This window comes from Bidens hawaiensis, unplaced genomic scaffold (genome assembly GCF_021521415.1).
Source record: "Bidens hawaiensis isolate Kalapana, Puna unplaced genomic scaffold, B.hawaiensis_p1.1 tig00008249_1, whole genome shotgun sequence".
Lineage (NCBI taxonomy): Eukaryota > Viridiplantae > Streptophyta > Magnoliopsida > Asterales > Asteraceae > Bidens > Bidens hawaiensis.
The window spans coordinates 1,137,513-1,209,601 of record NW_027491586.1 but is presented as its reverse complement, the minus strand read 5'-3'; positions in this window follow the sequence as shown (position 1 = coordinate 1,209,601).

Sequence of the window (72,089 nt, the reverse complement as noted above, 5' to 3'; positions counted from 1 at the left end):
TCCTCAAACCCCCCATAGCAACAACACTTTCGTAAGCCCGAACTAACTCGGGGCTTCAACAATCAGGGTCACAACAACAATAACAACGGTGGCGGGCAGGGTTCGAGCGGATATGCTGGAAAATATCCGAAGTGCAACAGGTGCAACTATCATCATGCTGGCCCGTGTGACCATGTCAAGTGTCTGAGATGCGGAAAGATGGGTCACCAGGCAAAGGAATGTAGAGGAGACCTTGCTGCAAAGGGTGCTCCTAAACCACCTATGACGACGAAGGTATGTTTCGAATATGGGTAGGAAGGTCATTTCAGGAAAGATTGTCCCAAGCTGAAACAGAACTACAATAATGGAGGTAATGGAAGTGGCAGTGGTGGTGGAAACAATGGTAAAGGAAGAGCTTTTGTTATTTGGTCGGGTCAAGCCCGCAATGATCCGTACGTGGTGACTGGTAAGTTCCCTGTGAACGATTGTTTTTCTTCTGTATTGTTTGACACTGGAGCTGATAAGAGTTTTGTGTCGAAAGCCTTTAGTCAACTCTTTGACTTAACTCCAACCCCGTTAGATGCTAAGTTTCCAGTAGAATTAGGTGACGGAAAGTCTGTAGAAACGACTCATGTACTTGCGGGATGTAAGTTAAAACTGTCAGGTCATATTTTTGATATCGACCTCATACCTTTTACGCTTGGTAGCTTCGATGTCCTTGTCGGCATGGACTGGTTATCCGAGAACCGAGCGAAGATTATATGTCACGACAAGATAGTCCACATTACTACCCCTTCCGGGGAGATCATTTCGATCCGGGGCGAGAGAAGCGGCATGACCACCAGCGTTATCACCCTCATGAAGGCGTAGAAGTATCTAAGAAAGGGTCATCCGGCAATTTTGGCGCAGATTGTTGAGAAACCCGCGGAGGAGAAGCGAATTGAAGAGATACCGATTGTGCGAGATTTTCCGGAAGTTTTCCCGGAGGATTTTCCTGGACTCCCTCCTATTCGTCAAGTCGAATTCCAAATCGAGTTGACACCCAGTGCAGCACCCATAGCACGAGCCCCGTATCGGCTCGCACCGGCGGAGCTTCAGGAACTGTCCACTCAATTGCAAGATTTGTTGGATAAGGGTTTTATCCGACCTAGCTCATCGCTATGGGGAGCCGCTGTCTTATTTGTCAGAAAGAAGGACGGGACTTTCCGCATGTGCATAGACTACCGGGAGTTGAACAAGGTGACGGTCAAGAACCGTTATCCTTTACCCCGAATTGATGATCTGTTTGACCAGCTTCAAGGATCGAGTTTTTACTCGAAGATCGATCTGCGGTCTGGTTACCATCAATTAAGAGTGCGCGAGGAAGATATTCCAAAGACGGCTTTCAGAACATGGTATGGTCACTACGAGTTTTCGGTTATGCCTTTTGTCCTAACCAACGCACCAGCCGTATTTATGGATCTCATGAATCGAGTATGCAAGGCGTACCTCGACAAGTTTGTGATCGTTTTCATTGATGATATTCTCGTCTGCTCCAAGGACGAAGCTGACCATGATGAACACTTGAGGATAATTCCGGAATTATTGAAGAAGGAACAACTGTACGCTAAACTCTCGAAATGCGAATTTTGGCTTCGCGAGGTTCACTTTTTAGGACATGTGATCAACGAGAATGGTATCCATGTCGATCCCGGTAAGGTAGAGGCCATCAAAAACTGGGAAGCACCTAAGACTCTGACTGATGTGCTCAACCCCTCACCGCTTTGACTCACAAAGGCACTAAGTACAATTGGGGTGACGCGCAAGAATCCGCTTTTCAACTGTTGAAAACCAAACTCTGTAGCGCTCCTATTCTAGCCCTACCCGAGGGAACAGAGAATTTCGAGGTACATTGTGACGCATCGATACAAGGTCTCGGTTGTGTGCTGATGCAACTCGAGAAGGTTATAGCCTATGCCTCTCGACAACTACGGGTTGACGAGAAGAACTACACGACCCATGAATTGGAACTCGGAGCTGTGGTGTTTGCCCTTAAGATTTGGAGGCATTACTGATGAAATGCCTATCTGATGAAACCCAAGTAGTCCCTTTGGATGAACTGCAAGTTGATGAACAGTTACGCTTCATTGAAGAACCAGTTGAGGTTTTGGATTGGGAAACCAAATCGCTCAAGCACAGCAAAATTCCAATTGTTAAGGTTCGTTGGAACTCGAGACGTGGACCGGAGTTCATGTGGGAATGAGAGGATCAAATGATGAAAAAGTATCCTCACCTTTTTGAAGGGCTGACCAAACACAGAAAACCGCGAAACCCGACCAACCGTCAGAAATCACCGGAGGTATGAATTAAATTTTGGGACGAAATTTCTTTCTACTAGGGGATGATGTGACAAACTGAAAATTTTTCTTACTTTTTCATACACTCAGCACGACTTGACTCAAATTTTCGGGACGAAAATTCTTTAACATGGGAATGATGTGACAATCTTCAATTTCAGGTTAACTCCGTTAACTCAACTCCGTCAATTCAAACTTAAGATCATTGAATCTATAACGCACACCTCATTACATTTAAACTAGGGTTTAAATGACGCTTAACAATTACTACACGTGTAGTCTTTCGGGAATTGCACCGAAACGCAAACGAGTTGACACAAACGATTAGTGAATAAACGAAAAACGTCAAAACAATAATTATGTGAAAATTATGTGTTAGACTTATGTGTTACTTGATTATATTATGTGTGATGCTAAACAAGAAACAAGAACTAAATTAATTTAGCTAGAAAGGTAACAATTGAAAGTTGAGGGACTTGAGTGTAATATATTGTTATTAAATAATATTATTATAAACCCTAATCCTCTCTTTCTCTCCCTCATAATCGACGGCCAGCCCCCCCCCCTTGTCTCCCTTGCGATCGGCTCACATACACACACATATCCTTTGATTTTTGATCTTGTCTTTCACAATTGAAGCATCCTACACCCGATTCTAGTCATCTTCTACCTTCCCATTGCTTATTTTTTTGCTTTGGAAGGTATAATTATAAACCCTAGAATCTGGAAATTATATACATGATGTTCATATGTCTTGTTTTTATTGAAAATGTATTGATTGTTGAATTGATAGCTAGTATTGGTGTTATTGCATTTTAATCGTTTGTTTCTTGATTTTGAGTTCAAGTAAAACCCTAATCATGGATGTAATGTGTATTTTATGTGCATGGATAATGATTATGGTGTCTATAAGGTCAAATGAACGGATTATGGTCCATAGATATTTAATAGGTTGAGTTTTGTTGCAAACAGTTTCTGGACAGATTGTTTTGTTGATGTTCAATTGACTGTAACGGGGTGTAAATGTGAAAATTGGTTGAGATTATTGATACTACAGTAAACTAGGTTTTGTCTAGTTTCTAAAGAATTTATATTTGCAATTTTTAGACGTGTAAAAGTTAACCTTTATGATTTTATAAAAACGTTGTGCAAAGCTGAGTTGTTAGACCTGCTGTTAGGTTGTTTTGTAAATGTTATATCTCATGAACTACGAGACCAATTGGGTTGGTTCCACTTCTGGAAGTTGACTTGTTGAGTTAGGAACCTAACCCAAGTGGTCTTGCATTTGTTGCTGAATTTTGTAAAAGTTGCATGAAACATGGTAATTGCTAATTGATTGTCGTGTTTTGACCAAATTGCCCTTGCAGGGAATAATTGCTAGTTAATTGTTATAATTTGACCAAATTGCCCCTGCGGGGAATAGTTGCTAGTAATGTACATTATTAATACATGACATGTAAATAATTGTTCACACATGTATCGTATCTGTCACACCCTCAAAATCCAATAACGGAGTTTTACCGTTAGAGGGTGTGAACTAACAGGATCGGAATCATTAGTTATAATTAAACCATAAAACAAAGTTTAAAACCGTGAAAACGTTTACGAGTAATTAAATGCGGAAGCGTAAAACCATAGAAACAAATGTTGCGTCACGCAGGACGACTTAAAACCCAATGTTAACAGTTTAAAATAAGTTTGCATAATTAAAAATGTTTCAAGCAATGCATGTTCCTAAACCGCACGCCCGCCTCGGCTATCTGAGAATAACATACTAAAAGTGTCAACACAAGGTTGGTGAGTTCACAAGTTTATATAAAAATAAATGTTTAGCGTTTGCGTTCAGCGTTTTGTGTTACAGCGTTTTGCGTTAAGCGTTACCAGATAGTGTTATGTCAATTATATATCTATAGGTAGCTAGCCTATAAAACAAGTATCACTAAGTGTTCGACACCGAAGCTGACTGTTTATCATTTTCCTTGCCACCAGGTCATCCAGACCATGGTATGTGTTTAGCCAAGATTACACCCACTCGACCTCCAGTCGAGTTTAGCGTTGGGTGGGGTTTGTAAAACCCAGTAGTACTACTCAACAGTGACTCGCTATTATCCAAATATTAACCGGTTCGATGTTATGAAGGACTTTAGTTTACGCGTTTGCCACTTAGTCTTTACAAGTGATATATAATCTATATTAACAAAATCTTAAATGCGTTCGGAGTATGTTATCTCCCCCAAGAGAAAAGCGTTTAAAAAGTTTAAAAGGGGAAAGTGAAACTCACTGTTTGAGAAGAAAATTCCCAAATTAAATCACCAAGATGCGCGTCACAGAAAAACTCTCTCTAGCGTTCTAAAACAACAAAGAGATTTTTCTAAGTGTCGCAATATTATCGAGTCTCTAGACCCGGCACATAATACCTATGCACATAACATGTTTCGTGTTTCGTTTGTGAATCGTGTGTAACTTTAACAAATGTATTTATGATACGTTACATGTGTAAGCAATTATATACGTGTCATTTATTCATAAAGTACATCACTAGCAATTACTCCCCACGAGGGCAATTTGGTCAAATCATTTGTAACGATTCCGGCAAATTCAGGTATACCCTAGCCGGAATATACTATTTACGTGTTATTTAATACCGAATATATGAATTATAATGTGTCTATACGAGTATATAAGATTCACAGTACGAATTATACTCGAATGTATAAGCTAGTCGTATTGGAATTACGATTAACCGATGAACGGTTATTGAAACCCGAACGAATCGGGGATTACATTATATACGAAATATATGACGTTTAGTAAGGTTTACGAAGTATTAAATCTTCGGGATGAGTGAATTATAGCACATAAAAAGGATTTCGATTTAATGGTACATCGGTACGTTAAACGAAACCTTTAATATCAAACCAAGCAAGAGACGATCGATCAAGCCGAAAAAGATGCACAATTACCGACAATATGATGCGTTAAGTCAATAAACGTCATGGTTTAAGTTTTTAAAGTTTTTAAATGAGTTTTATATAAATTTCATTTTTAAGCCGAAAAACGACCGTTTTGGCCTCGTTTTGAGCGGAATTAAACGTTTAACCGAAAAACGAACTGAACCAGATTATCCACAACATTATTCGGATTACACAATCCGAATGTGTGGCCAAGGTTGGAGATGTGGGCCCCCCACAAACATAACATGGACCGATCGGTCCAAGCTACACACACATACACATTTCATTTTTCTTTTTTTCTAACTCTCCAACTCCAAAACCCTTTCAACCCTTTACACATTCATCCAAAACCCTTGATTTCTAACAAGAATTGTAAGGTAAAAACACGGTTATAATGTTTGATTCATAGTTTTGATTCTATGATCTTGAGTTATTTGCAAGAGAATGAAGTTTCAAGTGAAATATGGGTGAAAACCCGAGATGAAACCGATTCTTGGAGGATCAAGTGATGTATACAAGTTATACAAAGGATCTTGGTCCAAGAAAGTAGTTAAAAGAGTCAAAAACGAATTTTTACGGTCAAAATCTTTGTTTTGATGTTTTAATCGAAACCATGAAAGAAATGGCTTGATTGTGGGTATAACTTGCTTGGTGTGCTGTTGTTGTGCTTGTAGCTGTTGTATCTAGTGGCTAGCAAAGGCTAGAAACCAAGATCTTTGCGATCTAACGCTCGAAAACACAAGGTAGTTCGGTTTTTGTATGATTTAGATAATTTGGACAGATTGTGATAGACCTAGAGTTGGGTCACGAAATTTCACAGAGATGATCTACCAATGAAAATATGAGATCTGTGAATTTTTGGTAATTTTTGGATAAAGGATGAATATTTGGTGAATTTAATGCTCGGTTTTGGCCAAAAATGGTGAAAATAGCTAAACATCATGAAAAATTCTGGAAAATTTAAGATAATCTTTTTATAACATATACAAGTCACACACAAAATTTCAAGTTCATTGGAGAAGTCTAAGTAGGCTTTTCGGTAAAACGAGTTCTAAGGATTTCTAGCTCGGTTTTGGTAAAAATGGCATGAAAAATGAGTTTTTTGTTCTGGAAAAATTACAGGGAACTATGTGGGTGACAGGGGTCATCCCAGAAAAATTTGGGATTTTTCGAAGGTCGTTTGGTATTTTCGACATATTTGGTGTTTAAATGACGTTTAAAAATGGTTAAATAAATTTTAGATATAAAAATTAATTCTGGGAAAATTATATAAAATTCCTTACTGTCAAAATATGGTTTGTACAAAATTTCAAGGCCCGAGACTTAACGGATATTTATTTGTGCTAAATGGAACTTAAAAACAAACTTTTAAAGCTTAAAACGAGTGAACCGGCAAAGTTCGTCTAAGCGAGCTGACTGGTGTTTGAAAACCTTAAAAATGGATGATTTTTATGAAACTAAGTTAATCAAGTAAAAATAAATCATCCGAAAATAATTCGGATGATTTGGGTAATTTTACCCGATTTAACCGTTCCCGGTGTATTAAAGGCGGAAACGGGCCCCGCGGTCAAACGGGGTGTCTAACCGAGCTCTCATTTCACCACTTTAATGAAAATATCAATAACAACTATTTTCGGGTCGTGTGTGGTCAAACTCATTTTTTGAAAACATAAAGACGGATAACCGTGCTAGGCACGCAAAACGAGAAAACAAACTAACGGTAGTTTTGACTAAAAGTATTTCGGGGTTAACATTGTCCTGAAAAGTATTTCGGGGTTAACATTGTCCCCGGATCGTGTACGGTACTGGGTTAGCAGTGTCCCCAGACGTACTGGTTAACACGAATTTAAGTTATATTGATAGAAATTGTGTAGTAACGATTTGGGGATCGTATTACAGATCTGTACCAGTAGACGTGCACCGTAGTACATCTTTGCTCACAAGAAGGTGAGTTTTTACGAGCCCCTTTTACTGAACTGTTTTAAATATTTTCCCGGGGCGGAAAGCATGTTTTTATCAAAGTGTTTAAGTACATGCTGATCGCATGGAAATGAACGTATTTATTTAATGTTTATTGTACGGGAATCGTACGGTAATGTATTAAGATGGTAATTATCTGAGTTGTTAAACTTGTTAGGCCCGAAACAGTGTTCTGGGTTAACCGTGCCCCCAGAGGTTATTAAATGTGTTTGTGGGTTAACCGTGTCCCCAGAGGTTATTAAATGTGTTTCTGGGTTAACCGTGTCCCCAGAGGTTATTAAATGTGTTTCTGGGTTAACCGTGTCCCCAGAGGTTATTAAATGTGTTTCTGGGTTAACAGTGTTCCCAGAAGTTATTAGATGTGTTTCTGGGTTAATAGGGGTTTCATTTGTGAGCTCAGCATAATTTCATCGTTAATATATGATTTTTATACTGATTTGACATGGTTTATTTAAACTAGTGAAACTCACCAACTATTCGTAGTTGACCCGTTTCTTTACACGCTTTCTAGGTACCCCCAAACTGGAGTAAGTGCTATATGCTTGTTGATGCGTGTTTTGTGGAAGCATAGGGATCATTTTGTATTATATATGTTAATGTAATGTTGGTAAAACACATGTGTTAACACCTAGACGGTAATGGAACAATGTAATACGTTTAAATTAATGTAGTGGTGTTTTCTTTATAAGCAATGCTGTTGATATCAGATGTGCCTTTTGCATCCCGTGTACATTTCCGCTACGGTTACGGGGTGTTACAGAACTTGGTATCAGAGCCATTGGTTATAAAGAATTAGGATGTCTTTAAAAGATACCTAAAAGATAACCAGTAGCTCAAGTATTATAGGATCTGAATATCAACTAATAATTTATTGTGACGAGATCGGGATGAACTTGGATGGACAAGTGGGTTATTATGGTCCGGAACATAATAACAGACTTGTCTGCACGAGGGAATTCAGGGAAAGTCACGGGGGACTTTAATAGGTAAAATTGGCAACATACGTGCAAATATGTGATAATATTGTTATGTGGTCAAGTTGTATAAGTAAGTGTATATTAATTTGATCATGATTTACACTATGGAAAGAACTATATGTTTGTTAACTTGTGTGCAGGTAAAATGTCAAGAACTCCTAGTTTGTCGATTGAGGAGGACCCGGTGGAGGTCAGCTCTAGGGACTCTGGGAGCCCACTCGTAGCATCTAGCACAGAGGCTAGCGAGGCTAGCCTTAGGAGTTCCGGCCAGTCCTCCCCAGCTAGAATTGCCAGATCCCCTACCCCACCCGCACCACAGGCCGCCCCTGCACCCCCCGGATTCGGACCCCGCCTCACGGCGCGGATCAGTATCCCACATGTCCGACCTACCTCGCCCCCACCCAGACCTGCTACCCGCAGGGGCGAGTCCTCCCGCTCTCAGCCCGAGCCTGCGACTCCACCTGTGTGGGGTCTTCCTAGACAGGAACGGGACGCGGCGGCCTGGCTCCGAGTGCTCACCGAACATGTGAATGAGCACTCCGCCGCCCTGACGGTGGGAGTCCAGAGGAGGATGTACTTGGGGGATTGCATACTGGACCATCAGTATGCGATTGCCCAGCTGAAGAGGGAGTGCTCATACTCCCAATGGATGCTCGGCCGGATGGAGATGCGGGTCCGGGTTATGATGGCTGTGTTGGTGGTGTTGGTGGCGATATTGGTGGGGTTGGTTTACCACCATCTTTAGTTGTGTTGGGATGGGAATAGACAGGGACCGCTTTTTGATACTCTGTGTAAGCAGTTAGTGGTGATGCTAACATGGAGTGAATCTTGTTTAGTTATAATACAACCACTGGCCCTTAGGGGGGGTCTCTTTTGGGGCATATCAGTATAGATACTTTTAGGTATCATTCAAGCACTGACCCGTTGCGGGTTATGTCGAGATGATGCCGACATAGGCCCTACGTATGAAAACTTAACTAATGTAATAGTGACAGGAAAGTAATATGAACGGATGTTTGTGTAACATGTACTAACGTTTATTAATGAATGGAATGTTTGTTATGTTTTATGATTGGAACTTGTATTGATTATATATATTTTCTTGATGTTGTGTAGAATGGCACCAAAACGTTCAGCCCAATTGTCAGAAGTGGACGTGAGCCGTCTGATTTCTCGCCAGTTGGAGGCGGCGATACCGGATATAGTATCGCGCATCGCCGCCAATAATAACGGGGAACAAAATGCTAATCCTCCACAAAACGATAACACGATTCCGAGTAATGACGCACCGCCTACGGTGGTCGCTACAGACAGTAATGGCCCTATACCTACTGTAGAGACGAACCGTACTGAAACGATTCCTGCATCCAGGGGATGTTCGATCAAAGACTTTATGTTGTGCAAACCTCTAGAGTTTAGCGGGTCTGAAGGACCAAATGGGTTAGTTAAATGGATCGAGAAAATAGAATCCGTTGTGAACAACAGCAACTGCCCCAAGGATTGTGTCGTTAAGTACGCCACCTGCACACTCACGGACCATGCCTTGACATGGTGGAACACCATAGTGCAGACTCGCGGTCAGGCGACGACAAACCGCATGACCTGGACAGAGCTCAAGACTCTTGTATTGGAACATTTCTGCCCGAGAAACGAATTGCAGAAATTAGAAAATGAATTGTGGAATCTGGAGATGCAGGGGGCGGACCACTTGGGTTATACGAACCGGTTTAATGAGTTGGCGCGATTGGTACCATGGATGGTCACCCCAGAGTCGAAGAGGGTGGAGCGTTATATTTGGGGACTAACTCCAGTAGTAAGGAGTATAGTCAATTCTGGGGGACACTAGACGTATGAGGGTGCGGTGACACAAGCTGGTATCGTCACATATGATTTCGTAAGAAGCGGGTCACTGAAGGTGACGGGAGAATCCGCTGGGGGAAAGCGGAGTACGCATGACCATAGGAGCCGGGAAAAACAGCAAAGTAAACGTGCTAGGCCCACTGCCCAGAACTACGCCATGACTAGTTCGGGCGGAAGGCAGGAACCGCAGACAAGGATGTTTTCCAGGTGTGGGAAATGCGGTTACCAACATGGTGGCGAGTGCAGGGTGGTAGTGTGCCATCGGTGTGGAAGGGAAGGGCACTACGCACCGACATGTAGGACAAACCTGAACACTCTGAACCGACAACCGCAACCTATCCGTGCGCAGCCAATTAGGAACCAACCAACCCAACAGCAAAACCCGCAAGGAAGTCAAATGGTGACCACTAGCCGTGCTTGCTTTGAGTGCGGCGGCACAGATCACTTCAAGAAAAACTGTTCGAAGCTGAACCAGGGAGGGAATGGGAGGCAAACTGTGGGCCAGGCATCGTCGTCCAATCCGGCGCGAGGCCTAGCATTCGTGATGGGGGCGAACGAAGCACGCCAGGACCCCAGCGTAGTGACAGGTACATTCCTCGTCTCTGATCATTACGCTTCTGTATTATTTGATACGGGTGCCGACAGAAGTTTTTTCTCCGGTAAATTCCTGTCGATAGCAAACCTGCCGATTAGTGAAACTATAGAACCTTACACCGTAGAAGTCGCTAACGGTAAAACCATGATAGTTAATCGGATAGTTCAGAATTGCTCTTTTATTTTGAACGAACAATCCTTTCTGATTGACTTGTTACCGGTAGAATTGGGTAGTTTTGATGTGATAGTGGGAATGGATTGGTTAGCACGTAACAAAGTAGAAATAAACTGTGAAAAGAAATTCGTCAAGATCCGGGTGTCGGATGACGAGGAGGTATTAGTGCAAGGAGAAAAATCCGGCACCATGATACCATTTATATCCCACCTCAAGGTGTTAAAATATATACGTCAGGGATGTGTGGCGTATCTAGCGAGCCTGACGGCCACTGATTCTGAGGAATAACGGGTGGACGATATTCCCGTGGTACGCGAATTTCCACAAGTTTTCCAAGAGGAACTTCCTGGATTACCGCCAACCCGACTGGTCGAATTCAGAATCGACTTATTACCTCAAGCTGGCCCTGTTGCTAAGGCGCCCTACCGACTTGCACCATCCGAGATGCAAGAGTTATCCAACCAGTTGCAAGAATTATTGGATAAAGGATTTATACGTCCTAGTTATTCCCCGTGGGGTGCACCGGTACTATTCGTGAAAAAAAAGGACGGAAGCCTTAGAATGTGCATTGATTACAGGGAATTGAACAAGTTGACAATCAAAAATAGGTATCCTCTCCCCCGAATTGATGATCTGTTCGACCAACTACAAGGTGCGAGCTACTTCTCAAAAATAGATCTTAGATCGGGATACCATCAGGTTAGAATTCAGGAGGAGGATATCCCGAAAACCGCATTCCGGACTCGCTACGGTCATTACGAGTTCTTAGTTATGCCTTTTGGGCTAACAAATGCGCCAGCAGTGTTCAAGGATCTCATGAATCGAGTCTGTAAACCCTACCTCGACAAATTCGTCATCGTGTTTATTGACGACATTTTGATATACTCGAAGAGTAAAGAAGAGCACGAGCAACACTTAAGATTAATTTTAGAACTTCTAAAACAGGAGAAGTTGTATGCAAAATTCTCCAAGTGTAACTTCTGGTTACAAGAAGTGCAATTCCTTGGTCACGTTATAAATCACCAAGGAATACACGTTGATCCAAGTAAGGTTGAAGCAGTTAAGAATTGGCAAGCACCTAAATCACCAAAGGAAATCCGCCAATTTTTAGGTTCAGCTGGATACTATAGAGAACTTTTCCAGCATCGCCCAACCTTTAACCCTCCTGACTCAAAAGGATCGGAAGTATGAATGGGGTGAAGAACAGGAAACGGCGTTTCAAATGCTAAAACAAAGATTGTGCCAAGCGCCAATCTTAAGTCTCCCCGACGGAGACGATGGTTTTGTCGTGTATTGTGACGCATCCCGGATAGGGTTAGGATGCGTGTTGATGCAAAATAGTAAGGTTATAGCCTATGCTTCTCGACAGTTAAAAATACACGAGAAAAACTACACCACTCATGACTTAGAACTGGGAGCAGTTATCTTTGCACTTAAAATATGGAGACATTATCTCTACGGTACAAAGTGCACCATCTTCACCGATCATAAAAGTTTGCAACACATATTCGATCAGAAAGAACTGAATATGAGGCAACGAAGATGGGTCGAGTTGTTAAGCGACTATGACTGTGACATCCGTTATCACCCCGGCAAGGCTAACGTTGTAGCCGATGCCCTGAGTAGGAAAGATCGAGTTAAACCATTGCGTGTGCGAGCGCTAGGGATGATTGTCCAGTCTAACCTTTCAGATTTGATTCGAGTCGCTCAACGCGAGGCGTTGAAAGAGGAACAAATGGAAAAAGAGGGACTTTACGGTAACGAGAAGAATTTCGAACAGCGCGTGGACGAAATTCTCTATTTCAAAAATCGGATTTGGATCCCGACCCTCCATGACCTTCGTGAATTGATCATGGACGAAGTGCATAAATCGAAATATTCCATATATCCGGGTTTGGATAAGATGTACAAGGATGTGAAAGAATTCTACTGGTGGCCGGGTATGAAAAAGGATATAGCCACGTACGTCAGTAAGTGTATGACTTGTGCGAGGGTTAAGGCGGAACACCAGAAACCCTCAGGAATGTTACAACAACCGGAAATTCCTGAATGGAAGTGGGAGCAGATCACAATGGATTTTGTGACACACCTCCCCAAGACGTCCCGAGGACATGATGCAATTTGGGTAATCGTGGATCGATTAACCAAATCGGCACATTTTATTCCGATTAGGAATAATTATAACACTGAGAGGCTTGCGCAGATTTATATAAATGAAATTGTGTCTCGTCATGGTATACCCATCTCGATCATCTCTGATCGGGATAGCCATTTCACCTCCAACCTTTGGAAAGCTGTCCAAGAAGCGTTGGGAACGCGTATTGATCTAAGCACAGCTTACCACCCTCAGACCGATGGTCAATCTGAGAGGACCATCCAAACACTGGAGGATTTGCTTCGTGCATGCGTACTGGATTTTAAGGGAAATTGGGATCAACATCTCCCACTCGTTGAATTTTCCTATAATAATAGTTACCATAGCAGTATAAAGGCAGCGCCTTACGAAGCATTGTATGGTCGGAAATGTCGATCACCACTCTGCTGGACTGAAGTGGGCGACACACAGGTTATTAGATCAGATCTGGTCCAGGAAACGACCTGCAAAATTCTTGAAATTAAGAACAATCTGAATGCCGCACGGGATCAGCAGAAGAGTTATGCCGATACCCGTAGAGAACCGTTATCATTTGAGAAAGGTGATAAAGTGTATTTGAAAGTATCACCTTGGAAAGGAGTAGTCAGATTTGGAAAGGCGGGGAAGTTAGCCCCTAGATACATTGGACCGTTCGACATTATTGCAAAAATCGGTCCTGTAGCATACCGATTAGAGCTGCCTGATGAACTGAGTGCACTTCACAACGTGTTTCACGTGTCGAACTTGAAAAGGTGTCTGTCGGATGAGACAGTGGTGTTACCTTTAGAGGGTGTCCAAATAAATGATAAGCTCAACATTGTGGAGGAGCCCATAGAAATAGTAGACGGGAAAATCAAGCAACTTAGACACAATAAGATCTCGTTGGTCAAGGTTAGATGGAACTCGCAACGAGGCCCAGAATATACATGGGAACGTAAGGACGAATTTCGGAAGAAATACCCCCACCTATTTCCACAAAAGGAAGTAGTTGATGCGTAAAATTTCGAGGACGAAATTTTTATAACGGGGGGAGAATGTAACGATTCCGGCAAATTCAGGTATACCCTAGCCAGAATATACTATTTACGTGTTATTTAATACCGAATATATGAATTATAATGTGTCTATACGAGTATATAAGATTCACAGTACGAATTATACTCGAATGTATAAGCTAGTCGTATTGGAATTACGATTAACCGATGAACGGTTATTGAAACCCGAACGAATCGGGGATTACATTATATACGAAATATATAACGTTTAGTAAGGTTTACGAAGTATTAAATCTTCGGGATGAGTGAATTATAGCACAGAAAAAGGATTTCGATTTAATGGTACGTCGGTACGTTAAACGAAACCTTTAATATCAAACCAAGCAAGAGACGATCGATCAAGCCGAAAAAGATGCACAATTACCGACAATATGATGTGTTAAGTCAATAAACGTCATGGTTTAAGTTTTTAAAGTTTTTAAATCAGTTTTATATAAATTTCATTTTTAAGCAGAAAAACGACCGTTTTGGCCTGGTTTTGAGCGGAATTAAACGTTTAACCGAAAAACGAACTGAACCAGATTATCCATAACATTATCCGGATTACACAATCCGAATGTGTGGCCATGGTTGGAGATGTGGGCCCCCCCCACTAACATAACATGGACCGATCGGTCCATGCTACACACACATACACATTTCATTTTTCTTTTTTTCTAACTCTCCAACTCCAAAACCCTTTCAACCCTTTACACATTCATCTAAAACCCTTGATTTCTAACAAGAATTGTAAGGTAAAAACACGGTTATAATGTTTGATTCATAGTTTTGATTCTATGATCTTGAGTTAGTTGCAAGAGAATGAAGTTTCAAGTGAAATATGGGTGAAAACCCGAGATGAAACCGATTCTTGGAGGATCAAGTGATGTATACAAGTTATACAAAGGATCTTGGTCCAAGAAAGTAGTTAAAAGAGTCAAAAACGAATTTTTACGGTCAAAATCTTTGTTTTGATGTTTTAATCGAAACCATGAAAGAAATGGCTTGATTGTGGGTATAACTTGCTTGGTGTGCTGTTGTTGTGCTTGTAGCTGTTGTATCTAGTGTCTAGCAAAGGCTAGAAACCAAGATCTTTGCGATCTAACGCTAGAAAACACAAGGTAGTTCGGTTTTCGTATAATTTAGATAATTTGGACAGATTGTGATAGATCTAGATTTGGGTCACGAAATTTCACAGAGATGATCTACACATGAAAATATGAGATCTGTGAATTTTTGGTAATTTTTGGATAAAGGATGAATATTTGGTGAATTTAATGCTCGGTTTTGGCCAAAAATGGTGAAAAATAGCTAAACATCATGAAAAATTCTGGAAAATTTAAGATAAGCTTTTTATAACATATAAAAGTCACACACAAAATTTCAGTCTCATTGGAGAAGTCTAAGTAGGCTTTTCGGTAAAACGAGTTCTAGGGATTTCTAGCTCGGTTTTGGTAAAAATGGCATGAAAAATGAGTTTTTTGTTCTGGAAAAATTACAGGGAACTATGTGGGTGACAGGGGTCATCCCAGAAAAATTTGGGATTTTTCGAAGGTCGTTTGGTATTTTCTACATATTTGGTGTTTAAATGACGTTTAAAAATGGTTAAATAAATTTTAGATATAAAAATTAATTCTGGGAAAATTATATAAAATTCCTTACTGTCAAAATATGGTTTGTACAAAATTTCAAGGCCCGAGACTAAACAGATATTTATTTGTGCTAAATGGAACTTAAAAACAAACTTTTAAAGCTTAAAACGAGTGAACCGGCAAAGTTCGTCTAAGCGAGCTGACTGGTGTTTGAAAACCTTAAAAATGGATGATTTTTATGAAACTAAGTTAATCAAGTAAAAATAAATCATCCGAAAATAATTCGGATTATTTGGGTAATTTTACCCGATTTAACCGTTCCCGGTGTATTAAAGGCGGAAACGGGCCCCGCGGCCAAACGGAGTGTCTAACCGAGCTCTCATTTCACCACTTTAATGAAAATATCAATAACAACTATTTTCGGGTCGTGTGTGGTTAAACTCATTTTTTGAAAACATAAAGACGGATAACCGTGCTAGGCACGCAAAAGGAGAAAACAAACTAACGGTAGTTTTGACTAAAGAACTCTAAGTGATATCACAATCTAAGTCCTGAAAAGTATTTCGGGGTTAACATTGTCCCCGGATCGTGTACGGTACTGGGTTAGCAGTGTCCCCAGACGTACCGGTTAACACGAATTTAAGTTATATTGATAGAAATTGTGTAGTAACGATTTGGGGATCGTATTACAGATCTGTACCAGTAGCCGTGCACCGTAGTACATCTTTGCTCACAAGAAGGTGAGTTTTCACGAGCCCCTTTTACTGAACTGTTTTAAATATTTTCCCGGGGCGGAAAGCATGTTTTTATCAAAGTGTTTAAGTACATGCTTATCGCATGGAAATGAACGTATTTATTTAATGTTTATTGTATGGGAATCGTACGGTAATGTATTAAGATGGTAATTATCTGAGTTGTTAATCTTGTAAGGCCCGAAACAGTGTTCTGGGTTAACCGTGCCCCCAGAGGTTATTAAATGTGTTTGTGGGTTAACCGTGTCCCCAGAGGTTATTAAATGTGTTTCTGGGTTAACCGTGTCCCCAGAGGTTATTAAATGTGTTTCTGGGTTAACCGTGTCCCCAGAGGTTATTAAATGTGTTTCTGGGTTAACAGTGTTCCCAGAAGTTATTAGATGTGTTTCTGGGTTAATAGGGGTTTCATTTGTGAGCTCAGCATAATTTCATCGTTAATATATGATTTTTATACTGATTTGACATGGTTTATTTAAACTAGTGAAACTCACCAACTATTCGTAGTTGACCCGTTTCTTTACACGCTTACTAGGTACCCCCAAACTAGAGTAAGTGCTATATGCTTGTTGATGCGTGTTTTGTGGAAGCATAGGGATCATTTTGTATTATATATGTTAATGTAATGTTGGTAAAACACATGTGTTAACACCTAGACGGTAATGGAACAATGTAATACGTTTAAATTAATGTAGTGGTGTTTTCTTTATAAGCAATGCTGTTGATATCAGATGTGTCTGTTGCATCCCGTGTACGTTTCCGCTGCGGTTACGGGGTGTTACATCATTACAATCAATTAACAATTATTCCCCACAAGGGCATTTTGGTCAAAACACGACAATTAACTTGCAATCATTCCCCTCAAGGGCAATTTGGTCAAAACACGATAATAAGTTAACAAGTATCATGTTTCATGCATTTTCACAAAACTCAGCAGCTAGTTTCACCGAGACAGAAATTCTACTTGAAAGATTGTACTATCTCACCGATCATAGCATCTCAATTAATTTACCAAAAATCATCACAGAAGCATATATGTCTTAGGTTTACAGAACATATTTTATGATATTTTTATTCCACATAGTTTTCTCACAATCATCAAATCTTTACAGAAAACTCATAACAGTCAAATTCATGCGTAACAGAATGTTATTTGCAATTCCCGTTAAACGAAAAGTCCAATAAATGCAAGACCACTTGGGTTAGGTTCCTAACTCAATGAGTCAACTTTCAGAAGTGGAACCAACCCAATTGGTCTCGTAGTTCATGAGATATAACATTTACAAAACAACCTAACAGCAGGTCTAACAGCTCAGCTTTGCACAACGTTTTTGTAAAATCATAAAAGTTAACTTCTACTTGTCCAAAAATTACAAGTTTATATTCTTTAGAAACTAGACTCAATCTAGTTTACTGTAGTATCAGTAATCTCAACCAATTTTTAAATTTACACTTCGTTACAGTCACTTAAACATCAATAACACATTCTGTCCAGAAACTGTTTGCATCCAAACTCAACATATTAACTATCTATGAACTATCATGCATTCATATAACACTCTAGACTCCATAAACACCATCCATGCACATCAATTACACATTACATACATGATTAGGGTTTTTGTTTTGAACTCAAATCAAAGACACAACAATTAACGTGTAACAATATCAATTCTATTTATCAAATCATCATCAATAAATCACCAATACATCATATGAAACACATACACACATAATCGGCTTCTAGGGTTTTCAATTAACCCATTAAACATCAAAATTAAGTATAAAGGATGCATAGGATAGTCGTTTATACCTTCCTAGTACCTTAATCTTCGATCAAAACTTGAAATTGATGGTGTATATGTGTGTATAAGTCGACGGCAGCCAAGGGAGTAAGGGGAGGGGTTTCCGATCGGGGTTAGATGGAAAGAAAAAGAAAAGTGTTTTAGGGTTAAGGTTTAGTATTATTTATAAACATAATATGTTACACTCAAGTCCCTCAACTTCTAAGTATTACTTATCTAGCCTAAATTAACTAGTTTGCATCTTGAGTTAACGTTTATAACCATGTTATCACATAACACATAAGTCTAACACATAATTATCACATAATTACTGTTTTGACGTTTTTCGTTTATTCATCAATCGTTTGCGTCAACTCGTTTGCGTTTCGGTGCAATTCCCGAAAGACTACACATGTAGTAAGTGTTAAGCTTCATTTAAACCCTAGTTTAAATGTAATGAAGTGTGCGTTATAGATTCAGTGATCTTAAGTTTGAATTGACGGAGTTGAGTTAACGGAGTTAACCTGAAATTGACGATTGTCACATCATTCCCATGTTAAAGAATTTTCGTCCCGAAAATTTGAGTCAAGTCGTGATGAGTGTCTGAAAAAGTAAGAAAAATTTTGAGTTTGTCATATCATCCCCTAGTAGAAAGAAATTTCGTCCCGAAATTTAATTCATACCTCCGGTGATTTCTGACGGTTTGCCGGGTTTCGCGGTTTTCTGTGTTTGGTCAGCCCTTCAAAGAGGTGAAGATACTTTTTCATCATTTGATCCTCGCGTTCCCACGTGAACTCCGGTCCACGTCTCGAGTTCCAACGAACCTTAACGATTGGAATTTTGCTGTGCTTGAGCGTTTTGGTTTCCCAATCCAAAACCTCGACTGGTTCCTCAATGAAACGTAACTGTTCATCAACTTGCAGTTCCTCCAAAGGGACTACATGGGTTTCATCAGATAGGCATTTCTTCAAATTGGACACGTGGAATACATTGTGTACGCCACTGAGTTCCGTTGGTAGGTCCAGTCGGTACGCCACCGGACCAATGCGCTCAGTTATTCGATAGGGACCAACATATCGTGGGTTGAGTTTGTTTCGCTTACCAAAGCGAACCACACCTTTCCAAGGTGAGACTTTGAGTAACACTCGATCGTTCACTTGAAATTCGAGAGGTTTTCGGCGCTTGTCGGCGTAACTCTTTTGGCGATCTCGTGCTGCTGCCATGCGATTTCGGATTTGAAAAATCTTTTCCGAAGTTTCGAGTACCAGTTCTGGACAAGTGATTTGGCTGTCACCCACCTCTGCCCAGCAGAGTGGTGATCGACACTTCCGTCCGTACAGCGCTTCAAACGGCGCTGCTTTAATACTTGCGTGGTAGCTGTTATTATACGAAAACTCTACCAAAGGTAAGTGAGGTTCCTAACTTTTTCCGAAATCCAATACGCATGCACGCAACATATCCTCCAGGGTCTGAATAGTTCGTTCACTTTGCCCATCCGTCTGAGGATGGTATGCTGTGCTCATATCAAGACGGGTGCCTAGTGCGCTTTGCAGCGACTTCCAAAAGAGCGAAGTGAAACGAGAATCTCGATCAGAAATGATTAAGACAGGCACTCCGTGTCTAGACACTACTTCCTTCATGTAGACGCGAGTCGGTCTTTCCATTTTGTCCGATTCCTTAATCGCTAAGAAGTGTGCAGACTTAGTCAACCGGTCAACGATCACCCAGATGGTATCGCATCCCGTCGGTGTCTTAGGTAAACCCGTAATAAAATCCATTGAGATGTGTTCCCATTTCCACATTGGGAGTTCCGGTTGTTGTAGTAGACTAGATGGCTTCTGGTATTCTATCTTGACTCTGGCACAAGTCAAGCATTTGCTCACGTAGGTGGTAATGTCGGCTTTCGTGTTCGGCCATCAGTAAAGTGCCTTTAAATCATGATACATTTTATCTGAGCCAGGGTGGATAAAATATCGGGACTTGTGAGCTTCGTCCATCACCAGAGTTCTCAACTCTGCGTACCATGGAACCCAAATCCGGTTCTCAAAATATCGAACCCCGTCCGATCTGGTTTCAAGTTGCTTGTTCATGCCCCGCATGAGTTCCGATGGAAGATTATCATCTTTCAAAGCTTCAAGTTGCGCCTCGCAAATCTGGTCGGGTAAGTTTGCATGAATCGTGAGTTGCAATGCTCGCACTCGTCTGGGTTTATCTGTTTCTTTTCTACTGAGTGCGTCGGCCACTACATTGGCCTTGCCAGGGTGATACTTGATGGCACAATCGTAATCTTTAAGCAGCTCGACCCAACGACGCTGTCGCATGTTCAGCTCCTTCTGATCGTAGATATGTTGGAGACTCTTGTGGTCGGTGTAAATGGTAAACCTGGTACCATACAAGTAATGACTCCATATCTTAAGGGCAAACACCACAGCTCAGAGTTCCAAATCATGGGTCGTGTAGTTCTTCTCGTGAACCCGTAGTTGTCGAGAGGCGTAAGCTATAACCTTCTCGAGTTGCATCAGCACACAACCGAGACCTTGTATAGATGCGTCACAGTGTACCTCAAAATTTTCCGTTCCCTCGGGGAGTGCTAGAATAGGGGCGCTACAAAGTTTGGTTTTCAACAGTTGAAAAGCGGATTCTTGCGCGTCACCCCAATTGTACTTGGTGCCTTTGTGAGTCAAGCGGTGAGGGGTTGAGCAATCTTTGAAAATCCCTCGATGAAACGTCGGTAGTAGCCGGCCAGTCCTAGGAATTGCCGCACCTCAGTCGGAGTCTTAGGTGCTTCCCAGTTTTTGATGGCCTCTACCTTACCGGGATCGACATGGATACCATTCTCGTTGATCACATGTCCTAAAAAGTGAACCTTGCGAAGCCAAAATTCACATTTCGAGAGTTTAGCATACAGTTGTTCCTTCTTCAACAATTCCAGAATTACCCTTAAGTGTTTTTCATGGTCAGCTTCGTTCTTGGAGTAGACAAGAATATCATCAATGAAAACAATCACAAACTTGTCGAGGTACGCCTTGCATACTCGATTCATGAGATCCATAAATACGGCTGGTGCGTTGGTTAGTCCAAAAGGCATAACCGAAAACTCGTAGTGACCATACCGTGTTCTGAAAGCCGTCTTTGAAATATCCTCTTCGCGCAGTCTTATCTGATGGTAACCTGATCGCAGATCGATCTTCGAGTAGTAACTCGATCCTTGGAGCCGGTCAAACAAATCATCAATTCGGGTTAAAGGATAACGGTTCTTGACCGTCACCTTGTTCAACACCCGGTAGTCGATACACATTCGGAAAGTCCCGTCCTTCTTTCTGACAAATAAGACAAGGGCTCCCCATGGCGATGAGCTAGGTCGGATAAAACCCTTATCCAACAAATCTTGCAACTGAGTGGACAGTTCCTGAAGCTCCGCCGGTGCGAGCCGATACGGGGCTCGTGCTATGGGTGTTGCACCGGGTGTCAACTCGATTTGGAATTCGACTTGACGAATAGGAGGGAGTCCAGGCAAATCCTCCGGGAAAACTTCCAGAAAATCTCGCACAACAGGTATATCTTCAATTCGCTTCTCCTCCGTGGGTTTCTCAACAATCTGTGCCAAAATTTCCGGATGACCCTTTCGTAGATACTTCTGCGCCTTCATGAGGGTGATGACGCTGGTGGTCATGCCGCTTCTCTCACCTCGGACCGAAATGATCTCGCCGGAAGAGGTAGTAATGTGAACTATCTTATCGTGACATATAATCTCCGCTCGGTTCTCGGATAACCAGTCTATGCCGACCACGACATCGAAACTACTAAGCGTAAAAGGAATAAGGTCGATATCAAAAATATGACCTGACAGTTTTAACTTACATCCCTCAAGTACATGAGTCGTTACTATAGTCTTACCGTCAGCTAATTCAACAGGAACCTTAGCATCTAACGGAGTTGGAGTTAAGTCTAAGAGTTGGCTAAAGGCTTTTGACACAAAACTCCTATCAGCTCCAGTGTCAAACAATACAGAAGCAAAACAATCGTTCACAGGGAACTTACCAGTCACCACATGCGGATCATTGCGGGCTTGACCCGAACCAATTACAAAAGCTCTTCCCTTGCCATTGCTTCCACCACTACTGCCACTTCCATTACCTCCGTTGTTGTCGTTCTGTTTCAGCTTGGGACAATCTTTCCTGAAATGACCTTCCTGCCCACATTCAAAACATCCCTTCGTCGTCATAGGTGGTTTAGGAGCAACCTTTGCCGCAAGGTCTCCTCTACATTCCTTCGCCTGGTGACCCATCTTTCCGCATCTCTGACACTTGACACGGTCACACGGGCCAACATGATGATAGTTGCACCTATTGCACTTCGGATATTTCCCAGCATATTCGCTCGACCCCTGCCCGCTACCGTTGTTATTGTTGTTGTGACTTTGATTGTTATAGCTCCGAGTGAATTCGGGCTTACGGTAGTGTTGTTGCGGTGGGAGGTTCGAGGACGAGGATCTGGTGTTGTCAAACTTCCTCTTTCCGCTGCTCGGGTTGCTGTTGCTGTGGTTGTCATTACTCGGGTTGTCATGGGCTTTAGTGGTTGAACCCCTAGGTGGTAACGCACCTTGGGTCACAGCCTGATCCATCACCTTGGGTAACGGGGGAACTTGTTCGCGATAGACCATACGTCTAATCATGTTAGGGTACCAATCCCAGCTAACTTCGTTTTCGTACATGCCTCCGGATAAGCGGTACCTCTTTGGTGCGGGAGCTTCGAGCTCCGGGACTACCCGGGGGGGGGGGGGGGCGATGAGTTGGGAAGATGCGGTTCCTTTCCAGGGGCGTGAGACATTGGGTCGAATGATGATGATGATGGCGTCGACATCCTTACAGGTAAGCCGTGTATGAGCGCGCGTATGAGTGAAAGAGGTAAAGAGAATAGATAACAAAGACTACACAAATCTATGCAGTGCGTATCATTACAACTAATGGGTCGTCGCGGTTATAGTCTAGTATGCATGCAGCTTCTAGTTCGCTATAACCAATGGCTCTGATACCAATCTGTCACACCCTCAAAATCCACTAACGGAGTTTTACCGTCAGAGGGTGTGAACTAACAGGATCGGAATCATTAGTTATAATCAAACCATAAAACAAAGTTTCAAAACCGTGAAAACGTTTACGAGTAATTAAACGCGGAAGCGTAAAACCAAAGAAACCAATGTTGCGTCACGCAGGACGACTTAAAACCCAATGTTAACAGTTTAAAATAAGTTTGCATAATTAAAAATGTTTCAAGCAATGCATGTTCCTAAACCGCGCCCCCGCCTCGGCTACCTGAGAATAACATACTAAGGTTGGTGAGTTCACAAGTTTATATAAAAATAAATGTTTAGCGTTTGCGTTCAGGGTTTTGCGTTACAGCGTTTTGCGTTACAGCGTTTTGCGTTAAGCGTTACCAGATAGTGTTATGTCAATTATATATCTATAGGTAGCAAGCCTATAAAACAAGTATCAATAAGTGTTCGACACCGAAGCTGACTGTTTATCATTTGCCTTGCCACCAGGTCATCCAGACCATGGTATGTGTTTAGCCAAGATTACACCCACTCGACCTCCAGTCGAGTTTAGCGTTGCGTGGGGTTTGTCAAACCCAGTAGTACTACTCAATAGTGACTCGCTATTATCCAAATATTAACCGGTTCGATGTTATGAAGGACTTTTGTTTACGCGTTTGCCACTTAGTCTTTACAAGTGATATATAATCTATATTAACAAAATCTTAAATGCGTTCGGAGTATGTTATCTCCCCCAAGAGAAAAGCGTTTAAAAAGTTTAAAAGGGGAAAGTGAAACTCACTGTTTGCGAAGAAATTCCCAAATTAAATCACCAAGATGCGCGTCACAGAAAAACTCTCTCTAGCGTTCTAAAACAACAAAGAGATTTTTCTAAGTGTCGGAATATTATCGAGTCTCTAGACCCGGCACATAATACCTATGCACATAACATGTTTCGTGTTTCGTTTGTGAATCGTGTGTGACTTTAACAAATGTATTTGTGATACGTTACATGTGTAAGCAATTATATACGTGTCATGTATTCATAAAGTACATCACTAGCAATTACTCCCCACGAGGGCAATTTGGTCAAATCATTACAATCAATTAACAATTATTCCCCGCAAGGGCATTTTGGTCAAAACATGACAATTAACTTGCAATCATTCCCCTCAAGGGCAATTTGGTCAAAACACGATAATAAGTTAGCAAGTATCATGTTTCATGCATTTTCACAAAACTCAGCAGCTAGTTTCACTGAGACATAAATTCTACTTGAAAGATTGTACTATCTCACCGATCATAGCATCTCAATTAATTTACCAAAAATCATCACAAAAGCATGTATGTCTTAGGTATCCAGAACATATTTTATTATATTTTTGTTCCACAAAGGTTTCTCACAATAATCAAATCATTACAGCAAACGCATAACAGTCAAATTCATGCGCAACAGAATGCTATTTGAAATTCCCGTTAAATGAAAAATCCAACAAATGCAAGACCACTTGGGTTAGGTTCCTAACTCAACAAGTCAACTTCCAGAAGTGGAACCAACCCAATTGGTCTCGTAGTTCATGAGATATAACATTTACAAAACAACCTAACAGCAGGTCTAACAGCTCAGCTTTGCACAACGTTTTTGTAAAATCATAAAGTTAACGTCTACTTGTCCAAAAATTACAAGTTTATATTCTTTAGAAACTAGACTCAACCTAGTTTACTGTAGTATCAATAATCCCAACCAATTTTCAAATTTACACTTCGTTACAGTCACTTAAACATCAATAACACATTCTGTCCAGAAACTGTTTCATCCAAACTCAACATATTAACTATCTATGAACTATCATGCATTCATATAACACTCTAGCCTCCATAAACGCCATCCATGCACATCAATTACACATTACAAACATGATTAGGGTTTTTGTTTTGAACTCAAATCAAAGACACAACAATTAACGTGTAACAATATCAATTCTATTTATCAAATCATCATCAATACATCATCAATACATCATATGAAACACATACAAACATAATCGGCTACTAGTGTTTTCAATTAACCCATTAAACATCAAAATTAAGTATAAAGGATGCATAGGATAGTCGTTTATACCTTCCTAGTACCTTAATCTTCGATCAAAACTAGAAATTGATGGTGTATATGTGTGTAAGTCGACGGCAGCCAAGGGAGTAAGGGGAGGGGTTTCCGATCGGGGTTAGAGGGAAAGAAAAAGAAAAGTGTTTTAGGGTTAAGGTTTAGTATTATTTATAAACATAATATGTTACACTCAAGTCCCTCAACTTCTAAGTATTACTTATCTAGCCTAAATTAACTAGTTTGCATCTTGAGTTAACGTTTATAACCATGTTATCACATAACATATAAGTCTAACACATAATTATCACATAATTACTGTTTTGACGTTTTTCGTTTATTCATCAATCGTTTGCGTTAACCCGTTTGCGTTTCGGTGCAATTCCCGAAAGACTACACATGTAGTAAGTGTTAAGCGTCATTTAAACCCTAGTTTAAATGTAATGAATTCTGCGATATAGATTCAGTGATCTTAAGTTTGAATTGACGGAGTTGAGTTAACGGAGTTAACCTGAAATTGACGATTGTCATAGTATCACAAATGTACTTTATTTTGGGAATTCTTCGCAAACAGTGAGTTCACTTACCCCTCTAAACTATTTTCAAACACTTTTCACTTGGAGAGATAACATACTCCAAAAACGCATTTAAGATTTTGTTAATATAAATTATATATCACTTGTAAAGACTAAGTGGCAAACGCAATAACTAAAGTCCTTCATTCACATCGAACCGTTTAGTATTGGATAATAGCGAGTCATTGTTGAGTAGTACTACTGGGTTTGACAAACCCCACCCAACGCTAAACTCGACTGGAGATCGAGTGTGTGTAATCTTGGCTAAACACAGACGATGGTCGGGATAGACCTGGTGGCAAGGCAAATGATAAACAGTCAGCTTCGGTGTCGAACACTTAGTAATACTTGTTTTATAGGCTAGCTACCTATAGATATATAATTGACATAACACTATCTGGAAACGCAAAACGCTGAACGCAAAACGCAAAACGCTGAACGCAAACGCTAAACGCTTTATTTTATATAAACTTGTGAACTCACCAACCTCGTGTTGACACTTTTAGTATGTTATTCCCAGGTAGCCGAGGCGGGCGCGCGGTATAGGATCATGCATGGTTTTTGAACATTCTGATATGCAAACATGTTTTTAACTATTATTACTTGGGTTTTTAAGTCGTCCTGCATGACGCAACTTTTGTCTTTTGGTTTTTACGCTTCCGAACTTATTTTCATTTAAACGTTTTTATGGTTTGATTATAACTAATGATTCCGATCCTGTTAGTTCACACCCTCTGACGGTAAAACTCCGTTAGTGGATTTTGAGGGTGTGACAACGTTGAGCTGCAATGGTAGCAGCCAACGCATCTTCAACAGCAGCTTGTTGTTCTCGGAGAGCTGCATCACCATTTCCACCATTTCCACCATTTCCATCTCCTCCATTACAACCATCACCTCCTTCATTAACACCATCGTTACCACTTTCCTCTCCCTCCTACTCAGAATCCGATTCATCATGGATCCAGCGATCCGCGGGAGGACATACATAATCAGGGTTAATGATATGACCAATCATCCGTTTGTCCCGTGGCCTCTCCTTTCGATAAATCGTCATTCTACGCACCGTGTCAGCCTTCATGTGTTCTAGATCAAGGACATCGTTCACTAACGTTCGATCAATCACTAAGTCTGGAATAAGGTCTTATATTATCAACTGTAGAAATCGGGGATACATCAAGAACTTCTTCTTCTGAACTGTCTGCTGAACTTGTTCTTTCAGATGATTGAAAACCATTTCTGAGTAGTTGAATGGCTTGTTGAGAATAAGAGCCACAAATGCCGATTGCAAACTTATACAACATTCATCAAAACCACCTTTACGGCCACCCATGCAATGAATCAGTACGTGTAACAGATACTTGTAAGGTGGGCACAGTCTGTTCTTGTTAAACATAGAATCGTCAATATTTCTACCATAATATACCCTTGTAAATAGGCCCTTGATTAACCTCTTATCAAACTCACTTGGGTTATCATCATTATCCACAAACCGAAGCACCCTCCCAATCACATCAACATCCACAGTTATAGGAGTTTGATTGATTGTTGCTCGAATATGATTCTCGGTGTCAACAAACTCAACAATATTCCAGAACTGCCTAATAATACTCATATAAACCTTAGGTTTGGCAGTTATAGCAAAATGTATCACCGAAAGACGTAGAAATGCTAACATAGCCCCAAACAAGGCTTCATCAGCAACGTCTAATCAACATAAGCACATATGTTGTGCTTATTGTCAAAGGATAGCAATTGGACTTCTTCTTGTTCCTGAGGTTGTTTTTGATCTTGGATTTGTTCTTGTTCTTGAGGAGCAACGGGTGGATCTTGATCCATTTAATCGGTCATTTCACTTAATAAATATAAATGAATATAAGTAATGAGAAGATGTAAAATACATTTAGCATTTATAAGAAAAGTCTATATTTAAAGTATCGATTTCGTATTGATGTATCATATTATAGATGGTGTATTTAATTTTATGTGTAATAGATGTATCGACGCATTTAGACCTTTGGGATATTTAATTAATTTACAAAGATTTATTAATTACAATAGTTAATGAAATTAATTAAATAAAATAAAATTAAAATGTCATTCGTTAAAATTATAAAACTGATTCGTTAATGAAATATAATGAATCACTTGATTCGCTATCATGTAAATAAGTTAACAAACAAGACTTAGCGAATTAACTTGTAGTTCGTGTGAATTGACGAATCTTAGGCTGATTCATTAGAATACTTTATTCACTAATCTAGTTCGTGTGAGTCTTTATCGAATTGAACACTAAAAAGTTCCAATTCGCTAAAGGTAACGAATGGCCAATAATGACTTAATCTTTGACAATCCTGGTCAATGTCAAAATAAATATGAACATTGAAAGTCAACATGCTGAATCCTGGTTCGATTATCCCTTAATAAACGATGAATAACCGAATCGACGTTTTTAAAACTCTCGGAAACACAATATACATCAAATGGTTTTGATTTTGAGTGAAATCAACATAAAATAAGGTAGGTTAATCGGGGTTTTCACAGAGTATAAACACCCGAAACCATAAACAATCAATTGACCCAGCAAACAATAATCAAACATTGATTAAAGTCCACCAAGGGTCTCGGAATCACATTCCGACCACAATGAAACCAAAATAAACGATAATAACATAGTATGATATCGATTAAGCATTGTTTCAAAAGTAGTAAAAACCCTTATAACAATATTGCATAATTAGCCTACCAATACAGTATCATTTTTGACGAAAATCACAAAGAAGTAATAATCTATACCTTACAAACACAGTGATATACTCAAAAGTATAAATTTCGAAGGTCGAGAAATTAGAGAAAATTTGAACAGGGTTTCTTTAGGTATAAGGAAGAAGAGTGAATAGTGAAGGAGGGTTCGTTTCACCTGTCCTTTATAAACTTACACGCTTCCCAATGTACCCTATGTACGAATCAAACAGATTCGTTATCGATTTATATAATGAATCAGCTGATTCGTTAACCTTATTTGAAATGTGGCATAACGAATTAAATTCAAATCGTGTCTGGATTCGTTAAAAATGCATAACGAACTGAATTCAAATCATATAGTGATTCGTTAAATATGCATAACGAATTGGATGCATTTTGTTACAGAGAGCGGAAGCGAATTAGAGGAACGAACTAGACTGAGGTTCGTAAAAAAAATACCCTAATTCGTTATCCATAAATAACGAATTGAACATTATTTAATTTTAAAAGAATAAATAAAAATTAAATGAATTAAATAATTAATTAAATAAAGAATATCCAATTTAAAAGAATTAATTTAAAAAAATTAACTTAAAAGAATTACCGAGGACCTTTATCCAGATAATCAAATACTTTAAAAGTCGTTTCACCTTTTGAAACTGATAAATAAATTATTTAAATAATATGTAAAACAAAATGAAAAATAGTTTGGAATTTTGTTATATATAAAGAATGTATTTTCATAAAAAGAATCCGAAACAGAAAAAACAGTACATATTTTTGGTATTTTTGTTGAGTTTGAGCAGAGACTCATATTGACCAAATTGCCCTTCTATCAAAGTTTTATATTTTGGCGATATTATGACTGGCGTTAAGTCGGTCATTGGTATTGTTGTTCACTTAAATCTAATAACAAACTTTCAAGTGTTTTTGTGATATGATTAATTGGTTCAATTAGAGCACAGAATATCAGAAACTATCAGCCTCTAATCTCGGTTCAAGCTTAATTTGATTTTTGCCAAATCACCCCAACTTGACTTAAACCATTATACTGTTGATCAAAAATTGTTTTTATAAAAATTTATGAGCAATGCATTGATTTTCTGTTACTATGAGTGAATATGCATGAGTCAGTCTATCGGCTTACACACGTTGTATCCCCTGGGGTCCGTTTCTTAATGGTATTAACACGCGCGCAAGGGAGGAACAATTTATGACTAACAGAGGATTTTGATCAAGTTAGTAATTTGGAAACTTGTACGAAGTACAACAGCGATCAAGTTTATTGACTTTAGGTTTTCTCTAAAAGCGAATGAAATATTTATGCATATGAATACCCAGATGATTAAGCCGCATAAAGACTCACAGTGTCCAGAACCTCAAAGCTAGTTATTTGCTTTATTTTATTTTTGGTTGATCAAACAAGTATAAGGCTTGAGTATGATAGGTTATTACATTTCTGCCATCCTCACCGAGACTTTTTCTAGAGACTAACACCCCTTTCAGTTTGGCGTTTCTTTATGTTTATATCACATACTTTACTCTACTTGTTTGTTTAAGACCTACCAATGCACCAATGCAATTAAGTACACAGTCTTTTAAGCTTACTTCTTGCTGAACTTGGAGTCAAGATAATCAATGTACTATCATTTTCTCTTTTTGCTTCAAAAACTCAAAAATTTTTAGGATCATAAAACAAAAAAAGATAAGTTTAATCGCCCGAGTTAAGTTAAGTCTATAAATAAATGGTTGTTATATCAATTCAACAAGTAAATAATAGGACCAAGACATGCAAGCATGCTTCACAAACTTAAATAACCGACATAATTTTCAGCGAAAAAATAACGAACGCCTCAACTATTTTCCATTATCAGGTGAATGGCTAACCCAATCATTTACAAGTAAATGTCGGGACCAAACATATACACGTACATGCCCTTCAAATGTAGATAATTGATATAGTTTTCAGCAAACGCATGCAAAAATCCTTTTGGTTTTTCTCTATACATACCTTAAAAACACAATATTTTTGTCTTTTTCAATTTTCTTATAAACAAAATAAACTTCACAGTCTTTTTGGATTTTCGGATTTTTCTGTACAAACTGAATCTACAATATTTGGATTTTCAAAATTTTCTGTACAAACTGAAATTACAATCTTTTTGGATTTTTGAAATTTTTAAAATGTTTTTGGTTTTTCAAAATGTTAAAGGAAAATATTAAAAAGAAATCACAATATTTTTGATTTTTCTAAATTTTCAAATGTTTTTGGATTTTAAAATTTTAAATGTTTTTGGGTTTTATCTATGCAAGAGAAAATCACAATCTTTTTGTATTTTCTAGATTTTCACCCCTAAAACCAAAATAAATTTTAAAAGAAAAATGACATAACCTAAAGATAGTCATCCTTGTTTAAGGATATCAGCGAGGGTCTTCAATCCATTTAAACCAAGCAAAAATTTAAAACGCGTTTTATCAAAAGCTTTGGTAAACAGATCGGCTTTCTGAAAGTGTACTTTCTCAAGGTTAATCAACTTCTTCTCAAAGCAATCCCGTATAAAATGATATCGAATTTTGATATGTTTTGTTTTCGAATGTTGTACGGGATTCTTTGTGGAAAAAATTACAGCGGAATTATCAATCAAAATAGGAGTAGTAAGAAACTTCAAACTGTAGTCGCAAAGTTGTTGTTGTATCCACAAAACCTGGGAACAGCAACTCGAGGCTGCAACATACTCAGCTTCGGCGGTTGAAAACAAGCCGGTTTCCTAAAAATTGTTGTTGTATCCACAAAACCTGGAGACCGGTGTCTGCTTCTTACATTGCCAGAAAACAAGCCGGTTTCCTAAAAATTGACATCCTGCAGTCGTTGATTTGAAGTTAATCTTGAAACCTCCATAGTCCGAGTCTGAATAGGCAGTAAGATCAAAAGTATCATCCTTGGGGTACCACAACCCGATGTCTGGATTTCCCCTCAAATACTGAAGTATTCTCTTAACCGCAGCTAGGTGAGTCACTCGTGGACTTGCTTGTAACCTAGCACAAAGACAACAGCAAACATGAAGTCAGGGCGAGAAGCCGTTAGATACATTAAAGAACTGATCATGGCACGATAGAGGGTAGGATCAACGTTATCCTCCAATTCATCCGGTAATAAATTGTAACCCACGGGGAGAGGAGTTGAAGGGATTTTTCCGGCAGATATCTTGAATCGGCTCAAGACATCGTTCACATACTTGGTCTGATGAATAAAGATTCCGTTAGCAGACAGGTGAACATGCAACCCTAAGAAGAATTTCATCTCTCCCATCGAACTCATCTTGAACTTTGTTTGCGTGGACTTCTCGAACTCCTTACACCACTTGTTGACCCAAAAATAATGTCGTCGACATAAATCTGAACTAGGAGAAGATCGTCACCAACAGTCTTATGAAATAAAGTGCAGTCGACAGTCCCTCGTTTGAAACCGTTATCAGTCAGATGGTCGGCGAGCGTGCCATACCAAGCTCTCGGGGCTTGATGTAGACCCTACAGGGCCTTGTTTAATCGGTAAACTCGGTCCGGATAATCTGGATCTTCAAAACCAGGAGGCTGTAAAACAAACACTTCCTCGTGTAGTTCACCATTAAGAAAAGCACTTTTAACATCCATTTGATAGACCTTGATATTTTTATAAGCAGCATAAGCCAGGAAGATTCTAATCGACTCTAATCTTGCAACTAGAGCACATACTTCTTTGTAATCAGCACCTTCTTGCTGATGAAAACCTTACACCACTAGACGTGCTTTGTTTGTGACAATCACCCCTCAATCGTCTTTGTTACACTTAAAAACCCACTTAGTTGGAATAGCTTTCTTAACTCTAGCAGGTTTGTCGATTAAGTCCCAAACAACCAAACGTGCAAATTGCTGTAATTCTTCTTGCATAGCTTCTACCCAAGAAGGATCTTCAAGTGCCTTACGAGCCGTCTTTGGCTCAACTTGAGATAGATAGCAAGTGAATTTTGCAAGATTTACAATTCCCGATGAATGTAAATCAGCATATGCACACAATACATTATTATCACTTGACGAAGCAACTTGATGACGTGTACGAACGCCCACATCAAGTTCTCCAATAATGTTTTCCTGTGGATGATAACCATGAATCCGAAGAGTAGGATTCTCAGAAACAACAACATTATCAAATAAATTAGCATAATATTCACCAAGCTCGGGAGATGAAACATTATCACTGTCAAGTGCAATAACCTGATCTTTAGCTTGATCATCATCATCAAAAAACGGTAAATTATCAACATTAACTGCAGATTCAACATGTGATTCTTCAGTTGGAGCATCAGGTCGAGCTTCAACATTATTAGAACTTGAAAATCTTGGAATGGCCAAATGATCTTCAAAGTATGCTCGAACCAGATCTTCGTCTATGTGTTCAGTCGATGGAGTAAATTAATTAAATAAGCTATCATAGTCAAACATCCAGTCGGGACCTTTCCCTTGAGGAGGAGTTGTGTACTTTTGACAGTCCACATGGTACCATTCCTCAACACAACCAGACGTGAAGTTAAATACCCTTTTCTTTGGAGATTCATATCCCAAGAAATACCCTTCGATAGCTTTTTCTTCAAGTTTACCCGCATCCCTTTTCAACATTGTATACGGACACCCAAAAGGTTCCATGTAATTTAAGTTAGGCTTTCGATTGTTTAAAAGCTTGTATCTCGTCTTCTTGAGTCGTTTTACTGTTAAAACCCGATTAAGCGTATAGCAAGTTGTATTCACCACCTCATTCCAGAATTGGACGGGAAGCATAGAATCAGCGAGTATAATTCGTGCAGCTTCAATCAAGGTTCGATTCTTTCGTTCAACAACACCATTTTGTTGAGGTACATAAGGTGCACTATATTCTCGATGAATTCCTTTTTGAACACAAAAGAAATCTAATACAGTGTTTTTGAATTCAGTACCATTATCACTTCGGATCCTCCTCACCTTTTATTTGTATAGTGATTCGATCTTAGTGATAAGGTTTTGTACCAAAACCGGTGTTTGATCTTTCGAACTCATAAATAACACCCATGAGTGTCTTGAATAATCATCAGTCACCACAAGACAACACCAATCCCCAGAAATACTAGCACGATTCAAAGGACCAAACAAATACATATGAAGTCGTTCAACAGGAGTATTAATGGAATTTAATAACTTAGAAGGATGTGACTTCTTCTTCTGATTGCCCTTTTTGCATGCAAGGCAGTGATCAGATAACTTAAAGTTCTTCAAAGAGACACTCTCAACTAAGTCATTAGCCATTAAATAATTCATCTTTCGAACATGTATGTGACCCATTCTACGATGCCATAGAATCGAATCTTTCTCGGTTGCTTCAGAGACAAAACATGTTTCCATCGATGTGGATACTTTAGGGCTCATATTTAAGAAATAAATATCATTCGATAGTGGTGGTTGCATGACAACCATGTTCTCAGGAATCACATAACTCAGTTTCAATATAAGACACTCTTTGTCAGTAAATATCGCAGTGTACTTTTTATCGCAAATCTGCGACACACCCAATAAATTATGATCTACTTTTTCACAGTAGTTAACTTTCTCAAAAGTAATATTCCCATTCGAAACTTCCCCTTCTTGTGTGATCATGCCCCCAGAATTCACAGCAAACGCTACATAACCCCCTTGAATGTTTCTTACGTTGGTCAATAGGTTGAGATTTCCAGTAATATAACGAGAACATCCAACATCCATAATTTAGTTTTCACCAGAAATGGTCTTGGATGTACCCTACATACAAAAGAAAGTGATTAGTTCAAAAAGGCAGCCCAGGCCACAGTCTTGGGCACCTTTTGGTTTTCTTGAGAAATTTTAAACTTAGCCGAATTCAACTGTTGTTCAGCTACTTGTGAATAAGTTACTGGATTCTTAGACTTTCGTCTTAAGTAAGGTGCTAGAACCACATTTGAATTTTCATTCTTGTATAACGGTGCAATTGGAATAAACTTTGGTTTTACTTGACCATGATTCTCATTAACGTGAATCACCTTTCGAGGATTCACATTAGAAAACATAATATGAGTATCATTAGCATACGATACAGGTCGTTTCAGAATCTCCTTTTCCACGGAACCGGTTTGGAATGGTCTTTGATAAAAGGATGAAGATTCTTATAGCTCTTCTGACTACAATTTCTCACTACATGACCATGCTAAATGCAAAGAAAATAGCTTCGCATGTCCACACGATGATGTTGAGAATTAGTTGGAGCAACTGGTGCAAAAGATTGATGATGGCTCACATTTTCGGTTATGCTCTTAGCAAACTTATAAGATAACTCAGATTTCTTTTTCAAGTAAAAATCTAAATTAGAGCTATTTGAAAAAAATTTCAGAGTATTGTTCCAGTTGACTTTACAAATTTAATCTTTTTAGCATGTGTTAAAGCTTGCTTGGCTTTAGTCAATGGATCAAAAGAAGCTGATGTTTTTGCTTGAGCATACAGACGTTCAAGGTCTTGAATCTGTGACGTTTCATTGTGAAATACACTCTCAATTAGTTCTGGTTTAATGATACTAATTGTAATGTCTTTCTCAGTAAACATTGTGTCAATTCCTTTCAACTTGAAAATCTAACAGATAATGGCTTAGAACTCGGAGGATTAATGAAACACATCAAGTCCTCATCAGAAATCTTAGGTTTATCTGATTTCTTTGCCTTCATTGGTTTGGTTTTCACAGTTTCTTCCTTTTTCACTTGAGACTTGAATGAACCATACACAGCTTCCTCAAGTTCTTGAGTCTCATAAAGAATATGATTAGAACATGGGATGTTCTTATTCTTGAGTATTACCTCAGGTTCAAACACGTCTTCGATAATCACTTTGTCAACATTCTCAACAAACACTTTGTTGCTTTCAACATGAGGTTTTTGAGGAGCAACTTGGGTTTTAACAGTTTCTGTTTTAACCGTTTTAGGATTTTCTGAAGTTAAAGGTTCTTTCATAATTACCTCCTCTTCTTTTTGGCAAAAGGGTTAATTTTATAATCATTGTGAAATGGTGGAGGAATTCTAACAATACCTATCCCTTTCTTAGAATCCTTTTGTTTTCCAGATACTTCAATAATTTCATTCAACAGAAAAGAAGAATTTCTAAATTTACCCAATTTGTTCTTCCACTCAAGATCCTCATTCTCAAGCTCGGTTATCATTGATCTATGTTTCAAATTTTCTTGAAACTTTTGGTCATTATTTATCATTTTCACATATAACTCAGCCTTGAGATCGTGGTTACTTGTCGACAATGCTTCAATCTTTTCTCGAGATCGTATTTGAGATTCAAGAGATTGTCGATAAGTATCCTTCAGAGAAGCAATTTCTCTTACAAGATTATCATTATGAGTTTTCAAAGCTTCAATGTTTGTTAGATTCACAGTCAACACATGATACTTTAATATATGAAGTAGCACAGATAGAATGACTAACCTCATTGACTTAGCCATGCAAGCATATACAGTTGGAGGCTTATCACAAGAATCGTCATAATCAGATCCAAAATCATTATCAGAAGACATCTCACTTCCACTTGCATCTTGACAGTCTTTTGTCAGCCCAAACATAGCCAAATTTGCTTGAGTGTCATTACACAGTAACCGTTGTGACCAATCATTTCTATCTGCCAACAAAGCTTGTGATGTAGAAGTAGATGGATTCTTTTCAGCCTCACTACCTCGTGGTGTAGAAGAATTTTGATGTTGACCACGAGGACCAGTATACTCTTTCTTCGGTTTGTCACACTGCTTTGCAAAATACCCAAACTCTTGACAATTATAGCATTTTACTTTCAACTTGGTAAATCCCAATTTCTTGTTTAAGGCTGGAAGATCTTTTCCAGTCCTCTGCATGAGTCTTTTAACTTTACGAACGATCATAGCTATGTTCCACTTTAAATCCCTGATTTCCAAGTCATCTGGATCAATCTGATCATAATCCTCATCAGTTAGATCACTTGTGGCAATTTTACTACTTACCAAGTTTTCATATGAAGACATAAAGGCTATTAGAAAGGCAAAATTCTGTTCAGCTTCCTTCATATTGACACTAGGTGGTGAAGCAAATGGATTAGTAGTAGTTGAACTTCCAGAACCACCAGATGATCCAGAATTACTAGTAGTGTAAAACAAGCTCTAGGATCATTGTAACGATTCCGACGAAACCCGGTATACCCTAACCGGTAGACAATAGTTACGTCATATTTAATGTCGGGTACATGAATTACCATAGTAATTATACGAGAATACATGGTCCACTGTATTGATTGTACGTGAATATATAATTCATCGTATTGAATGTGCGATTAATCGATCGATAGTTATTGAAACCCGAACGAATCGAGGGTTCAATTATAGACGATATCTATAATATTTAGTGATTTTACGAAGCATTAATGCTTCGGGATAAGTTAAGTATGGCACAGAAAAAGAGTTTCGAATTAATGTACGTCGGTACGTTAAACGAAACCTTTAATACCAAACCGAGCAAGAGACGATCGATCAAGCCGAAAAAGATGCGCAATAATTAATAATATGATGTTTTAAGTTAATAAATGTCATAGTTTAAGTTTTTGAAGTTTTTAAATCGGTTTTATATAAATTTCGTTTTTAAGCCGAAAAACGACCGTTTTAGCCTCGTTTTAAGCCGAATTAGACATTTAACCGAAAAACGAACTGAACCAGATTATCCAAAACATTATCCGGATATCCGAAATCCAAACATGTGGCCTAGAATGGAGAGGTGGGTCCCACCCCACCCCCCTAAGAGTGCCGATCGGAATAATGGGTTACCCCCATTCATTTCATTTCTTTTTTTTAACAACCATTCAACAAATCTTCCTTCTCTCTCAAATTCATGATCCAAAACCGAGACTTTGGAGCAAGAAAGCAAGGTAAAGAATCGAGTTAATCACGTTTCCATCTTCGTTTCTTGAGTTTGTTTGCAAGAAAATGAGGTTTCAATGATGAAAATCGATTCTTGCATGATCAAGTGATGTATACGGGTTATACAAGGGATCTTGGTCCAAGAAAGGAGTTAAACGAATCAAAAACGAATTTTTACGGTTAAATCTTTGTTTTTGGAATCATAACCGAAACCATGAAAGAAATGGTTTGATCGTGAGTGTAACTTGCTTGGTATTATGGTATGTTGGTTGTAGGTTCTTTCTTTAGTGGTAAATAAGGCGGAAAGACGAGTTTGTAGCTTGTAGTGGCGAAAAACGAAAGGTATATTCGGTTTATGTTCGGTTTTGGAGATTTGGAGAGATTGTGATGTGTTTGGAGTTAGGTCATGAAATTTTACATAGGTGTTAGATATATGAAAATATGAGTTCTGTGAAGTTTTGGTAATTTTTGGATAAAGGATGAATATTTGGTGAATTTAATGCTCGGTTTTGGCCAAAAATGGTGAAAAATAGTTAAATATCATGAAAAATTCTGGAAAATTGCAGATAAGCTTTATATATCATTTATAAGTCACACACAGAATTTGAGGTCAGTTGGAGAAGTCTAAGTAGGCTTTTCGGTTAAACGAGTTCTAGGGTTTTCCAGCTCGGTTTTAGTGAAAATGGCATGTAAAAGAAGATTTTGGTTCTAGAAAAATTACAGGGGACTATGTGGATGGCAGGGGAGATCCAGGAAAAATTTGGGATTTTTCTAAGTTCGTTTGGTATTTACGACATATTTAGTGTTTGAATGGTGTTTAAAAATAGATAAATAAATTTTAAATATAGAAATTAATTCTGGAAATATTTTTATAAAATTCCCCATTGTCAAAAAGTGATTTGTGCAAAATTTCATGATCCGAGATTAAACGGATAATTATTTGTGTAAAAACAAACTTTTAAAGCTTAAAATGCGTAAACCGGTAAAGTTCGCCTAAGCGGGCTGACTGGTGTATAAAAACCCTAAAAATGGACTATTTTCATATAAAGGAGTTAAACAAGTAAAAATAAATCATCCGAAAATAATTCGGATGATTTGAGTAATTTTTGTCCGATTTAACTGTTTCCGGTACGCTAAAGACGGAAACGGGTCCCGCGGCCAATCGGGGCGTCTAAACCGAGCTATAATTTCACATCTTTAATTAAATTATCAGTCAACCACTACTTTCGGGTCGTGTGTGACCAAACTCATTTTTGGAACGTAAAAACGGATAACCGTGCTAGGCACGCAAAACGGGAAAAAACCACTAATAATAATTTTGACCATTAAACTCTAAACGATATCACAATCTGAGTCCGGAGAAGTGTTTCTGAGTTAACATTGCCCCCGGAATGGGTACAGTACTGGGTTAACAGTGTCCCCAGATGTCCCTAGATGTGTTTCTGGGTTAACATTGCCCCCGGATGTGTACAGTGCTGGGTTAACAGTGTCCCCAGATGTACCGGTTAACTTAGTTAAAGTTATATTAATAATGAGTGTATAGTAACGATCGTGGGGATCATATTACAGATTGGACGTGTTAACTGATAATGATTGTTGTTACCTGCTTGCATGTGCTAAGGTGAGTTTCACGAGCCCCTTTTTCTGAATTGTTTATAAATACTTTCTCGGGGCGGAAGCATGTTACTACTGAAATGTTTAAATACATACTGAACGCATGGATTTGCGTGGATTTATATATATTTTATTGTACGGGAATCGTACGGAAATGTACTAAGATGATAATTGTCTGAGTTGCTAACATTCTAAGGCCCCGGAACACGAGTGAATAACTGAAAGCCGGTAGAGTGTGGATAGTACTATTGGTCTGACAAACCCAACTGGTCCGGCATGGATTTGCTGATGTTTCCCAGCCAGTTGCACATGTCTATTTTGTTGTTGATATATATTTTGCTATGTAATGTTAGACATAGCGGTTTGGGGCAGGTCCGTGGGCGGGGGATATGCCACGGGGGTTGTGTGGATAGTCAGAGGTTTCACTTGTGGGCTCAGCATAATTACATCGATAATATTATATTTTGATAATGATTTATCATGGTTTACTCGAATTGTGAAACTCACCAACTATTCGTAGTTGACCCGTTTTCTCACATGCTTTTCAGGTACAATTATGATGAAGTGATTGCTTACGTGCTAAGTGCTTGATGTGTGTAAGATTTGCGTGCGGGATGTTAGGATATATTATAATAAATAGAATTATGTATCGTATGGTATGATGTGTGTATCACCTATACGGTAATGAAATACGAGATAATGTAATTTGAAGTATATTAATGTATTCAGTTTTCTTTATAAACAATGTGGTTGATATCAGAGGTGTCTGTTGCACCCCGTTTACGTTTCCGCTGCGGTTACGGGGTGTTACAGAACTTGGTAATCAGAGCCATTGGTTATAAAAGAATTAGGATGTCTTTAAAAGATACCTAAAATATAACCAGTAGCTCAAGTATTATAGGATCTGAATATCAACTAATAATTTATAGTGACGAGATCTGGATGAACTTGGAAGGACAAGTGAGTTATTATGGTCCGGAACATAATAACAGACTTGTCCGCACGAGAGAATTCAGGGGAAGTCACGGGGTACATTAATAGGTAAAAATGGCAACATATGTGTAAAGTATATAATATTATTTATGTGTGCTAATGTGTATATATATATGTATATATCTTGTGGGTACATGTATTGAGAAATAGGACCCGGATAAGGAACCGGGGGATGAAATAATAAAAGTACCGAGGATGCTGAGATTTCTAGAGCATCGGTTGATGATAAGTCAGACTTATCGGGCTATAGTTATGATAGTACCAAGTTAGATCTCCCGTTTGACGTTAACCAGAAATATCGAGTAACCGTCACTCCCAACCAAAATTGATAAATCCCTTACCCTACCAACACCGGTACTGTATATCCTAATAACCCCCTATGTTCACCCGAACCGCTGACCCTCACGTACGGATGGACCTGTACCTGAACCTATTCTTATTCCATTAAGGAAAATAAATAAATAAATAAATAAAATAAAATAAAATAAAATAAATAATAATATTAATAATGAATTTGATAATAAATGAGCAGATAAAAATAATATATAGAAGTATATATGTGGATTTCTCACTCACAAACATATGATACAGACCAACTCCAGATCGAGAATTACCGATTTTAGCGAACCTAGAACGCCTGAGGACATTGACTGAGCAAGTGATAGAGTTTCCCATAATAGTAATTGATAATATTTGAAGGCAACCCATGTTGCGCGATTACCTCGAACCTTGCAACTCCCTATGTAATCCTTACATCCGTTAGATGCCTATACCCATGTATACTCGAATAGAATGATTACCCATACACAAGGAGGTGTTGGAATCATTATTGCATAGTTGGCTGTTCGTTCGTATGTGGTATACTGTGTATGCCAGATGTTCAAATAGACACGGATATTATAACACCGTGGTACGTAATCGTTTGGTGCTCACGGTGAGCATGTATCGGTTATGCTGACATGCAGAAGGATATTGAAATCAAGCATAGTAAACATTAATCTGTGTTGAGAAAGATCTATATGTCAGTTGGTGACAAGGGTTATGAAACATATTTAAACGTTAACCGACGTCAGGTTAAGTCCTTATGATATTATATTTGTGGGACATATATACTAGATACTGGTATGTGTAATATGTATGATAATATTTGGTGTGTATGTGTACCTGCTGTTATGATTGAGCTGGTAACGAGTTATACGGTGAGATTAGTATTGATTACTGCGTACGGGATGAGTACGGCAGAATGACATAAAAAGAGTAACTCCAATGATGGAGATTGATATGATTCAGTTGATTGCTCAAAAATAGCAGATGATGATACCGAGTGTCGTATCACAGATCACTGCTAGTGTTGATGCAAATGTGATCACAGAATTATAGATCGAGCAATCACATGATTATGAATATTTTAATTCTTAGTGTTATTACTAAGAGTGATAATGTCCCACCAAATACTATTATGACTACAAGTATTAGTTATAAACTAAACATGAATAGTAGTCGTAATGAATTAGATCCGGTATAAGGATATGTTTGTTGGTTGTGTTAAGGAAATTATTAATAGTTTACTGATGGTAAAGGGAGGAATAGATTGGCAAGTGGATAGAAAAGATCGAAATGGTTAAGGATGTTGGTAAGAGTCTAGAACATTTTGTAGTGAAATATGCTACAGATATGTTGGTAGATTATGTTGTATCGTGATGGAACACGATGTTACAAAATTATAGTTAGAAAATTTTTACTCAGAAGATATGGTTAGAATTTAAAATTCTTGTGCTAGAGCACTTTTATTCGAGTAATTAAGTTCAGAGATTGGAAACTGAGCTAAGGAAGATAGAAATGTTGTGTGCTGATCACTTAGAACACGCTAATCGTTTGAAGAAATGTTCATGTCTGGTAACATGGCTAATTACTCCTGAAACTAAGCGAAGTGAGCGCTATATTGGGGACTAACTCCATCGATAAGGAGTATAGTCAATCCTGTAAAATATACAACCTTTGGAAGGGTTGTGTCGCAAGCCAGCATTGATATATTTGACTCTATGGGAAGCGGAATGGAAGGACGTTAGGTGAGACGTCAAGTGTTAAAGAAGAGAAATGATAAAGGAATAGTGCAAGAGAGGCTTTTGAATAAGTAGGTATGTCCTACAACCCAGAATTATACTGAGACTAGTTCTGGTGTGAAACATGAACCGCATGAAGGGTCCTTCCCTAAATGTGGAAAATATGGTTATCGGCAGGAAGAAGAATGTCGAGTGATAGTAGGCCACAAGTGTGGTAAAGCTGGATGTAATGCCCTAATTGTAGAACCAATTATAGCCATGTGAACCGGCAACCCCAACCCATTCGTGTACAACCACTCTGAACCCAACAACTCCAATAACAATCCATCCATAGAAATCAAATTACGCCAAACAGTTGTACTTGCTATGAATGTGGCAATACAGAACGTTTCAAGAGAAATTGCCCAAAGTTGAACCAATGTGTCGTTAGAAGACGAACCTCATGACAAGCATCAACCTCTGATCAAGCAAGGAGCCGTGCTTTTGTGAGTAATTCGAATAAAGCCCGTCATGATCCAAAGGTGGTATTAAGTACGTTGTAGTTTTAAATCAATAGACTTCAGTGATATTTTTAAGGTCGTCGATAGAAGTTAGTTCCTGTTAACCTCCTATCATTTGGAAAGATACCGATTAGTGAAACTATAGAACCCTATACTGTAGAATTGCTAACGGTAAACCCCTAATGGTTAACTAAATTGTTTGGAATTGTCCTATTATTCTAAACGATTAACCTTTCCTTATTGACCAACGACCAGTAAAGTTAAGAAGTTTTGATGTAATAGTTAACATGGATTGGCTAACTCAACATGAAGCTGAAATCAAATATGAAAAGAAGATGATTAGTAGCTCTCCTTCGGACGATGAAGCGATTAGATACAGAGAAAAGTGTACGGTGTTATGTTACCACTCTAATCTCATATTGAGATGTTATAATATTTACGACAAGAAGACGTGGTGTATTTAACAAACGCGATTGCCAAAGTATTTAAAAGAAAACATATAGAAGATATCCCGATGGTACGCGAGTTTCCACAAGTTTTCCCAGAAGAACTTCCTGGATTACCGCCAACCCGACAGGTCGAATTCAGAATCGATTTAATGCCTCAAGCTGGCCCTGTTGCTAAAACACCTTACCGACTTGCACCAACTGAAATGCAAGAATTTTTGGATAAGGTTTTATACGACCTAGTTAGTCACCATGGGGTGCACCAGTGTTATTTGGGAAATGAAGGACGGAAGTGTTAGGATATGTATTGATTAGGGAGAATTGAATAAAGTGGCAATCAAGAATAGGTATTAACTTCTTCGAAGTAAATGATCTGTTTAACCAACTGCAAGGGGCGATTTATTTTTAGAAAATTGATCTTAGATATAGTTATCACCAAATGAAAAATACAAGAGGAGGACGTTGCAACAACAGCGTTTCGGACTCGTTACGGCCATTATGAATTCTTATTTATGCCGTTCGGGCTAACAAGTGTGCCGACAGTGTTCATGGAACTCATGAACCGAGTCTGTAAACTTTATTTTGACAAATTTGTCATAGCATCCATTGATGATATTTTGATATATTTGCAACGTAAGGAAGAGCACGAACGACGTCTAAGGAAAATGGTGGAAGTGTTAAAGCAAGAGGAGTTATACGCGAAGTTTTCGAAATGTGACTTTGAATACAGAAAGCATAATCCCTTGGTCATGTTGTAAAGCAACAAGGATTTCACAAAGATTCAAATAAGATAGAAACCATTAAAATTGGCAGTCACCCAAGGCACCAAAGGGAATGCGCCAATTTTTAGGACTAGCCGGAGACTATCAGCGGTTTATTGAAGAATTTTTAGCATTACCCAACTCATAATCCTTTGTACGACTCAAATGTACAAATTTTATAGATGATAAGAGACCGCAATCTCATATTCATCGAAGATGGGTCGAGTTGTTAAGCGATTATGACTGTGACATCCGTTATCACCCCGGCAAGGCTAACGTCGTAGCCGATGCCTTGAGTAGGAAAGATCGGGTTATGCCATTGCGAGTGCGAGCGCTGGGGGTGATAGTCCAGTCGAACCTTTCGGACCTGATACGAGTCGCTCAACGTGAGGCGTTGAAAGAGGAACAATTGGAAAGAGAGGGACTTTACGGCAATGAGAAGAATTTCGAACAGCGCGTGGACGGAATTCTCTACTTCAAAAATCGGGTTTGGATCCCGACCCTCCATGACCTTCGTGAATTAATCATGGACGAAGCGCATAGATCGAAATATTCCATACATCCGGGATCGGATTAGACTATTGATGATACGAATATCTGGAAGGATTTTATTAATGGCCGAGTTTGGAGAAAGATATGGTTACGTATGTCGGTGAATATTTAAGTTGTGCAAGAGATAAGGCTGCACACCGAAAACCCTAGGGAACGCCACAACGACAGAAAATTCGCCAATGATAGTGGAAATAAATTACAATGGGTTTCGGGACGCAAATTCCCATGATATATCAAAGGCATGATGTGAATTGGGTAATCGCGGATCGATTAACCAATCCTCGCATTTCATCCCAATCCATGACGATTACCACAATGAATCCTCGCCCAAATTCATGATGGTGAAATGGTATCTCGTCGAGGAGTACCATTTTCAATTATCTCAGATCGAAATGGTCATCCTACTTCCATTATTGGAAGGCGGGGAAGGAAGCATCGAGAGCTTGAAGCTTTCTATGGGTGAAGTAATTATCACCAATTTGTTAAATTGAAAATGGGCGTCAATCAAGCCATAAGATTTGAATTGATTCTAGAAACAACCAATCGGATTAATAATATTTAAGATAAGTTGAAAGCAGCGTGAGATTGGCAAAGGACTTATGCCAACATTCAAATGAAACCATTGTCGCTGGAAAGAGGTGACAAGGTATTTTTAAGGCATCACCTTAGAAAGGTGATATGAGGTTTGGCAAAACCGAAAATAGCTCCTTAATATATCGGACCTCATGAGACTATCTCCATGGTTGGTCATTTAGTTTATCGATTAAAGTACTCCAGGGGCTAAGTACTATACATGATGTTTTGCCATGTATACGGATTGAAAAGTACCTAAGCGATGAGGCAACGAAAGTACTAGTAATGGAAGTACTCATAGAAGACATGCCTGATATCATAAATAATTCAGTAGAGATAGTAGACGGGAAAACTAAACAGTTTGGGCATACCAAGCTTTATTGATTAAGATTAAGTGGAATTCACAGCGAGGACCAGATTATACCTGGTAACGCGATGGTGAATTCTGAAGGAAAAACCCTCCACCTTTCCCTCGGAAGGGGATAGTGGACGTGTAAAATTTCGAAGACGAAATTTCTTAACGGGGGGAGAATGTAACGATTCCGACGAAACCCTGTATACCCTAACCGGTAGACAATAGTTACGTCATATTTAATGTCGGGTACATGAAATACCATAGTAATTATACGAGAATACATGGTCCACTTTATTGATTGTACGTGAATATATAATTCATCGTATTGAATGTGCGATTAATCGATCGATAGTTATTGAAACCCGAACGAATCGAGGGTTCAATTATAGACGATATCTATAATATTTAGTGATTTTACGAAGCATTAATGCTTCGGGATAAGTTAAGTACGGCACAGAAAAAGAGTTTCGATTTAATGTACGTCGGTATGTTAAACGAAACCTTTAATACCAAACCGAGCAAGAGACGATCGATCAAGCCGAAAAAGATGCGCAATAATTAATAATATGATGTTTTAAGTTAATAAATGTCATAGTTTAAGTTTTTGAAGTTTTTAAATCGGTTTTATATAAATTTCATTTTTAAGCCGAAAAACGATCGTTTTAGCCTCGTTTTAAGCCGAATTAGACATTTAACCGAAAAACGAACTGAACCAGATTATCCAAAACATTATCCGGATATACGAAATCCAAACATGTGGCTTAGAATGGAGAGGTGGGTCCCACCCCACCCCCCTAAGAGTGCCGATCGGAATAATGGGTTACCCCCATTCATTTCATTTCTTTTTTTAACAACCATTCAACAAATCTTCCTTCTCTCTCAAATTCATGATCCAAAACCGAGACTTTGGAGCAAGAAAGCAAGGTAAAGAATCGAGTTATTCACGTTTCCATCTTCGTTTCTTGAGTTTATTTGCAAGAAAATGAGGTTTCAATGATGAAAACCGATTCTTGCATGATCAAGTGATGTATACGGGTTATACAAGGGATCTTGGTCCAAGAAAGGAGTTAAACGAATCAAAAACGAATTTTTACGTTTAAATCTTTGTTTTTGGAATCATAACCGAAACCATGAAAGAAATGGCTTGATCGTGAGTGTAACTTGCTTGGTATTGTGGTATGTTGGTTGTAGGTTCTGTATTTAGTGGTAAATAAGGCGGAAAGACGAGTTTGTAGCTTGTAGTGGCGGAAAACGAGAGGTATATTCGGTTTATGTTCGGTTTTGGAGATTTGGACAGATTGTGATGTGTTTGGAGTTAGGTCATGAAATTTACAGAGGTGTTAGATATATGAAAATATGAGTTCTGTGAATTTTTGGTAATCTTTGGATAAATGATGAATATTTGGTGAATTTAATGCTCGGTTTTGGCCAAAAATGGTGAAAAATAGTTAAATATCATGAAAAATTCTGGAAAATTGCAGATAAGCTTTTTATATCATGTATAAGTCACACACAGAATTTGAGGTCAGTTGGAGAAGTCTAAGTAGGATTTTCGGTTAAACGAGTTCTAGGGTTTTCTAGCTTGGTTTTAGTGAAAATGGCATGTAAAAGAAGATTTTGGTTCTGGAAAAATTACAGGGGACTATGTGGATGGCAGGGGACATCCAGGAAAAATTTAGGATTTTTCTAAGATCGTTTGGTATTTACGACATATTTAGTGTTTGAATGGTGTTTAAAAATAGATAATTAAATTTTAAATATAGAAATAAATTCTGGAAATATTTTTATAAAATTCCCCACTATCAAAAAGTGATTTGTGCAAAGTTTCATGATCCGAGATTAAACGGATAATTATTTGTGTAAAAACATACTTTTAAAGCTTAAAATGCGTAAACCGGTAAAGTTCGCCTAAGCGAGCTGACTGGTGTATAAAAACCCTAAAAATGGACTATTTTCATATAAAGGAGTTAAACAAGTAAAAATAAATCATCCGAAAATAATTCGGATGATTTGAGTAATTTTTGTCCGATTTAACAGTTTCCGGTACGCTAAAGACGGAAACGGGTCTCGCGGCCAATCGGGGCGTCTAAACCGAGCTATAATTTCACATCTTTAATTAAATTATCAGTCAACCACTACTTTCGGGTCGTGTGTGACCAAACTCATTTTTGGAACGTAAAAACGGATAACCGTGCTAGGCACGCAAAACGGGAAAAAACGACTAATAATAATTTTGACCATTGAACTCTAAACGATATCACAATCTGAGTCCGGAGAAGAGTTTCTGGGTTAACATTGCCCCCGGAATGGGTACAGTACTGGGTTAACAGTGTCCCAAGATGTCCCTAGATGTGTTTCTGGGTTAACATTGCCCCCGGATGTGTACAGTGCTGGGTTAACAGTGTCCCCAGATGTACCGGTTAACTTGGTTAAAGTTATATTAATAATGAGTGTATAGTAACGATCATAGGAATCATATTACAGATTGGACGTGTTAACTGATAATGATTGTTGTTACCTGCTTGCATGTGCTAAGGTGAGTTTCACGAGCCCCTTTTTCTGAATTGTTTTTAAATACTTTCTCGGGGCAGAAGCATGTTACTACTGAAATGTTTAAATACATACTGAACACATGGATTTGCGTGGATTTATATATATTTATTGTACGGGAATCGTACGGAAATGTATTAAGATGGTAATTGTCTGAGTTGCTAACATTCTAAGGCCCCGGAACACGAGTGATTAACTGAAAGCCGGGTAGAGTGTGGATAGTACTATTGGTCTGACAAACCCAACTGGTCCGGCATGGATTTGCTGATGTTTCCCAGCCAGTTGCACATGTCTATTTTGTTGTTGATATATATTTTGCTATGTAATGTTAGACATAGCGGTTTGGGGCAGGTCCGTGGGCGGGGGATATGCCACGGGGGTTGTGTGGATAGTCAGAGGTTTCACTTGTGGGCTCAGCATAATTACATCGATAATATTATATTTTGATAATGATTTATCATGGTTTACTCGAATTGTGAAACTCACCAACTATTCGTAGTTGACCCGTTTTCTCACATGCTTTTCAGGTACAATTAAGATGAAGTGATTGCTTACATGCTAAGTGTTGATGTGTGTAAGATTTGCGTGCGGGATGTTAGGATATATTATAATAAATAGAATTATGTATCGTATGGTATGATGTGTGTATCACCTAGACGGTAATGAAATACGAGATAATGTAATTTGAAGTATATTAATGTATTCAGTTTTCTTTATAAACAATGTGGTTGATATCAGAGGTGTCTGTTGCACCCCGTTTACGTTTCCGCTGCGGTTACGGGGTGTTACAATCATTAAATATATTTGATTCTTTTCACTTGCAGCTTGGGTAAGAAAAGCAGTTATCGTAGAGATAGTTGAACTTAGAGGCATACTACCACCATAGAAAGCAGGATCTTGGCTATCCTTAGAGGAGTTCTGACACTTAAGATCATATTCTCTTGCTTCAATCTTTTGCAAGAATTCAATGGCAGTCAAATCTTCATTCAAGAAATAGTTAATTTCTTTCAGAACCATTAAAAATGTGGAGTAAGAACTTGGCAGTACACTCTTAATAGTGTCAATCATATCCATCTCGGAAACTTCCAATTTCATCTTGTCCATTTCAGCAATTAAGTGATTGAACCGTGTAATCATCTCTTCAACTGTTTCACCCTTCAATAGATTAAAGTTTCAAAATTGAAACTTGAGCATCACTCTCTTACTCTCAGCTGTGTTCATCATACTTATCATACGAAGATGTTGGAATAAGGAAGCACATCTCTTTATGCTACCCACTTGATGAAAGATATTTTCGGGTAATGCCATAGTAAGTGTATAATAAGCCTTTATCTCGATCTCTAATGCTTTCTACTCTTCTTGTGAATATTGAGAAATAGTTTTGGGAGTAAAACCAGTAGTGTCATCACCAATCATTGGTGCCATATATACCTCATCTAGACAATACGAGCAGTTAGGGTGAACAGAACCCAAATGAGCACGAAAACGGGGTTCCCATTTAGCAAAATCGCCAAATTTAATCAACCTTGGACATTTCAAATGTTAACCTTTCTCGGTATCAAGTTGCAACATTTGTTGCATCAACATGTTTTGAGAAGCTAGTGCGTACATACCAGCCATTTTTGTAAAAGTTTGAAACTTTAAGGATTAAAATTAAAATTAGTTAACGAATCTGTAAAGAGTGTAACGAACTGTGAACAGTCATAGCGAACTGTAAAAAGTAATTAACGAATCAAACCTTAACGAAGTTGAGGTTTATCAGGTAACTAATCAGATTTGAATTTTGATGTTTAACGAATTAGAAGGTTAACGAATCAGTCAAACTAACGAATTGACTAATCCAATCACGAAGTGCAAGCTTAGCGAACTAAAGAATGAATCACTAAGAAATCCATAGCGGATTAGATAACGAACCAGCTACAGTTGATTGCGAATCAACCTATAGCGAATCAGGTTGTTACAACTGTTTGTAACAAACTTTGACGCCTAATGCCACGTGGCAAAGATTGTTATAACACAAATCCCAAGATAACCACGTGTCACACGAATCTGTTGGACACGAATCGGATTAAGTAGCGAACTGATTAAATGAATCAATTATAACTCATAACGAATTGACGAAATTTGTTAACGAATTAAATTGACTGGATAACGAATTAATGCTGAACGTAATGATTCAGTCATGAATATTGATATCTTCAAATCTTCAAGGAAGATTTCCAGATTTTCTGGAAACGATGAACATCAAACCCAGAAACTCAGATTCGTAATATTACCTCAATTTGTAACCAAATTGCACAAATAAACTACCAAACTACTCGCGAACCAATCACGAATTCAAATCAACAATTCTCGTAACCCAATTCAAACTAACGAATTGACTAATGCAATCACGAAGTGCAAGCTTAGCGAACTAAAGAATGAATCACTAAGAAATCCTTAGCGAATTAGATAACGAACCAGCTACAGTTGATTGCGAATCAACCTATAGCGAATCAGGTTGTTACAACTGTTGTAACAAACTTTGACGCCTAATGCCACGTGGCAAAGATTGTTATAACACAAATCCCAAGATAACCACGTGTCACACGAATCTGTTGGACACGAATCGGATTAAGTAGCGAACTGATTAAATGAATCAATTATAACTCATAACGAATTGACGAAATTTGTTAACGAATTAAATTGACTGGATAACGAATTAATGCTGAAAGTAATGAATCAGTCACGAATATTGATATCTTCAAATCTTCAAGGAAGATTTCCAGATTTTCTGGGAACGATGAACATCAAACCCAGAAACCCAGAAACTCAGATTCGTAATATTACCTCAATTTGTAACCAAATTGCACAAATAAACTACCAAACTACTCGCGAACCAATCACGAATTCAAATCAACAATTCTCGTAACCCAATTCATACACAATCATAACCAATTGACAAGAAACCACTCTTTGTTTTTTGGCCAACTCAGATTCAAACCAAACGATCCAAAACTCAACCAATACCAATTCCAATTATCCGAACCTTACCAATACCTTAATCAATCACCAACCTAATCCAAGCATTCCACAATTTAACCAGTTCAAGCTCAAATTGAAGCAAATTCAAACTGTATTCCAACTTAAACCAAAAACAACATAATAATATCTATAATCAGTCAAATCAAGCGTAATCAAGAGCACCGAAAGCTCTGATACCACTTGTTTGTTCCTGTATCAATCCTTAATCAATAACCAGATCTCTGATCTGTGTGAATACGGTTAATCCTAAATACGGATCTAGCTCATAGTTAGGTTTAATTATATGTTATAGTATATATATTATCAGTATTAGTATGTGTATGTTAATAATATTAATATGAAGATTGAGAGAGAGATCCGACAGGGTTTGTTAATTAAATCTCAAAACTTAACTTAATTGTGAACATGGTTCACATATAAATAGAAGATAGGTCTAGTTCGCTAACATTCCCTAGCGAACTAGTCACTACTTCGTTACATACATAAATAGATAAATAACATAACGAATCATCTCCTGATTCGTTAAACATCCTTAACGAATCAGGAGGAAACTAACTTAAGTCTTAGTTCGCTAAACATCCTTAGCGAACTAGAAATTACATATAGAAAACAACAATATAACTTAATATTTTATTACATTAATCAAACGAAAAATTCAGTAAAGATAAATACAAAGACTCGAGACGCAAAACCATTCACTAACAATCCTTCTAAGTGAATGAAAATTGATGAATAATATATCAGATATTATAACTATCAATTAAGCGATGAAATAACTTTCAATTCATATCAAGTACCTTAACAGAACCATAATCTAACCCTGGAGAAGCTCTGATATCACTTGTTGAACCACAATTGAGCTTCAATCGATTGTTTCATCATATCAATTGAATAACAGGATCTAGTTAATTGATATATGTTTATGTATATAGATCTTGATAATATTAGTATAAGTGTTGGGAGGATAATTGGGCAGAGTAACAACACACCAAAAATAACTTTATGAACACATAAATTAAACTTTGGCTGAACAACCTATATATAGAAGGCGAATGCCATTTGTTATACATTCCGTAACTGTTGGTGCATTTTGTGATCGTCGCTATGCAACTCTGACCAGCTGGAGTGAGGTTGTGGAGGGAGCCAACTTTGCCATAGGAGAAGTTAGAACAAATTCACCTATTGTGCAGTTAGAACAACTTCACCTTGAAGCCCAAGTCCAAGCCCGTGAAGATATTTATCTATATATACGTGTGTCATGTTTAAGGTTTAGGTAACAAAACAGAAAAGGAGTGGGAGAGAAGTAAAGTTGTCTAGAGAAAACAGATAGGGAGAGCCTCGTGGGCAGACCCGAGGTAGAGCTCACCTCGGGTCGGCCGTAATAGGTTTTCTCGTTCAGTATGTAATGTGTTTTGTTAAATATATAAAGTGATCTGCAAACCTGTTTATCCCATTCGTGTGTATGTTTGTCTATAATCGTGTTCTTCGTCTTCCACACCATAAACGAGTCTCGGAGGATTCCGCACTCCTAGACTTCGTGTGGATCTCGTATCGATCTCCATCGCACCGGGGACTGAATGGCCTTCATTCGTCTTCATTACATAAGTAAGAAAAATGGTCTAGCAAATGACTCATTCGCTATACTCCATTCGTCAACATTCCATGACGAATGGATATAATAAATAACGACTAAGGTCCATTCATTAAACATTCCTAACGAATGGACATATACTAATAACAATAAAGGTTAATTCGTTAAACACCCTTAACGAATGAACCACAAGAAATAACGAATGTCCTCATTTGTTAAACATCCTTAAAGAATGAGCCATAATATAACGTATGGGTCTTAATTACTTTACATTAAAATAATAATAAATTAGAAAGATGATTACAAAGACTCAAGACGACAAAACCGTGCACTAACTAAGTTCTTGTGGTAATTGGAATGGGGAGAGAATTGTGAGTCGGGCCTTGGCAATACGATTCCGAGAATCAAAGGAAAGATGATTTTCCTTTCTTGGAGGATAACTCGACCACAATACTAGATCTTATAGGCCAAAGCGTGACAAATGTCATACTACCGGAACTTTAAGTGCTACCGTAACCGGTTAAACAGTTTCATTCCTCATATAGAAAACCGAATTCCCTGTGATACGTGGCTAAATTCATGAAAATTTCTAGTTATTTATGTTTTGATTTTTTAGTGGTTAGTTGGGTGAAAAATCCATGTCAACCCATGGACACTCCAACTATTAATTTCTCAATCCGTTTAGATGTTTTGTTGGACATTATCATTCGTGGTGGTTCACGAGATGCTCCAATAACTCATATTTGGTTTCGTTAATTCATTATTTAGTTGGATCAGGTAAATTTCCATGGAACGCTCATGTGCCGACCAACTTAATTGTTTTGATAATTCTTTAATTTGTTGGGCCATTTAAATGCCATAGAATGCTCATGGGAGCCCAACTCACAAACTGATGTAATGTTATTTCAATTAGTTTAAAGGGCCGAACTATAATGAAACATAAAATTTGTGAATTGGCCCCCCTATGAGCGTTCCATGACATTTTAAATGGCCCAATAAACATAACATAATATCACCTTGAAAGTTGGGCCTTCCATGTTTAAAGGGCCCAACTAATATTGCAACATAAAATTTGTGAATTGAGCCTCCCAAAATTGTTCCATGGAATTTTAAATGGCCCAATTAAAAAAAATAACATCAATTTGTGAGTTAGGCCTATTAAGAGGTTTCCATGGCAATTTAGAGGGCCCAACTAATAACGCAACATAAGATTTGTGAATTGGGCCTCCCATGAGCGTTCCATGACATTTTATGGGGTTCCTTAAAGGCCTCACCCAATAAATTTAATTAATTATGTAGTTTATGAAATCATCTCAATTCTATTTAAACAAAACTCGTTTACTCATCTAGTTATCTCACATTGTTCATATGATTTTACATCAACTCATGAAATTTACACAACTTGAAAGACCTTGTCCGGATCATATACATCATCATACCCGTGTAAAACGGTACGATACGGATTAATAATATTGTGTTTACTATACTATATCATATAGCGGAATCATATAATAAAGGAATTGATAACACATTCACTCATAAACATCATATATTGATATGACATTCAAAGTATACAATGATTTCTCTCTTATCAGATTCTGAAAACACTATTTCAAATTATGCCATTTAAGCATCTATTTATACATGCAGCCAATGGTCCGCAGAAGTTTCGTGGTGTATAAGACTTATACGCTAGCTAACTTATATGGATCTTAACAGTTTTCTACAATTGACATTTTCAGCCCCTATACAATAAAATAATGACATATTAAGCCCATAAGACCTAATATTAGGCAATAATGCTCTAAAAAACTCCCCCTTGGATGACGCTTGGTCTTGTTATCTAAGCAGAAGATGTTTATGATTCAGCAGACTCCCCCTCAGATATTTCTTAGACTAGGTTTTCAAAGCTTCGATCAAATAAACTTCAATAAATCCCCACCTCAAGCCAACAATTTCTGACAGATTTGTTCAATCAGAACTCTTACTATCTGAACTTCCAGAATTGACATGTAAAACCGTTGAATTCTCTGAACTTTCAGATGTTTCTAATACGACATTGTTATTCGAATTTTCAGAACATGACTCTATGTCAACACAAACCTGATCGGATGAGTCCTTTTTCATAACGATCCAATGATATAACTTTGATTTGGATCTTTTCACATAAAATTTCAACCTTTCAAATTTATTCCCATCACAATCTATCAAATCAACAATCTCAACAATTTTTGGTTTCCTGAAACATTTTTAACGATATCGTCTTTTCCCTTGAACGTTTGTTTTTGAGGATTCTTTGTAATACTTTATTAGACGTTTGATCTCGTATTTTTGGATTTTTAATTTTGAAATTTTTGTTTTTATGTTTTACAAACATCTTGGTTGCCTTTTGATGTAACAACATCTGATTTTGGAATGCAAGCAAACATTGGATTTTTCATACAACAAGAAGGTTCCTTATTTTGTTTGGGTTTGTCTTTTTGAAAAAAGAAATCTTTATTGGATTGATACCGGATATCTTTCTTGCTCTCGGATGTTATACCATGAACCTTATAAACTTGCTCATGCTTGTACCCCACTCCATGATCATTATTTTCATAAAAAACATCCCCAGTTATCTCATCTTTACAGATTGATTTGGGAAGAATATAGTCCAGGACAAAACATGCTTCTTTGTAACTGTTAATCTTCAAATCAACTCTTTCAGTGTCAAGTTTAACAGTTTGTAGTTTTTGTTTAAGTGCAACATTTTCGTCAATGTATTTGTTTATTGTTTTCTCATTTTGATTAACCTTCTACCAGAGTGCCTTCTCGCATTTTTGAAGTTTATCATAATCTTCTCTAACACGTTTAAGATCATTTAGTATAGATTCGGTGTGAGAATTTAACTTATTGTACTTCACATCTTTTTCTAAACATTCTTTACATCTTTCACAAGATTTAACATCTTCGACTTTATCTTTAACTTTCATCTTCTTGAAATCCAACAATGATTCCAAAACCAATTCTTCATAATATTCTGAATCACCATCATTATCGAACTTTTAAGTGTTTTCAATTTCTAGTAATAACAGTTCTTCAGTTTTTAAACTCTTTTCAGCAATATTTTCATGAACATCAACTTTACTATTCTTCTGAAAACATAATTCATGATCTTTTATTTTCTCAATAAATTGAGTGAGCTTGTACATGTTGGTGATTGATTGTATTGACATAATGAACGTACCCAAACTTCAGGTGACATCTCATCAAGTGAATCTACCAAACTGTCATTGTATTCTAACTCTCGTTTCTCAATCCCAACATGTTTCGTTTCGTTCACAAGCTTGCATTCTATTTTGACTAATCTATCAAACGATTCTCCAGTTAGTATATCAAACTCATCAAACTCTTTCGTCAAAGCTTGCCTTCTATTTCTTCTCAAATCCTCTTCAACATTAAACGAACTTGAAAATTCCATAATTGCATGAAAACCAAGAAGATTAACTAATTCAGCGTATATGATTGAGTAGCGTGTAAGTAATATGTGGCGTATACTTCACCACTTATAAGGTGTGTAACTTTATACTGATAGAAATTTGAAACAACTTATACGGATGTGCACAACTCAACAGTAACAATAGTCAGCGTTTAACTCTCTGTCTATCATGTATAAGTTCCCCACAATAATAGTGAATGTAAGCGGCAACATGACAATGAAATCCAATAAAGTAGCAGCCGCAAAGTTAATGTATATGTGATGATAAGAAACAATGTTTAAGTCAATCAATCACACAATATTTGGCAACTTGTAAAAGTAAAAGTCAACTCAATCAGCCGTAACATTTGTCCAACATATATGTCATATATATATCAACTTTTACGCTATACATCAACTTATACAGGGATTAGGAGCAACATATCCGCTGCATATTTTTTATCCATTTTAATGAACTAATCATTGATCAAACTGAGTAAATTGATTAAATCACTAGTGTAGAAATGATTAACATGTATCGACGACCATAGTCACTGAAGTAATTTGATTTTTGTCTGTAAATGAGTGAGTAATTAAAGAAATAGTAATCGGTAATGGTTTTGACTTTTGGTTGTTCAAATCTTCAAGTATTGTGCTTAATTCAGTAGCAAACACTAGCGAAAAGCTCTGATACCACTTAAAAGACCTGGTTCTGGATCATATACATCATCATATACGTGTAAAACGATACGATACAGATCGATAATATTGTGTTTACTATACTACATCATATTGTGGAATCATATAATAAAGGAATTGATAGCATGCTCATTCATAAACATCATATATTGATATAACATTCAAAGTACAAAATGATTTCTCTCTTATCAGATTCTAAAAACAATATTTAAAATTATGATATTTCAGCATCCATTTATGCATGCATCCAATGTTCCGCATAAGTTTCCTGGTGTATAAGATTTATAAGCCGCGTATAAGTCTTATACGTTGGCTAACATATAAAGATTGTAAAAGTTTTCTACAATTGACATTTTCAGCCCCTATGCAATACATTATTGACATATTAAGCCCATAAGACTTAGCATTAGACAATAATGCTCTAACACAACTTACCCTCCATCTTACAAAATTTTATCTTTGGTTCTCGTAGAATTCCTTCCCAAAGAAACCACCATCGTACTCAACGTCGTTCATCTGGTTCTCATGATCGCCGTTTCGCTGCTAGGATCACCAAAGAATTTACTACCGCTATGTCTACCAACGTAACTCAGATCCAGAGTCTCAATTCATATGGTTCTGCTAAATCTGCGGCTCCGAACAACTTTCATTTCAAGAACCCCACTAGTACTAAACCACCCCAGTACCTTGGCGAGGAACATGCCACTAAACTCCCCCAATGGTTTGAGAAAACGGAAAACGTATTCATCCATTGCAAATGTCCGTACGTTAAGTGGACTAAGTGTGCCTCAAGTGTCTTTAATGAACAAGCTCCCACTTGGTGGAACACTTTTAAAACCAACCAAGAAACCGAGTTGGCTGTTGCCATGCCTTAGGATGAACTCAATGAAGCGTTGATGAAAGAGTTTTGCCTTGAACAGTAGTTGCAAAGGCTTGATACCGAGTTTTGGGAACTCCAAAAAATTGGTGGTGAAAAGTCTTCCTACACCAACCGTTTTACGAGCTCAATACAATAATGCCCCACCTCGTAACACCCGTGTCTCGTGGTACTCGGATATATATTTCTGGCTTGCCAACGATTTTCCGTGATGCTGTGGTTAGTCGTGACCCTCTCTCCATAGGTGAGGCTATGGACCTTGCTGCTTCCTTTCCGATGATCATGTTAGGGATGGAACCTTGTCCCAAAAACATTTCAAACCTATCCTTTACAAGACCAAAGTCGAGTGCTCAACTGATTCTAACCCAAACCTATTAAAAAATACATTTTCCCGCTAAAATAAAAACAGCAACAACAAACGTAAAGCCATCCATCAAAACTATATTGTTAACCAATCCGATCACCAACCTCAACAAAACCAAAATGCTCCGAACAAGATACCCTACACCTGACCTCATCCGATATGCTCCAAATCTAACCGTCATCATCCTGCCAAATCACTGTGCCATCTTTGTACCCAATTCAATCATTGCGGTCACCTTGCTAAGACTTGCCGCGTCCCCCTAATGCGTAAACTGTTCCACAATGTTATATGCCGCCTGCTCCTAGACCCGCTACTTCACCATATAATCAACCCGGTGCAACTACAACTCGTGCTTGTTACATTTGTGGAGACCCTAACCATCTCCCTGACATGTGCCTCCAGCTCGCTTATGCTCATCAAACCTAAGTCATGCCTACACCATACTATGCCACCCATGCTCACCAAACCCAGTTTATACTCACACCTTACTACACTACTCAAGCTTACTGAGTTCAAACATATCAACCCCAAGTCCCGTAAAGTTTTGTACCTCAAGCTTATGTTCCTCTAGTTCCTTAACACATGGCTCCTCCAACTACATCATTTCAAGTCCTGCTATCAAATCTCCTCCACCAAATCAAGTTGCTCAAGCATCCTAAAGTACAAATGGGCGTGCTCTTATGATGAATATTATGCAATCTCAAAACTTGAATTATGTGGTGAATGGTACGTTCCTTATTAATTATCATTTTTCTTTGGTGTTATTTGGTACTGGTGCAGATAAGAGTTTTATTTCCTTGGATTTTACATATAATAATGATAAGCCTTGGGATAAGTTATGTAAGCATTTTTCCGTAGAAGTAGCAAATGGGAACTCTATCGTTATTTATTATATACTTCGAGATTATGTCATAGCTCTTATTAAAGTCAAGTTCCGTATCGATCACATTCCTATGAAAATGGGTAGTTTCGACATCATCGTTGGAATGGATTGGCTCACTTTAAATCGTGTTAAAGTTGTATGTTTCTAGAAATTTCTTCGTATACCTTACAAAGATGGTTGTACTCTTAATTGTTTCGGTAATGCGCCTACCTTTAAGCATAACTTCAAGTCGCGTTTACAAGCTCAACGTTATTTGCGTAAGAAGTGTGTTGCTTTCTTAGCTCTCGTGGTGAATAAAGAACATAAAGAAAATAAGATTCAAGATATTTCGGTTGTGCAGGATTTTTCCGACGTCTTTCCAGATGATGTTTTCGGACTTCCTCGTATTCATCAAGTAGAATTTGGTATTGAACTTGTACCTGGAGCAACTTCCGTTGCCAACGCATCCCTTCGTCTTATACCTTCCAAAATGCAAGGACTTTCGTATAAATTACAAGAACTCTCGAACAAGGAATTTATTTGCCCAAGTTCTTCTCATTGGAGAGAACTAGTACTTTTTATGAAGAAATTAAATGGCAATTTTTGCATGCGAATCAATTATCGTGAGCTCAAAAAACTCACCATCAAGAACCGTTATCCGCTTCCTCGTATCGATGATCTTTTCAATCAACTTCAAGGTGTCGCATGCTACTCTGTTATGATTATAGATCTAATAATCTAAGATACTTGAGCACAAAACACAACAATGACTAGTCTAATCCTTTCAACGGATTAGTATCACCTTAATTGGAACCATATTTAAATTACATCTTCAATTAATATATGAAATGAATAAGTTTAATCAACATAATACATTTGAGCTAAATAAGAGGTTTCATGTGGAAGAACAATTTTGTATAATAAATATAATCATATGATTACAATCTATTACTCCTCGTCATACTTAAGTCATCATTCACTTTTAATTTTCCAGTACAAATGTACATGATTCAGGTGAGTATTGTGATGTGAAAGTGTTATTGAAGATGAGACTCTCATATTTAATATATAGAATTGTAAAACTACTGATGAGCTAAAGGTGATAGTGACATCAAACAAAAATAGTAACAAACTACTGATGAACTAAATACAAACAACTGCCTAATGAGAATTCTATGCTAACCACCGAACTCTGTTATAATAGTTGATGTTTAACCATTAGTTATTTGCCTTCAGCAGTTTGAATCTTCAATAGTTTGTAAAGCAGCTCTTGAGTATTCTGTTCTTTCATATCAGCAATTTGTCTCATCAGCACTTTAATAGCAATAGATAACAAAAGTTCTTAATGGAGAACATCTGATACTTTAGGCCATCAGTTGTTTGGTTATTGGCCATTAGTTCTTTTTCAGGTTCCACAATCTCCCCCTGAACTGATGATGCCAAAACCAATTATTCTTTTGCTTCATTGTTAAATTTTGATTGTCTTTTTTTAGCTGAGTCCTCGACAAACTTGAGAACTAAGTTCCCAAACTATCATTGTCTTCCATTTCCAATGGAAGGTCTATCAAACTACTCATTAGCTCTTCTCCCAACAAAGGTATATCTTGCAGATCAACCCTTTGTGTATTTCCAGAATCAAATCCAATGTTACAAAGTAGCAGTTTTTCATTTTGCTCCATTTAATAACTTTACGACATTATTGTTCCTGAGCGGTAGTAGAAGTGGTAGCTAATGTAGATAAAATGAAGGATTCCAATTAATATCAAGTGCAAATCCCATCTTTGAATCTATGATTAAACCTTCAATGGCTTGTCGTTCTTCTTCTTCTTTTATCAGTTTTCTTCATCTGGCTTGCAGGGCATTTTTTCTTATAATGATGCTTCTTTGTGCAGAGCTTGGACTCCAAGCAGTTGTTTTGACAGCTCTTTGTGACATAGGAATTTTTCTTATTGACAAAGCTTTTGGTTCAGGTTACTTGGATATTTTTTCTCTCTTACATGAGATCTTTGTAAGCAACCCTTAGCTTGTCAATTCCCCATCTGGTAGTCTCTTTTCTTGGGTGGAAACTAGCCTTAGATATTCCATCTTCAACATCAGGATTTCTCTTTGTGTCTCTTCTGAAATCCTTGAGATGACTACATCCCAATATGCTTCGAGATGTTTGTGATTGGGTCTTGTTGAATGAGCCTACCAATTCTTCCACATTCAGCTTGAAGTTCATCATAAGACCATTCTCTGAACTTCTATGGAGTAAATTTGTACTTGGCATTTTCTTTTAGACAGATTATAATATTTTTCTTGCTTTCATCAATAGTTTTTTTTAGCTATTGGTCTTTCAGAGACAATTAGGCTTCTTTTTTTTATGAGATATAAGGTCATTAACATTATTTATCTTGTATATCTTTATTGGTGGAACCTTTGTTCATCATCTACAAGTTCGGTTAAAATAAGCTTCCTCCTCTTCAAACTGCTGTCAGAGCCCTTTGTTTGACTGGGCTTTAACTTCAAGGGTTCAACTGCTATTGGAATAGGACAAGGCTTCAACTACTGTTGGAATAGGAGTTGGTTCTTGTGTTACCTTGGATGCATAAAAAATATCTTAAACTAATGTTGGTTCTTGTGGAGCACTAAGTGTTTAATTCAAATCAGCATCATTAGTTTGATGAGCTGCTGGTCTTGAATCAGCTAAGACTGTATAAGCTGATTGATCATCAACGATTTTATTATCTGCCAACATATCTTTACCTTCTTTAGTAGTTCGGGTAGCTACTAGTCTTGTCTTTGTTTTACCAACCCTTCTACCACATTTGGAAGTGGTGATAAGCCTTTTTGTTCTAAAAGACCCTGATTTGAATGGTTTTTTTGTTAACTTTCTCACCAAGGCCTTTTCTTTGAATTCCCTTTCATTCTGTAGCATTTCCTTTAATTTTCCAGCTTCTTCGGCAGTTTTGTAGGTTGACTTATTTGGTGTCTTTTCAGCTACCTATCTTGAAGCTTCAAGGACATTCTCCCCCTATTTGCCATCTACAGCAGCCTAGGCCTGCTCTGGAAACCATGGCGCATAGGGAGCAATTTCAGTGAGTTCTGCTAATTGGTTCCCCTGATCCACAATGCGCTTTCTTACTTTAGTACTAAGAACGTTTAATGAGTTTCTAGGCATGGTGGTATCAGTATTGACTATAGTTTGGAAATTTTAAAATTGAGAAGTAATGAAGGATATTAGCTCAGCAAACTCTAGGTTAGAGGTGGTAATACCCTCTTATGAGCTGGAGTGTTGGGTGGCTGGTGGATTTTTAGTGACTAGATGTTGAATACATGTTGGAATTCACTCCATATGGAGGCCAACAATTGGGTATTATCATGGCTTTGTTAGACTTAAGGTTGACTCATGTTTGAAATAAGCTTTTTGAGCTCCATGATTTCAGTGTTCAAAGCTAGAACTTGTGCCATCAAATTCTAAATTGTTTTAGCATCAACTAAATTAATAGTCTCATATGTTTTCTTGTCATCAGTAGTTTTACGTTTATCAGTAGTTTTACCTGAATCAAACTCAAAATTTGCATCTCGAAATTGATCAGATGCCCCTTTTTTTGATATTGGGGACTTCTAACTGGATAAAATATCAATATTTCAGCAGTTGTTACAAGGATTGGAGTCTAACAGTGCTTGTTTTCCGGAAGACATTTCATTAAAAAGACGTCTGGCGCCCTCTTTTCCTAGAATCCTTGTCCATACCACTTCCCCCGCCTATTCTCCTCTTCTTCTTATTTTTTCATCATCGGACAACACAAAACTCCTCCACCCTAGCCTCCTCCACCCACCACCGACGGCCACCCTCCACTGCCACCGCATCTCTCTCTCTCTCTCCACCACAGATCCCCGGTCTCTCTCTCTCTCTCCCCTACATATCCGCCACCCATTTTTCTCTCAAACAGGTTTTCTTCTCTCTTTCCCTCTCATGCTATTATCTATTACCTTTTGTTTAAATTTCATAAGTGATTTTGTTAGATTATGTTAGATTATTAAAGTTTTAGATTATTAGATTTTGTTAGTTTTTTGTTAACTTTATTAGATTATGTTACATTGTTAAAGTTTTAATTTTTGTTAATTGTTAAAGTTTTTTATTATTTTTTTTAGATTGTTATTAGTTTGTAGAAAGTTTAGGTTTGTTGAATATTGTTATTAGTTTTTTGTTGAATAAGTTTGTAGTTTTTTGTTAATTGTTAATGGTTTTTGTTAGTTTTGTTAGATTGTTATTAGTTTGTAGATAGTTTAGGTTTGATGAACATTGTTATTAGTTTGTTGTTGAATAAAGGTTGTCATTTCTTTGTTAATTGTTAAAGTTTTTTTTTAGTTTTGTTAGATTGTTATTAGTTTGTAGAAAGTTTAGGTTTATTGAATATCGTTATTAGATTGTTATTCGATGAGTTGTTGCTTTAATAGAATTGTTGTTTCTTGTTTAGTTGATCATAAAAATGGGAGAGAAACAACAATGGTCGAATGAGCCAAATTGATGCTGATGAAGACAAGGTTGAAGCACTTGGCACTGCATTAGATAAGGAATATATTATTTCAGTGTTGTTGACTATTATTTAAATTTGGATGTTGAAGACCTTTTTTATTTATATTTCAGTTTATTTAAATTTCAGTTTATTATTAGTAGTCTGCAGATGTTAAAAAACAAACAGTCTTTTTGTTGCAGTCTACAGATGTTTGGTCCACCTCTTCTGCTACATATGTCTGCAGATGTGGTCCGCAGACTGCAGTCATTTTACCTCTGAAAAACAAACAGCACCTAATTTCCTAAATCACTGTCCAACTGTGAAATAATTGTTTCAATAGTTGTAGTGATTTCTCCAAATCCCAAATCAAAATCACCAGTAGTGATAGGGATTGTACCCTCCTTTTGCTCTTAGTTAATATCTCCAACACTACATCAACATTTTTTTAGTGGTTTACATTACAGGTTATGTGGTGAAGAAAGGACTACTTTCATTGATGTGTGCCATTTTGAAGATTATTTGAGCAACCTCTTCAATGGTTATGATGTGGTGTTCCATGGGGGTGAAAAGGGATAGGGGCTTGGAGTTGGAGTGCTGAGTAGACTTTCAACTCTTTGATGTGTGTTCCCTGTGCTTACAACAATTTCCTTTTGTGAGGAAGACTATGGAGTTGGCTTGGGTGAAAATGTGACAAGTTGTGAGGAAGTAACAACTGTCAACACTCTTTGTGGGTTTTTTCATACCTCTAGTGATTCAGGCACCTCATTTTTTTGAACTACCTTTTTGGGTTTCGTTCAAGATTTGGCTTTTGCAGAGATTCTGGAATGTTTCTTTTTGGTGGTAGGTGTTGGTTTCTCAATACTAGGTTTTGTATCTTGATCACCTTAAGCAGTGGGCCCTGTTTTTGTAACTGCTACTGCTGGAGAATCAATAATTTCTTCAGGTTCCTCCTCATCAATCAAAGTTGAAGATTTGGAATCTCTCATTCTCGCAATGATCTCATTGCTGAGACTTTGACTCTGTACTGGTGATCCTTGAAATAAATCAGGGTTTGGTAAAACTTCCATGAGGTAAACTAATAAATATCTTGAAAGCATTAAAAATGGTTTACCTTTTGGAGCGGACATTGCTTTTATATTTGAAACCAAATGATTTAAAATTTATTTTGAAAAGCAGCAATTTTCACGAGTTAGAAGGTAATATGCCAAGTATTGAACATGTAGTGGCAATTCATTCCAACTAGTTGGTTTGAATGACATACCCTAAAGCAATGTATGATAAAGGAACTTCATTAAAGAGGTGAATAAATTTTTGTAAAGTGTTGCCTTTTGAGTAGAACCCCGATATCACCTCACAATAAGTTTAGGCTTTAGTGTAGATGCAACAGTTTTTGTAGTTAAATCATCATCATTCAACTCCCAATGTTTTGAAAGGATTGAAGATGAGACAAAGGTGTTTTTTTCCTTTGCATAAATAATTGAAGCATACTTCTAGAATTCATTCAGGTTTTGTGGGTACATATCTATAATGACTTTGAGAAGGTTGAAGTACTACCAGTGAGTACCCTGATCTTGTTATCATGTTCTGCGTAGCATGAACTTCTAGTGAGATATGGTAACATATAATATGGGTATTTAAATTGCAATTTATAGGGTTTTGAGCGATAATTGGAGTGTATAGTGAGAAAGATGAAGATGATCGATAAGTGAAATGAGAGACATGTGTGAGAAGACAGAGACTGAAATAGGCAAAGGCTTTCATTAGGGTTAAGAAAGGTGATTATGGAAGGTAATTGATGGTCGGTTAATTTGTTTATGTTTTAGTTCGTTTATTGTTTTGTTTTAATTGTTTATTCTAGAACTATCGATACTTCATACGTGTATTATTGTATTTCAGGTCACAGGCGTTAAAGTACTCAATATGGACCTGTTGTGACATGGAATGAAGACCCGGGATGTCCAGCACGTAAATCGATGATCTGATTGAAGTGTTCTGTAACAGGGTCCCATCGCGGTAGGCGATGGGCTTGCTGAGGTCCCCATCACGTAACGCGATGGGTGGAAAATTATCTGTTGACTTTTGGTCAATCGTGATACGCGATTGACCATGGAAGACCCTGTCACGTACAGCGACGGGAGGTGCAGACGAGATTTTTAGTTTAAATCATATTCTTCATCATTATGAAACCCTAACTCCGTTTGGACGACCAAGTGGCGATTCCAGCAGTCCAAGGAGGTGATTTTCACTATCCTTGCTCGTGCCAAGACCCTACATATGATTCGTATCATCCATATCAAAGATTCAATGATGTCAAGGCTCGGCTAATCTTCTAGAATCTCACCCAGGATGTATAGTTTGTAACATTTTACAGTTTTTCTCATGTGATTTAGAACACTTGTGTATTGTTATTGATGATTGATATATGATTAACCAGGGCGGTTTGGGAATCCCGGGGGCTTAGAAGGAATTTTATGGCTCCAGTTCACGGTGTTAACAGTCGGTTCAGACCGGCTATCTCGGTAGGAGCATCCCCGTTGGTCCCATTGGAACGAGTGCAGGGACAACAAACTTTTAAGTCCCGACCATCTTACATTAACATCGTTCCTCATTTCCACGGGTTGGCTTCGGAAGACCCGTATTCACACTTGACCGATTTTTCGGCTATTTGCGTGTCTATTGGTGATGGTACATTTGATCAGGATGAAGTCCGGTTGCGATTATTCCAGTTTTCTCAAAAAGATAAAGCAAAACTCTGGTTTAATTTGCTGCCGATGCACAGTATCAGAAATTGGGTCAAGATGCAGCAGGTGTTTCTAAACGAGTTTTATTAACAGTCGAAGACTACCGAGGCCCGTTTAGACATTCGCAACTTTTCACCGTTCTCTGGTGAGTTATTTCATGAAGCTTTTAATAGGTATAAAGACATGATCAGGAAATGCCCACATCACCAAATCGAACTGTGGGAACTAGCAAAGTGTTTTGTTGATGGGTTGACATACAAGGACCGAAAGCATCTTAAGGCCTCGTGTAATGATCTGTTGCTGAATCAGCCTGAGGAAGATGATTGGGATTTTCTAGAGTTTATGTGTGAAGATTCGAAATATGAAGCAACAGCTGAAAGAAGAAGACGGGGTAATTCATCAAGGTCAGTTAAGTCAATTGCGAGTGAGTCTGTTGCTGAGTTGGAACGTGAACTGGCTGAGTTGAAAAAGGGTAAGAAAAGAGAGGTCGGGAAAGTTGGTGTTAAATTCCCGGTTTGTGAAGATTGCGGTGAAATCTGGCATAAGGCAGTAAATTGCCCAGAGTATTATCATGATGTGGAGGATGACACCGAGGAAGTTAATTATGCTTACGGGGATTCCAAAGGCCAAGGTTTCAATTCGAACACATATCACCCCGACTTGAGGAATCATCCGAACTTTCGTTACGGGAACGCGTCTTCTCAGTTGAACCCGAACTTTCAGGGATCGAGCCAGAGCAGATCGCAGGGAAATTACCACCAGAGCGGTTATCAGTAGGGTTCGAGTAATCAGAATCGGGGATAAACAGAGACAGTAACCGGGGTGGTAAGTCTTCGGGTAATCAGGATCAACAGAAAGGGTCTTCGGGGAATTCGGATGAATCGGTGCACTCAAAGTTGGATGCGTTGTTGAAAGTCATGAATGATCATAAAACCGAGATGAAGCAACAGTTTGAGTTACGAGATAAGTCGTCAGAGGCAATGATGAAGCAGATCGGTTAGCTCGCTTCAGATGTGGAAAAGTTACAGAAGAACACGAGCCAACTCCCGAGTGACACCACAGTAAACTTGAACCACTAAAGTTCCAGTTCGAAAAAGCACGTCAACCAGGTAAGTATTTTACGTAGCGGTAAAAAGTATGATAATAAAGTTGGGGTTCCACCACCAATGGTTGAGGGGGTGGTGGAAGAAATTGATGAAAATCTCGTTAGTGATGACGAGCTGGAACCGATTAAACTAAATGAATCTAATAAAAGTGAAACTAAAAATACCAAACCGGTTCTGAAGGATGACACCAACAACTCTAATGATAAGGAAAAGGTGAAAACCGTTCCATATCCCGATGCTTTTTTGGCGCCAACAAAGGCGTAGATGGCGTCAAAACGAGGCCCACAACAAGATGAAATGTGGGAAACTTTTAAACAAGTAAAAATTAACATTCCTCTTTTAGATGCTATAAAACAAATTCCCGCCTATGCTAAGTACTTGAAGAGTTGTGCACACAGAAAAGGAGTTATAAGATTCCTAAACAAATTGATTTTACTGATAACGTGAGTGAAATTCTTTCGGGTTCGCTCCCACCGAAGCTACAAGATCCGGGAACGCCCATTATACCCATTCAAGTGGGTGATTTTAAAATGACTCGGGCGCTTCTAGATCTTGGAGCTAGCATCAGTATTCTACCGAGAAGTCTATACGATCAGTATGACTTTGGCCCGCTTCGCGCGGCTGCCACCACGGTTGTTTTGGCTGATCAGACACCGAAACCTCCCCGAGGAATACTGACATATGTTATTGTTAAAGGGGAAGACTTTTATTTTCCAGTTGACTTTTTGGTCCTCGATTATGTTTCTGGTGAAAGGACCAAACAGCCTACGGTTATACTCGGTAGACCATTTTTGGCTACTACAAATGCCAACATTAATTGCAGAAATGGTACTGTTGATATGGCATTCGGTAACCGTAAGCTGAGAATTAATGTTTTTACACGTGGAAATAATTCTCCGGTTGATGACGAGTGCTTCATGGCTGATGTCATTGACGAATGCATCCCGCTATACGACTCTGTCGTCAGTTCAGATGGCACAGCGGAGAAGTGTTTTTTGTTTAACAAGTTACAGGTGCAAACATACAAGTTGCTGGAAGAAGAAGAAAAACAAATGGAGATCGCAGCTGTGCGAGGAGACCGTTCACCATGGTAAGTTCAGGTGGAACCACTTCCCGAGAAGATTGATACCGGGTTAAAACCGACAATGCTCGAAGCACCGAAAGTCGAACTGAAAGAGCTCCCAAAGCATTTAAAATATGTTTTTCTTGGTAAGAATCATACATTGCATGGTATTATAGCTTCTAACTTATCTGTTGAACAGGAAAATGCTTTGATAGCGGTGCTGGTTGAGCATAAGGAAGTATTAGGATGGACGATAGTAGATTTGAAGGGAATCAGTCCCTCAATTGTAATGCAAAAAATTTTAATAGATCTGGCGGTAAAACCCGCACACGATGCTCAGCGGAGGTTGAACCCAAACATGAGGGAAGTGGTGAAGAAAGAAGTGCTGAAATGGTTGGATGCTGGGATTATTTTTGCTATCTTAGACAGCACGTGGGTGAGCCCGACACAGATAGTACCGAAAAAGGCGGGCATCCATGTCGTCAAGGACGACTCAGATAACGAGGTCGCCACCCGGCCGGTAACCGGGTGGCGCATTTGTATTGACTATCGTAAACTGAATGCGGCAACATCGAAAGTTCACTTTCCCCTTCCGTTTATTGATCAAATTGTTGAAAAGCTATCTGGCCAAAAAATTTATTGTTTTCTAGATGGGTATTCCGGGTATAACCAGATAGCTATTCATCTTGAGGATCAAGAGAAGACCACGTTTACGTGCCCGTATGGTACATTCGCATTTAGGCGAATGCCATTCGGGTTATGTAACGCCCCCGCCACCTTTCAGAGGTGCATGATGAGTATCTTTTCAGATATGGTGGGGGAGTCTTTGGAAATTTTCATGGATGATTTTTCGATTTTCGGCACATCTTTCGAATCATGTTTTAACCAACTCGAAAGAGTTTTGAAAAGATGTGTTGAAACGAACTTGGTTCTTAGTTGGGAAAAGATCCATTTTATGGTCCAAGAGGGGATTGTGTTGGGCCATATTTTTTCAAGTTGTGGGATCAAGGTGGACCGGGCTAAGGTCCAAGTCATTTCTACTCTACCTCATCCCACCAATGTCAAAGTAATTTATTGCTTAAGGATTCCCTGTATGATTATAACGATGAATGCGCTAAGGCCTTTGACATTCTGAAATTGAAAATAGTTGAAGCCCCGATCTTGCAATCACCCGATTGGAGTTTACTTTTTGAAATAATGTGTGATGCAAGTGATTATGCGGTCGGGGCTGTTTTGAGTCAACGGGACACGTTCATAACTCAAAATAACATTACATAACTGGAGTGACGTGTGCTAAACCAATGGTTACCAAACTTCTCAATTTTCCACTCTTCAACGAGCTCCCCCATCACTTTTTTAACCCATCGCGTAGCGCGATGGGTCTTGGAGCTCCGCCTGACCCAGTTATTTATAAACCCCTCTTTCTTCTCTCTTTTTTCTTTATTTCTTTCTTCTTCGTCTTCTCTCCTTCCCGTCTTCCTCTTTCTGGGGAACCACCACTCCTGTCACCGCCGCACCACCGCCTCCTTATCACCACCATCCACCGTCTCCACCACCCATACCCACTACCCGCCGTAACCACTCTCACCATTAGCCACCACTTCCACCGCCCCACCACCACACACACTGTCACCTTCACCACTGCCCTACCACCACCCACCTACCATCCACTCTCACCATTAGCCACCAACTCCACTGCCACCCCTCCACAGACGTCTCCGTCTCCGTTATTTTTATTATTCTTTTTGGCTTTCAAATCCGACATCGAGGTAAATGTTTATTATTATTATATTATTATTTTTTTCGGTTTATTGAGTTTGTTGAGTGAGTATGTTGACAACTTGCAGGATGGTTGGGTTTACAATATCGGGTTACGGGGTTGATTTTGAGGTTAGGCTTACAAGTTTGGGTAATTTGTTAGTTTGCTACAAAGGTGTCGGGTGGGTTAAGACTGTTGCTAGGGTTGGTTATTCGGTTGACTAATCGAGATTATTCAATGTGACGAGTTGGGTTTTGAGGTTCACATTTTAAAATCATTATTTTAGTATAAAATTAATAATGGTGTTTGTTTGATATTAAACGACTTATGTGAACGTTTTTTATTTTAAAAAAATTTTATTAATATTTCAAAACCTGAATCGACATATCAGTTGTTTGCTTTGCACGTTTTTCGAGATAGTTGGTCATTTTGTGTCGAGTCTGTTAGTTTGTCTTTTGTTTTGTTTGGTTGTGTGTGGTTAATCGAGTCGTGTCGAGTCATGTTATATTTTGTTTTTGTTAGTCAAGTCTCGGGGCCACTTTGTTAGTTTGAAAATTGATAAGTTTAAAGTTTAATGGATTACTCGCCCGTACTCAATCTCCGTTCGAGTGGGTTAATCTGGTTTTGAGAGATACGCACAGGGTGTCCCCGAATTTTTTGTCTTTATTTATTTTTATTTTAATAATTTATTAATATTTTAAGATTTTTTTATTATGTGGGACGACCGCGACCGAAATGCTATACGGTTGTCGCCACATCTCCTCTGACATATCTAACTTGCTTGATTTATTTTACAGATATGGCTGATGCACTAGCGCCCCCCGGCGCAAGAGGCAGCGGACTGACCCTCGTGTCATCCGCTACGATAGCGATGAGGTGCAGATTATCGCTGGCATCGAGCTAGCAGATATTATGGGAGATGGATGTATACCTCATCAGGTTCTCCGATTCTGTTTGACATCAGAGGAGTATACAAAATTTCAACGGTTTTGGTAGATGCAGCTACTTCACCACCGTTCATTGGACTGGACATTGCTGCGCCAGTTGCATATTGACGTCCAGGTACATGCACTATTGACACGTTCGTGGGCATATGTGCTCGCGTGTGATTCGAATACATATGTCGAGCTCACACATGAGTTTTACTCATTTGATCTTTCACATAAACTCTGTGTGCCTTTGAGTGAGTAGAATATCCAACAAAGAAACAGTCTAGTGACTTAGTTTGAAACTTGTTCAAATAGTCTCTAGTGTTCAATAAGAAACATTTGCAGCCAAAGGGCTTGAGAAACTTGATGTAAGGCTTTCTATTGTTGAAAATCTCATAAGGAGTTTTATCATGCCTTTTTTTACACAAGCACTCTGTTCTGAACATAACAAGCAGTGTTGATTGCTTCAGCCCAGAATATGACAGGTAAGTTAGCATCAGCCAACATGGTTCTTGCAGCTTCTATTAGTGTTCTGTTTCTCCTTTCTGCAACACCATTTTGTTCAGGAGTTCTTGGAGCTGAAAATTGTTGCATTATTCCTTTCAGAGCACAAAATTCTTCCATAACTCCATTCTTGAACTCAGTACCATTGTCACTTCTCATCATCTTCACTTTCTTATTCAATTTGTTTTCAATCATTGTAACACAACCCTTAATCAACTCAGCAGTCTCATCTTTGGTACTTAGGAAATAAACCCAAGTATATCTTGAATACTCATCAATGATCACCAGACAGTATCTCTTATTTCCAATACTTGGCACACTCACAGAACCAAAAAGATCCATGTGAAGTAACTCAAGTGGTTGATCAATTGAGTTGATGAGCTTTGTCTTATGAGTAGACTTGTTTTGCTTTCCCTTTCTGACATGAGTCACAATGATCATCTAACTTAAATTCTCTTGTAGGTAATCCAATCACATGTTCACCCTTGACCATTCTATTCATATTCTTCAAGTTCACATGACACAACTTCCTATGCCACAATTTAGATTCATTTTCAGTGGCTTTGGAAACAAAACATGCACCACCTCTTGAAATAGCATCTTTCATATTCAACTCATACAAGTTTCCATTTCTTGGTGCCATCATCATAATC